The sequence below is a fragment of the Myotis nattereri genome, assembly GCF_964212035.1.
Source record: "Myotis nattereri genome assembly, chromosome: X".
Lineage (NCBI taxonomy): Eukaryota > Metazoa > Chordata > Mammalia > Chiroptera > Vespertilionidae > Myotis > Myotis nattereri.
Window position 1 is genome coordinate 91,964,121 of NC_138078.1, and position 72,089 is coordinate 92,036,209.

General features: G+C 42.7%; 3 protein-coding genes across 3 annotated transcripts; 2 read left to right on the forward strand and 1 right to left on the reverse strand.

Moving 5' to 3' along the window:
* Positions 1 to 8,201: 8,201 nt before the first annotated feature.
* On the forward strand, positions 8,202 to 11,633 carry LOC308511759 (large ribosomal subunit protein eL42-like; the record flags this gene model as incomplete). The annotated part of the gene is made up of 6 exons (XM_081081662.1): positions 8,202 to 8,288; positions 8,343 to 8,360; positions 8,699 to 8,804; positions 8,982 to 9,049; positions 10,757 to 10,879; positions 11,321 to 11,633. 6 exons carry the CDS (start codon positions 8,202 to 8,204, stop codon positions 11,339 to 11,341), a joined length of 423 nt encoding a protein of 140 aa, XP_080937788.1. The 3' UTR covers positions 11,342 to 11,633.
* Positions 11,634 to 11,835: 202 nt separating this feature from the next.
* GLA (galactosidase alpha) lies at positions 11,836 to 23,675 on the reverse strand (the record flags this gene model as incomplete). The annotated part of the gene is made up of 7 exons (XM_081080896.1): positions 11,836 to 13,947; positions 14,583 to 14,780; positions 14,987 to 15,148; positions 17,252 to 17,343; positions 17,896 to 18,073; positions 19,320 to 19,494; positions 23,455 to 23,675. The coding sequence occupies 7 exons, from the start codon at positions 23,673 to 23,675 to the stop codon at positions 13,672 to 13,674; spliced, it is 1,302 nt and encodes a 433-aa protein (XP_080937022.1). The 3' UTR covers positions 11,836 to 13,671.
* Positions 23,676 to 23,965: 290 nt separating this feature from the next.
* HNRNPH2 (heterogeneous nuclear ribonucleoprotein H2) lies at positions 23,966 to 30,773 on the forward strand. The gene is made up of 2 exons (XM_081080895.1): positions 23,966 to 24,055; positions 27,692 to 30,773. Exon 2 carries the CDS (start codon positions 27,745 to 27,747, stop codon positions 29,092 to 29,094), a length of 1,350 nt encoding a protein of 449 aa, XP_080937021.1. The 5' UTR covers positions 23,966 to 24,055; positions 27,692 to 27,744; the 3' UTR covers positions 29,095 to 30,773.
* Positions 30,774 to 72,089: the final 41,316 nt, after the last annotated feature.

Here is a 72,089-nt window from a genome sequence, read left to right on the forward strand (position 1 = left end):
TAATTAGTAATGGCTGCAGACTGGGATGGCGGCAGATCCCCTGGTGACTGAACTGATTGTCCACCTTGACACATCAGGCACTGCCATGTGTACTTACCCAGGTGTGGTATCCTAATGTAAAAACAGATCACAGATCACACTAGAAGTCTGTAAGAATTTTTAAACCAATAGGACTTCTTTTTAAAAAGCATTTGTAGGATAGTACAGTGGTTAATCCTCACACCTGCATAAGATAGACAGGTGACAGTGTTGTATGATCTTCCTATTTTATTGACAATTTATATCCTTTGAACTAGTCACCCTCAAACAGCTGCTCCAGTCACCTGCCTGAGAGTTGATCACAGACATTTGCCTTTCCTTCCCTTTTCTTCAGCCAGATTCTATTTGTTCTCATATGACCTGTCCCTTCTCAAGGTGCATCTTCGGGTGAAGACTTGGGATTGATAGGCATACAATGGAGGGTCTGGACAAGGGAGAGCAGGACAAGGGAATAGGTAAAGTAAAACATTTCTTTCTTTCTTTCTTTCTTTCTTTCTTTCTTTCTTTCTTTCTTTCTTTCTTTCTTTCTTTCTTTCCTTCTTCTTCTTCTTCTTCTTCTTCTTCTTCTTCTTCTTCTCCTCCTCCTCCTCCTCCTCCTCCTCCTCCTCCTCCTCCTCCTCCTCCTCCTCCTCCTCCTCCTCCTCTTCTTCTTCTTCTTCTTCTTCTTCTTCTTCTTCTTCTTCTTCTTCTTCTTCTTCTTCTGTAGAGAGAGTGGAAAAGAGAGGGAAAGACAGAGAGAAACAGCAACATGAGAGAAACGCATTGATTGTGTTGCCTCCTGCAGGCACTCCAACCAGGGCCCAGGCCTGGGAGGAGCCTGCAACCAAGATACATGCCCTTGCTTGGAATCGAACCTGGGACCTTTTGGTTTGCAGGCTGATGCTCTATCCACTGAGCCAAACTGGCTAGGGCAACCTAGGTGCTTCTTTACCTTCTGCCCACAAGCATTCCTCTAACACACTTGACTAGATAGGGTTTAACTAAATTAGACAGAAGGACTGCACCCAAACAGTGCAAATAAGTGGCCTACCGTCACCTCAAAAGATTCTAAATGTAATATAAGGTTCTGTGCTTGGTGCTATCATGTTCAACATTTTCATTTTTATTTCTTTATTTCTTTAAATATATATTTTTATTTATTTCAGAGAGGAAGGGAGAGGGGGGAATGATAGAAACATCAATGATGAGAAAGAATCATTGATTGGCTGCCTCCTGCACATCCCACACTAGCTATCGAGCCCGCAACCCCAGTATGTGCCCTGACTGGGAATCAAACCATGACCTCCTAGTTCACAAGTCAATGCTCAACCAACGACCCACACCAGCCGGGCATATTCAACATTTTTATTAATGACTTTTGAGGATTCTATAGAAAGTAGCCTAGCTAATCAGTGAATGATGTGAGGTTGTTGTGAGCTAGATGGGATGAGAAAACCAGAGCAGAGTTTCCCAAAAGATATTGATTACCTGGTATGATAAGCCAAATTCACCAAAATGTATTTTACCAGGGCTATGGGTCATGTCCCATAATTGGGCACCAACATTGAACTTCAAATCACTCAAGTGAAAGTATGGCAGCAGTAGCACTTGTGAAAATGGTTAAGAGGTTTTTGCTGCTAGTAATTGAGAGAAATGCCATGCCAGTAATATGGCTGCCAGAAATTACAAGGTGATATCAGGCTTCCTTAAAGAAGTAAGACAGAGGAACATGAACGGGCCACCTACTCTGCAAAGCCAGGCCATATCTAGAGTTCTATGATCAATTTTGAGTGCCTCATCTTAGGAAAAATTAATGAACAGGAGCATGTCCAAAACAGACCAGGATTGGTGAAGGGAATAAAAACCAAAAGCTATGTCACGCAAGGTGTGATAAAAAGAACTAAGAGAAGCCATGTTCACTGTCTTCATATTTCCATGTTATTAATATTGAAAACATCTAGAAACTCCTCAAAGTACAGAGACTGCCTAAGAAGAGCCTGAGAGAAGAAAATGTTAGACTACAGGCTGGCTCTTTGGCAGAAAAAACTTTAAATAAGTTTTATTATCTTATTCCCAAAGACCATCCAACAAAAAGGGGATGAAATGATCAGAGAGTCAGCTCAGGATCCATGGATATTCCTGGAGGGTTATGTAAGCAGGAAACCATAGGCTCTCATAGTTCCTCAGCCCCTAATACACTGGCACTTCCTCCTGCATCGCTGCCCAATTCTCTCCCCTCATCCTCCTCTATCCTGCAGATGCCCCTGCTTCCCCTGCGTGATGTTGTGATTAAGCACAAGGCTGTGGTATTAGACTACATGGAGTAAAATTCCAGCTCTACAAAATAACCATGTGTGTGACCTTGGGTAAGCAAATTTAATACCTCTTGTGCCTCAGTTTCCTCACCTGTTAAAGAATAATAATGGTATAGAGTGTGTGAACTGTTCGGATTAAAAGAAATAGTATATAAGGTGGTTAGGAAAATGCCTGGTATATAATAAATGCTCAATAATTGTTAACTGTTGTAATTACAAAGCCACAATAGTCATATTGTATAATGAATGGCAAGGAAACCCAGACTCAGGAGTCAGATCACCTGTGCTTGTACCCTGGCTCCACTAAATATGATAAGATTTGGCAATTTTTAAAACAGCCATGATGCACCGAGAGGTCACCCGTTCAATTCCCAGTCAGGGCAGATGCCTGGGTTGCAGGTTGGATCCCCAGTTGGCGGGGGGTGGGGGGGTGGGGGGTGGGGGGAGGAAGAGACATGTGCGAGTCAGCTGATTGATGTTTCTCTCTCTCCCTTTCACTTCATCTCTCCCTAAAATCAATACAAAATTAAATGAAAAAAATACAGCCATGGCTTGAGAACCAGTGTCATCCCAAAAGATTCAGTTAAAAAAACAAGATGAAACAGCCTATTGCCTCAATTTCATCATCTGTAAGATAAGAAAAATAGTAATGCCTACCTTTTAAAATCACTGTGAGAATTTTATGAGACAATCCATTTTAAGTACAATGAAGTCTTTCTCTACTGGACTCATTTTTTTTTTTAAATGTCCTTTTATTGTTTTTATTTCTTTTTATTTCTTTTTTTTTCTTTTATTGTTTTTAGAGAAAGGGAGAGAGAGAAACACTGATAAGAGAAAAACATCAACATCCATCAGCTGCCTCCTGCATGCCCCCTGCTGGGGATCTAGTCCCCAGCCTGGGGATGTGCCCTGACCAGGAATCAAAACTGGTGACTTCCTGGTGCATGGGTTGATGCTCAACTACTGAGCCACACTGGAGGGTCTGGACTTACTCTTTTGAAACCTAGCACATGCCTTCTGCCAGGTATCAACAAAAGAATGTCCAAACCCATAGGAAAGTTTTTTTTTTTCCATAGGGAAGTTTTATAAGAGTTATTTGAGCTACAATTTTGAGGACATGCGCAGAAGCAAGATGTCAATGGATTGAGAAAATGCTCCAGAGAATGGCAGTTTTGCATTCCTTTTTACGCATTTAGAATCAAAGGAGAGAACTTAAGGAAGGTACATGAAATCCATTGGTGGTTGATAAGGAGGTGGGAGAAAGCAAAGTGGGAAAATCTCTAGGATTGGATAAAAAGAAAAATGGGGATTCCAGCCAGCTGAGCATCAACCTAGGAACCAAGAGGTCACAGTTCGATTCCCGGTCAGGGCACATCCCCAGGCTAGGGGCTCAATTCCCAGTGGGGGGCTACAAGAGGCAGCCAATCATGATTTTGTCTCATCATTGATATTTCTATCTCTCTCTACCTCTCCTTTTCTCTCTAAAATCAATAAAAATAATTTTTTAAAAAAGCTAAATGGAGAAACATATACTTCTTTTACATTTGGTGGTTACAGGATAGTTAATTAACATTTATAGCACATAGAGATGGTATTTAGGGAACAAGATAACAATTAAGTCTGTTCATGCTCTAGTGGCCTTGTGCTCTGGTACTTGTGGCTGTGCCCTCAAGGCATCTAGAAAAGAAAATTATTCTGATATTTCACATGTATGTTATCCTAGATGCAGAAGAACAATGGACAGGGCTTGCTTAAATTAAAGATTGACCTTTACTGAGGAAGCTATATGTCTGGGACATGACTACTCCCCATGACCTGCTCAGTTAAGAACTTTTTTTTTCCAACAGCAAAACACCACATTGACACTTTTAATAAAAGGTCAATACTCAAATAATCTAATAAACACATATATAACAAAAGTGAAAAAAGTAGCTATGATGAGATGATGTTCTTCCCCAAAGCTCTGTCCTGTAAAGCAATCTAGGAGTCTGAGCCAAAGAAGCACTGCCATTTTGTTCATTCTTCCACCCACTGATACTTCCTTTGACCCACCTTCATACCCAGCTAACTCCAGTAATCCCTCTAGGGAAGGTTCTATGTTAGCCCTGGGACTTGCCGGTGCCTCAGTAAACAGACTGAAATGTTTAAAGTTGCAGTGCCTTTAGTCTTCTGGATAAAGAATGATGTTGGTACTGACTGGTTAAGGATATCTGTGCTGGAGGCAGTCACTGTAGTGTCTCAGCCCTGCGACCACAGACTGCAAAACACCAGCATGTCTGGAAAGATTCCTTGGAAGGCTTAATAGTGACAGATAAAGGGCAGAAACAACTCACGGGACCTAACAGAAAAAAGTGTCACTAAAAACAATTAACTAAGCATCACTAATAACTAAAGAGTTATTTTCTTGAAACATGCTATTGGCAGAAAGATAAGAAAAGTAAAGTTTCACTCTCCATAAACGCTTCCTCTGCCTGGCTGGTGTGGCTCAGTGTCAACCCATGAACTAGGAGGTCATAGTTAAATTCCCCGTCAGGTCACATACCTGGGTTGCGAGCTTGATCCCCAGTAGGGGGCATGCAGGAGGCAGCCGATCCATGATTCTCTCTCATCATTGATGTTTCTCTCTCTCCCTCTTCCTTCCTCTCTGAAATCAATAAAAATATTTTTGTCCATATATATCTAAACTCATAAAAAGGTAATATGCTAATTAGACCAGGTCGACTGGCCATCTTCCAGATGCCCGACTTTCTTCCGGACAAAGCCATAGTGGTGGGGGCTGAGGCAGAGGCAGTTAGGGGCCATCAGGCTGGCAGTTGGGGGCGACTAGGCCAGCAGAAGAGAGCAGCCAGGGGCAACCAAGCCTGCAGGGAAGGGCAGTTGGGGTTGAACTGGTCTGCAGGGGAGGGTACTTGGGGGTGACCAGGCCTGCAGGGAAGGGCCATTGAGGGTGACCAGGCTGGTGGGGGGTGGGGGGGCCATTGGGGGCAAACTGGCCGGCGGGGAGGGCCATTGGGGTCGACCAAGCTGGCAGGGGAGGGCCGTTGGGCGTGACCAGGTTGGCAGGGGAGGGCATTTGTGGTCATTAGGCAGGCAGGCAGGTGAGTGGTTAGGAGCCAGTGGTCCTGGATTGCAAGAGGATGGCAGGGGAGGGCAGTTGTGGGCATTAGGCAGGCAGGCGGGTGAGTGGTTAGAAGCCAGTGGTCCTGGATTGCAAGAGGATCGGGCTTAAACTGGCAGTTGGACAGCCCCTGAGGGGTCCTGGATTGGAGAGGGTGCAGGCTGGGCTGAGGGACACCCTCCTGTGCACAAATTTCATGCACTGGGCCTCTAATATGTAGTGTGTGTGTGTGTGTGTGTGTGTGTATATACACATATACATATATATATGTATATGTGTATATATATATATATATATACATATATATTTGATAAGGATTTTTAAAATGTTTTTTATTTTTTTATTTTTGAATTAGAGTTGAGGTACAGTATAGTTTCAGGTGCATAACCCAGTGATTGGACATTTATATAACTTACAAAGTGGTCATCCCGATAAATCTTGTACCATCTAACACCATACATAGTTATTATAATGCTAGAGCCCAGTGCACAAAATTCATGCATGAGTAGGGTTCCTAGCGCCTACCAGCTGCTGGCTGGGGTCTTCCTTCGTTCTGTGTCACCCCATGGTGGTCAGCACACATCATAGGGAGCAATCGAACTCCTGGTCAGTCGAACTCCCAAGGGGACACTTTGCATATTAGGCTTTTATATATATAAATTATTGACTATGTTTCCTATGCTGTACTTTATATCCCCATGACTATTCTGTACCCGTTATTTTGTACTTTTTAAAAATTCTTATTGTTGAAAGTATTACATATGTCCCTTTATTTTTTAAAAACATCTTCCTCCTCTTGGCTTTGCCTGCCCTGAACTTTCTACTCTTTTTGCTCCAGGAATTCTAATGGCTAGGTGAGCACAGCCTGGGGCAGATGCTAGCCACCTTGAACAGCACCTAGAGCAGTGATGGCGAACCTATGACACGCTTGTCACAGGTGACACGCGAACTCATTTTTTTTGATTGATTTTTCTTTGTTAAATAGCATTTAAATATATAAAATAAATATCAAAAATATAAGTCTTTGTTTTACTATGGTTGCAAATATCAAAAAATTTCTTTTTTTAAAATATATTTTATTGATTTTTCACAGAGAGGAAAGGAGAGGGATAGAGAGTTAGAAACATCGATGAGAGAGAAACATCGATCAGCTGCCTCCTGCACACCTCCTACTGGGGATGTGCCCGCAACCAAGGTACATGCCCTTGACCGGAATCGAACCTGGGACCCTTCAGTCCGCAGGCCGACGCTCTATCCACTGAGCCAAACCGGTTAGGGCTCAAAAAATTTCTATATGTGACACGGCACCAGGGTTAAGTTAGGCTTTTTCAAAATGCTGACATGCCGAGCTCAAAAGGTTCGCAATCACTGACCTAGAGGATGATTTTGGTATATGAGGTTACTCACTCTTAAACAATTTCACTCAAAGAAACTTAAAGCTATAATTGCAGCCATAAAGGTGAACATATATCCAATTATTCTGTCATATAAGAGATAGAGAAGATGGAAATGGGTAGCAATGTTTCCAGGGACCACTTAAAGGAATGCATTAAAAGGAGATCCTGGAAGCCATTTAGTAAGTATAACAAAGTCACAAAATACAGGGTGTCCTCCAAAAATGTATGCACACTTTAACAGCTGATAGCTCAATTTTAAAAATGAAATGTATTTTAATAAACAAATTATAATTATTCAAAGCGTGTATATACATTTTTTTTTCTGGGACACAGCCAGACATAGTCAGTGACATAGCATTTAACCAATCCTAAAATTAGCAACTGTTGTTCAGATAAATCTTACTACAATCTGATTGCAGTTAACTCTACCTGAGAGTAAAATAAAACCACGAATATTGCTGCAAGTAAATAACAAAACAAAACAAAACAAAGGGAGAGAGAGTCTAACACAGCCAGATCACTCTGACTTGGAGTGATATCATTGGTGGGCCACTGGGGAAGAAGTAAGTCTGCAGAGAAACCAGGTAATAGTGTTTTGAACATTTCCCCTTAAATTAGTCCAGTTAGGAATTTTTATGTTCTGACCATCCTGTGGTTACTTTTGGTTATTGAGCTTGTCAGATTTAGTATATGGCCTCTTTTTTTGTTCATACAGGTATACAGGGAAGGGAAGAGCTGCTGGATATTTTCTATCTCCTGGCCTGATTATTGCTATTGCATGGGCTGAACAATTTCATCCTCACTTTTCAGAATTTAGGGCAGCCAACTTGCTCCCTCAATAAAAAGGGGTGCTTTAATGCTGGTCATTGTTCCTTTTTTTTTTTTTTTAACAAGGTATTTAGTTTGTAATTAGACATTTATGAGCATGATTATTTGATTATTGTGCCCAAAGCACTGGAACTGGCCATGTAATGGATGAAATAGAGCATTGGTTCCCTCCAAGCCCTCAGTGAACCAGAAGTTGGTTCACTGTGCAAAAGATGGTCACAGTGTCCTTGAGGTGGAACAGGAATGGGACATGCAGGGGAAGGACCCCTCCACTTGACCCTAGTCCTGGCTTTCATTAGGGAGATGGAGGCCAGAGTGTCTGAAAGAGCGCTGCTTCCTTCACTTAATTCTGCACGGAATCAGCGTCTGCCAAAGTGATTAAGCGAAGAAAAGTCTCAAAGCTAGGGGGCGGGAGGAAGCCTTAGCAGGAGCCCTTCCCTAAGCTCCCTTCCGCGGCTCCGAATAGAGTCCTCTCAGCCGCCAGACGGCGCAGCGCACAGAGCCTTAGACTCTATGGTCGCTCCCATGAGGAAGCGCGACCAGGAACCTCCTATATACTTCCGTTTCCGGCCTATCATCTTCCTTTCCCTGCTGATAGCTCTCGCAGACATGGTAGGACTTTGGGGTCGGGCCGGGAAACATCCAGTTTAATCTTCGCTCCCCCAGCAAAGGTTCCATCCCGGGGTAGGTCCAGGCCTCTGTGTGGACTCGTACCAAAGAAACCCGGTGTTGCCGGGATCGATTCCGAAGGGACCTGGCTTTGGGGCCAGGAATTGAAATGACGGCATCAAAGAAGTAGACTTAGTGGGAGGTGGCATGAATATGGTCTCTTTCCACTTTGGGGCTCGTGGGAGGCAGCAGCTGTACGTGAAGTACATGGGACTGGACCACCTTCCAGTGAGTGGTGTGTTAGCCAGGAATTTGAGAGTCGAGTCCTCGTGGGCTGCCTTAGTGTGAACTGGGTCGCCATTGTGCCATTGGCATCTGATAACACTGCACGTTCTGGACGGTTTATTTACTAGGTGAACGTTCCTAAAACCCGCCGAACTTTCTGTAAGAAGTGTGGCAAGCATCAACCCCACAAAGTAACACAGTACAAGAAGGGCAAGGATTCTCTGTATGCACAGGGTAAGATGGTCTTTTGCATGGGATTTGGTTTGAATGTGGCATTTGTGTAGACCCCCCCCCCTCTCCCCACCGCTTGGGAATTTATATTTCTTTTTGAAAACTCAAGATAAAGCCGTAAGACTTTCATGTGACTGTTGTGATTTATTAACTTTGGCATACTGTAACAACTTCTGTCAGGAAAGCGGCGTTATGACAGGAAGCAAAGTGGCTACGGTGGGCAGACTAAGCCGATTTTCCGAAAAAAGGTGAGTAGTAATTACTATTGGATATATTTCCCACTGACTCTAGTAAAGACCTTGCGTTTGTTGTTAGCCCACACACCTCTACAATATAGGTATATGTTTTCATAGTTTCAGCGAAGTTATCTCAGTCAGTAGACAGTGGAGCTGGGAGTGCAACAACTTAAGGTTTGTCTACAATAATGTGCCATTGCAATATATATATTATTTTCTGATTCGAGAGCGAGATAGGGAAACATCTATTTTTTCCACTTTAGCATCCATTGGTTGATTTTTTAAAAAATATATTTTGCTCTAGCTGGTTTGGTACAGTGGATAGAACATTAGCATGTGGACAGAAGGCTTCTGGGTTCGATTCCAGGCTCCTTCCCAGCCCAAGTCCTGGTCGAGCGAATACATATGTGTTTCTCTCACATCAATGTTTCTCTGTCTTTCCCTCTCCCACTCTCTAAAAAAAAAACACAACAAACCCAATGGAAAAATATCTTTGGGTGAGGATTAAGAAACAAAACTATATTTTTATTGATTTCAGAGAGGAAGGGAGAGGGAGAGAGCGATAGAAACATCAACGTAAGAGAATCATTGATTGGCTGCCTCCTGCGTGCCCCCTACTGCGGATAAACCCACAACCCGGGCATGTGCCCTTGACCAGAATCGAGCCCAGGACCCATGGTCTATCCACTGAGCCAAACCAGCCAGGGCCAATGGTTGATTTTTGTATGGGCAGACATCAAATTAAGGAAAGTTTTCTGCCCTTCTAAGGACTGAAGTTTGAGTATACCAGTAGATCCTTTCTTTGCCCTGTTTTATCTGTCATCAGTCCTAGTGAAGCCTCAGTTCTTGCTGGCAGTAAGAATGTTCTTTTGCTTCTCGGTCCAGAAGCCTGCAATGTGTCTGCTATCTATCTCATGAAGTCATAAGCCTCCTTAAATCGCCATTCAGACCTCCCACTGCATTCTCAGGCTGAATGTGTTTGTTTTTCCTCCAGGTGATTTGGCTATTCCTTAAAGTACACACAGTGCCTAGAAGAGCATTCCCATGAACAATGTTTGCTTTAGCACTTTGCTCTTCCGTTTTGCCTGGTTCCAGAGTATTAAGGAATGACTTAGTGTTCATTTAGGCGCAGTAAATGATTTTTGATAGCAAAGTGATAAAAGGAATGATTACCTTTTCACGTTTAGGTAACTTGATTAGAAGATGGGGAGGTTCTAGCTAGGTTTTGGATTTGAGAACTGCAAAACTAGCAGCAGAATTCTGACTACAGGAGCAGGCTTAAAAAGTTGAGTGTTTATGTGGAGTGTACCTTAAGTTAAATAACAGTTGAATGCACAAACTTCTTACGTAACAGTTCTTAACCCTATTTAAAGAATTGCAAAAGTATTTTTTATTTAATAGTGCATGAATTTGGATGACCCATTTTTGATCGTTCAGAGTATTTAACTGTAAAGCTGCTGAACAGCCACAAGTTCAAGGTGGCATGAGTGCCTCTTTGATAAGAACTCCTCTAAGATGCCTGATGTGAATGGAGAACTTGATGGCAATTAGATAACCTTCCACCTTTGCTATTACATTTTCTCTTAAATCTGTTGGGTTTCACATTTATGTTTTCTCTCTATAGCCCAAGACAAATTAAGGTAGTTAACCCGATGCAGTCATATTTTTGAAGATTTTTTGCAGTGATTTATGAGTAGTATCACTTAATTTCTTTTCCAGGCTAAAACTACAAAGAAGATTGTGCTGAGGCTTGAATGTGTTGAGCCTAACTGCAGATCTAAGAGAATGCTGGCTATTAAGAGATGCAAGCATTTTGAATTGGGAGGAGATAAGAAGAGAAAGGTAATACAATTTGGGGTGGGAGGTGCAATCTTTTTTATATACCTTCATTATATTTGGAGAGGTGAGTATTTCTGCCCACTCTGTGGCATCAAGATCAGGGGCATTCCTTTCAAAATACTTGATCCATAGCTGAAGGTGTAAGGTTTTTGGTATTTGGCAGAAAGGGAGAATGAAATTTACATGAATTTTAAAAAAATATTCTTTAAATTGATTTCAAAGGGGAAGGAAGAGAGAGAAATATCAAGGATGAGAATCTTGATTGGCTGCCTCCTGCAAGGGGGCTGAGCCTGAAACCCAGGCATGTACCCTGACTGGAATTGAACCACTGAGCCACACCAGAGCGGGGAGGGGGAGAATGGGAATTATCAGGAGGAGACACTTGATGGAACAGAGGTTCTTTGCAAGAGAAAAACTCACTTTTTCCCCCCTTTTCTATTGCAGGGTCAAGTGATCCAGTTCTAATCTTCATATTTTGTTTGATTATATGACAATAAAATGGTATGTTCAATTCATGTGGTTGCAATTGTTCTATTTGGGAAGGAAGTAAACTAGTGTCCCATAAGGGGAAATTCAAGCTTAATGGTTTTGGGTACTTAGCTCATTTTGGACTGAATTTGGTTGAACTCAAATCAGATGTTGTGATGGCACTTTAGTCACTTGGGGCTTCATGGGATCCCTTTTGCTGTTATGAAGTAAGAATTATTGGTATCCATAGTGAATGTTAAGCTTACCAAGAGTAAAATAATTTGTCTCATACCTTTGAGTTCAATCATTTTTTTTCAATCCTTGGATGTTTTTATTGATTTTTTTTTCAGAGGAAAAACACTGGTTGCTTCCTGTACAGAATTTGGGCCCTGTTCCCTAGGCATTACATGTCTTCAGACTACTAGTACCACCCAAATGTTTTAATACACCCACCCCCCCCCTCAAACTTTTTTAAAAGATACATTTTTGTTGACTTCAGAGAGGGAAAGGGAGAGATGGAAACATCAGTGATGAATCATTGATCAGTCCCTCCTGCATGCCCCCACAGGATTGAGCCTGCAAACCAAGCTATGGCCTAACCAGGAATCAAACCTTGACCTCCTGGTTCATAGGTCAAGGTTCAATCATTGAGCCATGCTGGCTGCCCCCCCAACCCCCGATCTCAAATTTATACAAATTCTTTTCTTAATTCAAAGGACAATACTTATAGTGAATTAAAATCCTAAATGGAACCTAGCAGTGATAATCCATATTTAAAAATGCGTAACTGTTTCAAATTCAAATCCCTTTCATCTTTGTGTACTATTATATTACGGAGATTCAGCTCTTAGTAATAAAGGATATCCAGAGACAAGCATTGCTCAAACCTCAGAGGGAAGGTAGGGGAGGGTGGGGTTAAGGGGGAGAGATCAACCAAAGGACTTGTATGCATGCATATAAGCCTAACCAATGGACACAGACACCAGCGGGTGAGGGCGTGGGGGGGCAATGGGAGGATAAGAACACATGTAATACCTTAAGAATAAAGGATACATCTTACTGAGTTTTGTGCGGTAAAACTGGATGACGAAGTAAATATGCTACCTACTTTGGTAACTGGAAGGGCATCTCAGATGGAGCAATTTGCTTCCAAATTTATATTTTTTGAGATATTTTTATTGATTTCAGAGAGGAAGGGAGAGGGGGATAGAAACATCAATGATGAATCACTGATAAGCTGCCTCCTACACAAACCCAGTGGGCATTGAGCCTGCAACCCAGTCAGGCATGTGCCCTTGACTAGAATCAAACCAGGGACTCTTCAGTCCCCAGGCCAACACTCAATCCACTAAGCCAAACCGGCTAGGGCTGCTTCCAAATTTATGTATCTGGATGACTAAGTCATGGTTCACCAATTTCATTGCAGTTTTTATCAGCTGACAATGATTAGACTTCCAATTTTTTTTTTTAATCCTCACCTGAGGATATGCTCACTGATCCTAGAGAGAAACAGACGTGACAAAACATCAATTGTTCACATTCTGTATGTGCCTGACCGGTAATCGAACCAGCAACCTCGAGATGTGGGACCATGCTCCAACTGAGCAATTGGCCAGGACAGTCTTCCAACTTTAATCACTGGGCAGGCAAAGGAATTGTTAAAACATACTTTAGGTCTTTTGCACCGTTGGTTTCTGTAGTGAAATTTTTTACCTGGGCATGTGCCTTGACCAGGAATCCAACGGGCAACCTTTTGGTGCATGGGAGGGAGGATGCCCAGCCAACTAAGCCACACTGGCCAGGGCTGTAGTGAAATTTTATTCAGGGAAATAAAAGAATAGTTGAAGTGAGAAAGGGAGAAAAGTACAAGTGTGGTTGTCATTGGCAACAAAATACGATTTTTTAAGGAAGCTTTTTGCCCTGGCAGGGTAGCTCAGTTGGCTAGAGCAGCGGTTCTCAACCTGTGGGTCGCGACCACTTTGGGGGTCTAACGACCCTTTCACAGGGGTCGCCTAAGACCATCAGAAAACATATATAATTACATATTATTTTTGTGATTAATCACTATGCTTTAATTATGTTCAACTTGTAACAATGAAATTGGGGGCCACCACAACATGAGGAACTGTATTAAAGGGTCGCGGCATTAGGAAGGTTGAGAACCACTGGGCTAGAGCATCATCCAGGTAAGCCAAGGTTGTGGGTTTGATCCCCATCAGGGCACATGACCAGAATCAACCAATGAATGCATGATTGAGTGGAACAACAACTTGTTTCTCTTTCTATCCCTCTAAGAAAAATCAATACAAGAGTTTTTAAGGAAGCTTTTAAAATGTAGTCTGGCTTATTTTTAGCTGAAGCAAAACAGTGCCTGTGGGATTTATTCGAGTTTTTACAAATGAAGTCCATTCATAAAACCCAAGTTTTGTCTTCACAGGAAGGAGCTCTGTGATATGACAAGCAGGATTACAGGCCACTCCTTGACCCAGGGAAGCAAGATTGATGGTGTAAGAACGAGGTCCACCAATCTCCTGCAGGTTTACCACAGCCACCGCCCAGGCTAACTCCGAGAGAGGGCGTTCCCATACCTCAATGTTGTCTTCCTGAAAAGCAAGCCAAGAAAATAGGTGTGATAGCTTGGTAACTAGCAGTAAGCTGCCTTGTAGCATTCAGTCTTATTGTCCGAACTACCAAACACTTCTAGGAAAAATTAAAGTTATCTTGTAGCATGTTTGGGAACTATATGATTGTAGCAAAAAAGCTTCATTACTGATCATATTGAGATTAAAAAATATATTCTCAAAAGATCAGTGCATATCTTAATATATAATAGATTTAGGCCCAAGACAAACTTGGCATTTGAATATAAAGCCATCTTAAATACATAACCCAAACAAACATTTGGATGAATTTTATTGTTTTTTTAATCCTCACCCGAGGATATTTTTCCATTGATTTCCAGAGAGCGTGGAAGAGAGTGGGAAAGACAGAAAAATATCAATGTGAGAGAAACACATCGATTGGTTGCCTCCTGCACACACCTGACCAGGGCCTGGGCTGGGGAGGTGTCTGCAATCGGGGTACATACCCTTGACCTGAAACAAACCCAGGACCCTTTGGTCCACAGGCCAACACTGGGCCAAACTGGGCAGGGCCATTTGGATGAATTTTAAACTAGAAGGCAGGAGAACATGTTCTTGGCCAATTCCTATTTTCTTCCAGAGAACTTTTACTATACCTTTCTAAGTAGGTACCCCTGCTTGCCCAAGGGGTCCTGGTTGATGGCAATTACATCCTTATTCTGTAGGAGAGTTTTGGCTTGAAGGCTGATGTGTCGGAGGTCATTGGACATGAATAATGGAGCTGCCATGATAGCCCAAAGGGCCATCTGAGTTATCTGCTGATCCCAGCTGAGGCCAAAGTTGCCAATCACTAACTGGGACAAAGAGTGAAATTAGAATTCATATGAGAAAAGACAAACATTCTTAAAGTTATCTAGACACAGAAACCACTTTCCATGGCACCCTGCTTTGAGTACTCTCACATAAACGCTGCTCCAAGGAACTTTCCAATTTACCTTGAATGTCAAGTAGGAAACAGGCCCACTGCAAGGGTTTGAACACAGACAGCTCAGGTTCTTACCATATCTGGGTCATTCCAGCCTCCAGGTCCTGCAGCACTAACAACTGTCCGCTGGTTAGAAGAGGTCCAGTCCAAAATACTCTTTACACTTTGCCAAGAATCATAAATGTCGCCAAAATTTCTCCAGTGATTGCAGTACTGTCGGATTTCTGTATAATTGGGCTATGAAAACAGAGATACTGTAACTCTTCTGCTTACTTTCTACTAATATTCTTGCGAGATGAAAATAGTCAAGTTTAAAGGAAGAACTTGTAGCCTTCTCTTTAGTTTATAGCTTAAAAGTCTCCATTGAGGAGAGCTAAATCCTTATTATAATGGAACTTCATTGTAAAATTTTGTTTCAGAATTAGGCCATATAACTTAAAATTTCTACTTAAAATGGCATAAACAATATTTATGCTGGAAATTTACCAATGGTAACTAAGTACTGGGAATATGGAGGATTTTTTTTTATACTTCGCTACTTTGAAACTTCTAAAATGAACATGTACTGTATTACTTTTAAAATCACAAATAACAAATGACTTAATAAGTAAAATCAGCTGAAAAATTACATAGAACTCATCAAACATAAGAATCTGAATCCTAGGCATATACTTTGTTAACAGAACAAATACAAGTTTGTAAATAGGCACATGGGATATCCAAGGTTTAAGATGTTGAGAGAAAGGTAAAGATTATTTTAGAGATTAGAAAGAAATAACAGCCCTGGCCGGGTTGACTCAGTGGATACAGCATCGGCCTGAGGACTGAAGAGTCCCGGGTTCCGCTGTGGTTGTGGGCTTGATCCCTGGCCCTGGTCAGGGCGCATGCAGGAGGCAACCAATGGATGTGTCTCTCTCACATCAATGTTTCTCTGTCTCTCCCCTCCCTTCCACTCTCTCTAAAAATCAATGGAAAAATGTCATTGGGTGAAGATTAATAACAAAAAAAAAGAAATAACAGGGATTCATTCTATAATTATTCAACACAGTGATAAAGTCAGACAATGTCCCTGCCCTCCTAGAGCTTATATTCTAGTGGGGAGACAGACAGTAAGTCAGTTAACATATAATTCTATGTAGTGCTAAGGTCTTTGATGAAAACTAAATAGGTTAATGTGATAAAGAATGAATGGATAGAGCACTATTTTTAAAAAATATATAATTTTTTATTGATTTCAGAGAGGGAGAGATGGAAAGATCAATGAGAGAGAATCACTGATGAGCTGCCCCCTGCATCCCCCACACTGGGGATTAAGCCCCAAAACCCAGGCATATGCCCTGACTGGGAGTCGAATCACAACCTCCTGGTTCATAGGTTGATGGTCAACCACTGAGCCACACTGGCTGGGTTAGAGCACTATTTTTTATAAATATATTTTAAAAGTCCTTCCCTGAAGGTATGTTTTAATTTTAGAGAGAGGAAGGGATGGGGGGTGGAGACGGGGTTGGTGGGGGGAGAAATTGGTTGCCTCCCTTGGTGCGGGGATCAAACACTCAACCTGTGTATGTGCCCTGACTAGGAATCAAACCTGCAACCTTTTGGTGTATGGGACGATGCTCCAACCAACTGAGCAACCTGACCAGGGCAGGATAGAACACTATTTTAGAGTAGTTAGAGAAGATCAGTCTAGTGCAGGGCTGGGCAAACTACGGCCCGCGGGCCGGATCCCGCCCTTTTGAAATGAATAAAACTATTGAAAAAAAAGACTGCACCCTTTTATGTAATGATGTTTACTTTGAATTTATATTAGTTCACACAAACACTCCATCCATGCTTTTGTTCCGGCCCTCCGGTCCAGTTTAAGAACCCATTGTGGCCCTCAAGTCAAAAAGTTTGCCCACCCCTGGTCTAGTGTGTGGTATCTGGTCTGAGACCTCAATGTTAAGAAGGAGCTCAGAAATCTTGGGGAAGAAAACAATAAGCAATAGGTCCCAAGGCAGCAATAGACTTGGAGTGTTTGGGGGACAGAAAGAATACCAGTGCAATGAGGGCGAGTGATGGGGAATGGGGTTGGAGAGATAGTCCAGGGCCAGATCAGTGGGGTTTGATTGTATTCCAAGTGAAATGGGAAGCCCGTTAAGCATTTTAAACAGGGGAGTGATGTGATTCCACTTACACTTTAACAAGGACTCTCTGGTGCTGCTGGAAAAATTGTTGGGGGTAGGTGGAGATGGTAGGATGAGACTGTTAAGTAAGGTGGGACTTTGAAGGAGACCTTTGTTCTCAAGTCCTGAAAATCTATCACCAAGGCTCTATTGAATTCTGGAGTCACTAGCTCACCTTCTTAAAGGGCCACATATAAAGGGGCCACTCACAGGAGTACACAATGCTTCTGCCAGTCTTGTTCAGGGACAAGGACATGTGCTTATAACCTGAATGAGAGAACAATGGGTAAAATAAGGGGACAAAAGGGACTTTCAACAGGGTCTGCGCTGAAGGGCCACGTTTATATTTTTAAACCAGCAGCAGAGACAAGTAGCTGCTCTGTGTTGAAATTGTGTGTAATACCTCCCAGACTGCTGGGATTGTTCTGAGGATATAGTGTGGGATGGTGCATATATTGAGGAAAGGCAGGCATGAAGATGCCCCTTTCTCTGTGGCTGTTTGACATTCTAGATGCTTTCTCAAATTATGTTATGGAGAGTTAGAATTACTATTTGTAATTAACTCAGAGCCCTCTTCAATTAAAAGTGCACAGTATTAGCTGTGGTTAAGTAAGCATGGATTTTATATTGCATGAATGAGTGAGTGCATGGACAAACTGAAAGAAGAGAAGGGGTAGGAGCTCTGGCATATTGAGAATAATTATTTCCAGTATTGTGACTGGGTACTTAAAATGGGAAGATTAGTTCTGTGGATACCCAGTTACCTTGGCCTCAAAGTTCTTCTCTTTGCTCATGGCTAATCTCTTGAATGAAACATACCATCTGCCAACTGTTCCAGAGTGTCACAGTGACAACCATCAAATTTTAGCAGATCTACTCCCCAGTCGGCAAAGGTTTCGGCATCAATGTCATAGTGTCCCAAACTCCCAGGGTAGCCTGCACAGGTTTTTTTCCCAACGTCTGCATAAATTCCTAGCTTCAGTCCTTTGCTATGGACCTGAAATGAGAGGAAAGAGTCACCACAATAGAAGTGCAATCATGAAGCAGAGAGAACTACTCCATGCTGTGGGAAGAGACACATACACTTCACCAGGTACTGGGGGCATTTTTTCCACAAGTCCCCAAAATTATCTAGATGAGTTTATTGGGAGACAAAGAGCAACTTCTCCAATTCTGCTGAGTTCAAACTCACATGTAAGCTATAGCATAGAACTGAAGAGAAAGTTATCAGCCACTCTAATCTTTCTCGGATGGAAAACTAAAAGTTACCTTTCCAGGGCAATGATATCTGGACAGTCTCTCCTTGAGCAAACCTTAGTTAGGTTCCTCTAAGCTCTCTTCTCAAGTAGGCCTTAACTTTGTCATTCAGAGTCCACTTTTAGCAAGAATCCTGCTAAGTCTTCCTCTTTTTAAAAAATTTTTAAAAATAGATATTTTATTGATATTTTTACAGAGAGGAAGGGAGAGGGATAGAGAGCCAGAAACATCGATAAGAGAGAAACATCGATTAGCTGCCTCCTGCACACCTCCTACTGGGGATGTGCCCACAACCAAGGTACATGCCCTTGACCGGAATCGAACCTGGGACCCTTGAGTCCGCAGGCCGACGCTCTATCCACTGAGCCAAACCGGTTAGGGCCTTCCTCCTACTCTTGATATATTATCAAGTTCCTCATCTTCCACCCTTGATGTGTAAGTCCTTGGCCTGTCTTTAGCAAGAATCCTCCTCCCCTTAGTAATTTTCCATCCAATCATCCTCCCAATCTACTTGTTGGCTACAAATCCCCACTTGTCTTTGTTATATTCAGAATTGAGCTCAGCTCCTTCCCTTACTACAACAGTACTAAATAAAATGTCTTCATTGTCTTTAACTGTTTGGCTCTATTACCCTTAAAAATCTTTAGCAAGTATTCCTCCTATCTTCTAAAATTCTAGTTTATAGTACAACTGCGGTACTGCTCAAAGTTTACATGGAAATATATGCACACATATGTCAAGAACCAAGTTCCTTTTTCTTCCCAGAGAATTTGGCTGTTTGAGCAAAAGGAGAAATTACTCAAGATGGGCCTCAAGAAGTGTTGCAAAATATATGTCTGCTGACAGATGAAAATTCCACCTGATAAGCTTTACAATTCAATCTTCAGATAACGGCAGCTATTTTATTCTCTAAGTGTTTTTGAACAAGTTTCCATACAGAAGTATTTGGTCTCCTGAATGAAAAGGAAAATTATGTATAAACTCACATAATTAGATAGATGGCGGATCCCACTAGGAAAGCGTTTAGGGTCTGCCTGAAGTCTGCCTTTTGAGTCTCTTTGGGGAGCCATCCAACAGTCGTCAATGCAGAGATACTCATATCCTACTTCTTTCCAGCCATCTGAGTCCATGAGATCTGCCATCTGCATGAAGAGGTTCTCACTGAAAGAGAAATTCCAAGAATCATTACAATTCATTAAACAAATGCTTGGGTACTTCCTATTTGTTAGGTACCTTGGGGCTTTCAATTTTTTTCAACCCAGTAATGGGCAGTAATCACAACCAAAGCAAGTTAAGTTAAATGGACTGAGCCCTTTTTCTTCTCCTTGCCCCCACTCTTAATACTTGTACCCTAAGAACCCTGAACAATCAAAATAGGAATGTGCAATGCATGAAATTGAAAAGGTTATTAGAAACTAAAAAGTTATATTTGATAAATAAATGTTAAAACCAACATACAGCAAGAACCACCATATTTACCACACATTATAGACAAAAACAAAATATCCCAAATGCAAAAAACATTCCAATTGAAAAATAGGGAACACAAATAGGCATAATCAACAGCTTCCTTAGCTATCAACAATAACCTAGTTGGAGAAAAAGATAGCATTGATAAGAGCAACCTAAAAAACTACAGGAAAACCTAAAATACCTGGGAATAAAGTTAAGATATAATTTTGCTCTTGGATAAGAAACAATATTAAGAAGAAGCTAATTCTCACTATACTTTATGCATTTTCTTGGTTAATCCTCACCTGAGGGTATATTTTTTTCCTACTGATTTTTAGAGAGAGTGGAAAGGAGGGAGGGAAGGGGGAGGGAGGAAGAGAGGGAGGGGGAGAGAGAGAGAGAGAGAGGAGAGAGAAAGAGAAAGAAATATTGAATAGTTGCCTCCTGCATGCGTGCCCAGACTGGGGGTGGAGAGCACACCCGCAACCAAGGTACATGCCCTTGACTGGGAATTGAACCCGAGACCCTTCCATGCCCCAGCTGATGCTTATGAATTTAATAAAACCCTAAAAAAATCCCCAAAAAACTTTTTAAGATACTTGGTGACATGTTTTGAAAGGCTCCCCTAAAAGATTAAACATATAATCATTATGCAAAAAATAAATGAAGCTGGTGTAGTACCAGTACCATTAGAATACACAGATCAATGGAATAAAAGAGAACATTCAGAAAGAGATCCTTCCAGCCACTGGGTACCATGGAATTTAGTTGATATTAAATATGGTATTCTTTATAGGAGAATAAAGACCAGACACATTAAAGATTTAAATATTTTAAAAATTCATAAACATACTAGTAGAAAATATAGGTGACGATATTATTTTCAGGTTGGAAAGGACTTTCTCAGCATTATGCCAGATCAGAAATAATAAAGGAAAAAATTTATATTTGATATATAAATGTTAAAACCAACATATAGCAAGAACCACCATATTCACAACATATAATAGACAAAAACAAAAGATCAACCCAAATGCAAACAAAAACAATTGAAAAATAAGGAACTAACACAAGTAGGCACTCTATAAAAGAAACGGTGCCAAGAGCCAATTTAACAAATAAGATGTTTAATTATATTACAAATCAAATAAATGAAAATAAAAACACCTACCTGATTGACAAAGTTTTAAAAGAATGACAAAAATGCAGTGTTGGCCAGGGTGTGGGGAAACAGGCATTCTCATACACTGTTGTTGAGAATGTGCATTTGTAAAACTTTTGGGGAGGACAGTTTTTATGTCACAAAATGAGCATATACTTGGACCCAGTAATTAGACTTCTAAGGAAATCATCAGATGATGTACAATGATGTATAGTTTTGTTCACAATAATGAAAAATTGAAGAGCCTGAATAGGTATCAGCAGGAATTTGCTTAAATAAAATATGTAATATACACACAACTTGCATTTATTAAGTTCTTATTGTATGATAGGCTTACATTTAGGAAGAGTAATTCATTTGCCCAAGGTCATATGGCTAAGTAACAGGAAGCTAGAATTTGAAAGTAGGCAAGCAAAGTTCAGAGCCTTGCTAACAACTCAACATAAACATGATTTCATTTTTATTGAAAATAATGAAGAAGAAAAAAAGAAATCTGTGATTTGTGTTACTTACTAAAAACCTATTCCAAGGCCTTATATTACCATATTAACCATGATTACTTCTGGGTGGTGGAATAAGGGGACTCTTTATTTTCACTATACTCTTCTTTACTATCTACACTTTTTGCATTGATTATGCATTAGTTTTATAATCGGATACAAAAATAAAGACAACCACCACTTAGAAAAAAATTAAAAGAAATATGTGATGGGCACAATTGCTATACACTTTACCCCAGGGTCACAATGGACTTTGTCTGAAACTTAGAAGGTCCATTAATTCTGTAATGTTTGACCAATATCCTAATTTTATCTGTAAAGCTGTAAAGACATTCATAGGAATAACTTATATGCACTGGGATGTATCATAACTGCTGATTTCAGAGGGGTTTCTGCACCACAGGTGTCTTTAGTAGTCTGTTATTAACTATTAAGAATTATTCTTTTATTAACCAGTGTCATCACAACAAACATTAAAAAAGAAACTGATATGACATGGGTACAAGACTTATCAGGGTGATCGCTTCATAAGTTATATAAATGTCTAATCACTATGTTGTACATCTGTAGCTAATCTAATATTGTGTTAACTGTAATTAAAAATTTTAAATAAAATACCCCATTATTTCACAGATCCTTCTGAGTCAACTCTTTGAAGTCAGAGTTGTTATTCCCAATTTACAGACAAGGAATGTGCTGATCAGATAGATTCAATACTTGTCTAATCCAGGCAGCATTGTTGGGGAAAATCAGCGATAAGATGGTGACCCTCCCAGTGGGACCTGACAATTGTTGACCCCCGCCCCTGTCCTTGGAGTGTGCATTCTGCTTCCCTTCCATGCTCCCAGAAGCTGCCCCAAGGATATAGCCTTGAGAGAAATGTGTTGCTACTATCAGGATGATATCCAGGATGATATCCATACACGCCCCCCCCCCCCCCACACACACACCACCCCTGGCTTTATTGCGCGTCGCAGGTGTTGCGTTTTTACAAATTAAAGGCAAAGACCCTCCACCAACAAAAAACATGACTTCCTTTATTGTGATACCTGGAACCGAACCTGAAATATATCTGAGGTATGCCTGTACCTGACTGAACCCAGCTAAGGCCTCTGTACAAGCCTTTATTTGGCCGGCAGGTGTGGAAAACTATTCCTCTTGCAGCCTCCCGAGAAAAGCTGCATAGGTAAGTTCCCTTGCTCATTAAAACGGCCACTTACTAATCTGGATAGGTCTGCCACTTTCTTGGGTTTCTCCCAGCCCTGCGCTACTGGGGCGGTTTCAGATTACACCCAGGTTGCTTCAGGCCAGTTAGTGAGCCAACAAACCTCAACACTTGGGTTCCATATACAGGCAGACCTCGGAGATACTGCGAATCTGGTTCCAGACCACCGCAATAAAGCAAGTCGTAATATTTTTGCTGGTTGAGGGTCTGGCGTTAAATTTGTAAAAAAACAAAAAATAAAAAATCTGTGAAGCGCAATAAAGCAAGGTGCAACAAAGCGAGGTGTGCCTGTACAAAGTTCCTTCAGGTCGACCCTTCAGCCAGAGGCCACACTCAAGGGCGAGAGGGTGGGGAGATCGCAGAGACTCCACAGGCCCTCTAAACTCCCTCAAGTTACAGTCAAGGAACCCTGTGACCCAAAAGAAGTCCTCTCTCCCACTCACCGCAGCTGTGCTTGCTGCTAGTACCAGCAGAAGCAGAGCAGCAGCTCACAAGAAGGGTTTGAACGGAACTGGATGGTAAATGGAGAAAGTCCCTAGCTCGGTAATCCGGCAGAGACTGAAAGGCCAGAGAAGCTAGGGCAGCTGGCCGGGTTCCCACCCCAGGAGGGGTCATAATGAGTATATTTAGGGCTAGTCTCCATTCGGGCCAATTCGCTGCAAATAAAAAAGCAGCAGCAGTAGGGAAGCTCTCCCTCGGGCTCAAATGTTGCCGCTGAGAGCCTCTACCCCTCCAAACACACGGAAAGGCGAAGGGAAGGGTGTACCCAATATCTCTGATACCTGATACAGGAATCCGGCTCCTCTGTGCAGTCAGTGTTGCACATGAAGCGCTCCCAGTGCAGCCAGCCCATGGTGGGGGTCATGGCCAAGCCATTGTCCAGGGCCCAGGCCCCAGGAATCTCCCAGAGAATCAGGGCCATTAAGTTAAGCGCCAGCACGCAGCCCGGCGGCTGGAGGCGTCTGCCAGTCAGCCTCATCATCAGTGTAACCAAGCAGAACATTTCCGCGGTAAGCTGGGCTTTTAAGTTTAACCTTAGGGGCGGGACAATCACTGGAGAGTTACGTAATGACGTTGTTGTTTCTCAGGCAACTGGGACGGTTATCCCCAGAGGCGGACCAATGATCAGTCACGTAAGACGCACCGCAACCAATCACGCTCTTTCTTCCTTAACATAGGCCCGCCCTATTTCCATATCAGAAGGAAGTGTGCTCTTTAGTGATCTAGAGTTTAAGCGGAGAGTTACTCACGTGACCGAGATCTCACATGACGTAGGCGCTCACGTGACCATTCGCTTACGTGAGCAGAAGTAGTTCGGTCGTCGTCTACCGTCTCGCTATAACCGTTTGAGGGCAGGAGGAACATCGTCCGGCATCGTTAGAGGTTGGTGTGTGGGTGGGAACTGGGGACCCGGGGGTGGTGATGATAAAGACCAAAGCGGGGGTCCGCAGGCCGCCTTCTCTTTTTTCGCTCCTCGCTTTCTCTTCCCCCGCCCCCCATTCCCCCATCTCAGTGCCGGGAAGCCGCCTTTGCTGCGCCTGGTGGGGAAATGGTGGACGTTCGTGACTGTGTGTGGTTTTTGTATATCTTTCTGTCTGGGCGGGTCTCAGGGGAGTCCTTAAGAGAAACCTGACGGAGAAAAACGTTTGAAAACTACATCCGTAGATTAGAAAAAAAAAACCCATATTGAGATTAGTGGTCTGAGCGCTCGTCCATCCTTTCAGGCATTTAGTCTCTGCTGCCTGATTGTAGGGAGAGGCACCAAGTCAGTTTTATATGTAAAATCACATCTAGGTAACGCTATGTGCCTAACAGAGGAGCCCAATAAATGTTTTTACTGAGTTGAGTATTTAAATAACGTTTTGGGGTTTTTTTTGCTTATAACAATTTACTTGGTCAATTTTGAACATTCGAAAAATAACAATATAAGTTTGGTTTTTTTACTATAAGTTTTTAAAAAATACTTGTAATTCATTACCCAGAGTTAACTACTCCGTACTTGGTGTATAAAAAGTATGTGCATAAGACACATACAAATACACAAATTCTTAACTCACAAATGGAATCCTGGTTCCTACTTCAGGCAATGGAGTATTAGTGATCTTCCCGGGTGATAGAGTAATGAATTAGAACTTTCCTGCCACTACAGAGGGGATCTTAAGGCCTAGAGTGCGGCAGAGACATTAAATGGGGCGAGTGTTCCAAGAGCTAAAACAGGCCAAAAATTAGTCGTAAAAATCTATCGCTCAAATCTAAAGATGGTTTATATGATGACTGTTAACCACCGCAGATGCGGTGTGCAAGGCATATAATGGGCAATTAGTGTTGGTTGAATTGAATCCTCTAGTTTTATGGCAGTTAGTACACTTTGTACTTTTCTAGAAGCCCAGTGTTCCCAGACCATGTCTGATAAGCCACCCACGTACCAAATCAGAAACTTTTTATAAAATTTGCTATACCAAACTCCAGAAAAGCAAACATTTTGCTGAATTAAAATACTCTAGAAAATTAAGAATGCACCAAAAATTTTAAAAATGAAATAGAAAAAGCCATAAACCTACTACTCAGAAATCAGTTAACATTTGACACATTTCCCATGCATATATTTTTCCTAACATTGCTTTTTAAATTACAATGATTTAAAAAAATTAAACCTATGTAGTAGTATATAGGATATGGGATATGAAGTGGAAATCTACTCCACTCTCCCTACCCTCCAATTCTTTCCTCAAAAAACAAGTTTGTATTCTATGCTTCCAGATTTTCTTCTATGCATTTGCAAACATATATACATGCATGCTTATATTTTAAAATAAGGAGGATCATACTATACATATTTTTTCATTTAATATATTTTGGAAATCTTAGGCCAGGGCAGATCTTTTTTAAAAGCTTCATAGCATCCACTTTAAGGATAACGTATACTTTATTCAGATGTCCCCCTATTGATGGAGAGTTAGGTTTCTAATTTTCTGCAATTATTAACAGTGCTGCAGTGAACATTTGTGAGTATTTCAGTTGACCAGGCTCTGGAAGGAGTTCTAGCAGGGTTGAAGAATATATGTTTTTTACATAGTTGAGATTATAAAGTAGCTGTGATCTTGGGTCACTTAAGATTATAGCAAAGTAATTTCTCATGTAATTAAATATTTTTACAATTTTTAAAAATTGTGTAATATTCTGTCTTTCTTAATAAAATACCTTTCAGTGCATATATAGCTCCATAAATCTTTGTCTGAATTTCAGATCATCGCCTATGGCACATTACCTAGAGTGGATTTACTATACCAAAAGACATGATACGTATTTCCAAATTGCTTTCCAGAAATATTGTACCAACTTTCACTCATCTGGGTGTGTGTTAGTTCGTGAACCCTGAATATCAGCATCGGTTTATCCTCACTGGTTAATTTTCACTATCTTGATTGGTAAAAAGTGGCAATTCTGGTTTTAAGGTGCATTTCTGGTGATTGATGGAGTTTGAACATTTCCTAGACTCCTCTCCTGTATCCTCATATCTCTATTCTGCTATATTTTAATCTGTTACTAAGTTCCACAGAGTCCACTGCTTTGAATACATAGATCACGTCTTCCGTTTTTTAAATTGCTGCTGACTTAGGTCAGGGGTGGGGAACCTTTTTTTCTGCCAAGGAGCATTTGGATATTTATAACATCATTCATGGACCATACAAAATTATCAGCTTAAACATTAGCCTTCTTCTGTATTTGGCGAAACATGTAATTAATTCACCCCTAATGCCTTGGCAAGGCCAGACCAAATGATTTCGTTCCTTGTACGGCCTGCCAGATGTTTCCCACCCCAGCCTTAGGTGAATCTTAACATATCTCTAGGAGATCAGGGTTCTAACGGATCTTGCTAGTGTCACTTCAACCCCCTCTGAGTGCTACACTGTTTTCAGGGAGATCTATCTGGAAGGGGTCTGAAGATGTCACTTCCCTCCCCTCACTCCTATCCCTTCACTCCCCTTCCCCTAACTCCTATCTCCTCACTCCCTTCTCCCCTCACTCTGCTTCCTTTATTCCCCTTGTTAAAGGCCCTTAAGATTTGTCAAATAAGGCCTTTGGGACCTAATCTCTATCTTGCCAGCCTTATCTCCTGCCTTGCCTCTTCCTATTTTATGCTCTATCATAATTTTTTAAAATAGGTTTATGGATCCCTGAAACAGTTAGTCTGTTTCATTTAACTGTTCTGTGCCAACTGATAGAATTGACCAACCACGCCCTGCTTTAATACCTTTTCACCCTGCACAGAATTCTGTCATAGCAGAGATAATATGTTTATTTGCCCTTTTGTTTTTAGTAAAGGCATATAGTACCCCTGTAGGACCATAAGTCCTTTTTGGGCTTATTGATCCTTGTATGCCAGAGCCAAGTACTGGACCTGGCAACTGAAAAATGTAAAACAAATGTGTGAATTCCCCATAATGTCTTTTTTCCATTTATCTCTTAGACCTTAATATTTTCCTGATTTTGTTAATTTGTGTGAGTTCTTTATATAAGGGTATTAATGCATTTGTTGCCGTTATCTTCTCAAGTGTATTGGTTGTCTTTTAATTCTGTTTAATCTTACTTTTGATGTAATGAAGTTTTTCATTTTTATGTAATCATATATAGCCATTTTTTAATTTGCTGACATCTTCCACTGATTTTGTTGATGTTAATTTTTTACTCCTTTTTCTTTTGACTACGATGTTAATATATGGTCAATGTAGGTATCTTAGAACATACAGAATTTCCAAAGAAAACATTTCTTGAAACAAAAAGCTCCCATAATTCTATCATCTAGAAATAACCAGCATTAATGATACCTAACACATAATAGGTATCAGGTGTCAAAAAAATTGTTGAATGAATTAGAAATTTGGTGCAGTCCTTTTATTTATGTGAATGTCTTACCAAAAAAGCTACCAGTGTACTTGAATTTTGTATTCATTGTTTTTTTTCTCTTACTGTATTGTGAACATTTTTCCATGATAATAGTCTTCTAATTTTTTTCAGCTACACTGAAATTGCATTGATCCGAGCTTGCCACCAAGAGCCTAACAGTCACCATGATGCTGAGCACGGAAGGCAGAGAAGGTTTCGTGGTGAAGGTCAGAGGCCTACCCTGGTCCTGCTCTGCTGATGAAGTGATGCGCTTCTTCTCTGATTGCAAAATCCAAAATGGCACATCAGGTATTCGTTTCATCTACACCAGAGAAGGCAGACCAAGTGGTGAAGCATTTGTCGAACTTGAATCTGAAGATGAAGTGAAATTGGCTTTGAAGAAGGACAGAGAAACCATGGGACACAGATATGTTGAAGTATTCAAGTCCAACAGTGTTGAAATGGACTGGGTGTTGAAGCATACAGGTCCAAATAGCCCTGATACTGCCAATGATGGCTTCGTCCGCCTTAGAGGACTCCCATTTGGCTGTAGCAAGGAGGAGATTGTTCAGTTTTTTTCAGGGTTGGAAATTGTGCCAAATGGGATGACACTGCCTGTGGACTTTCAAGGGCGGAGCACAGGGGAGGCCTTTGTGCAATTTGCTTCACAAGAGATAGCTGAAAAGGCCTTAAAGAAGCACAAGGAAAGAATAGGCCACAGGTACATTGAAATCTTTAAGAGTAGCCGAGCTGAAGTCCGAACCCATTATGACCCCCCTCGAAAGCTCATGGCTATGCAGCGACCTGGTCCCTATGATAGGCCAGGGACTGGCAGAGGTTATAATAGCATTGGCAGAGGGGCTGGGTTTGAAAGGATGAGGCGGGGTGCCTATGGTGGAGGGTATGGAGGCTATGATGATTATGGTGGCTATAATGATGGGTATGGCTTTGGGTCTGATAGATTTGGAAGAGACCTCAATTACTGTTTTTCAGGAATGTCTGATCATAGATACGGAGATGGTGGGTCCAGTTTCCAGAGCACCACAGGGCACTGTGTACACATGAGGGGATTACCTTACAGAGCCACTGAGAATGATATTTACAATTTTTTCTCACCTCTTAACCCCATGAGAGTACACATTGAAATTGGACCCGATGGCAGAGTTACTGGTGAGGCAGATGTTGAATTTGCTACTCATGAAGATGCTGTGGCAGCTATGGCAAAAGACAAGGCTAATATGCAACACAGATATGTGGAGCTCTTCTTGAATTCTACTGCAGGAACAAGTGGGGGCGCTTATGATCACAGCTATGTAGAACTCTTTTTGAATTCTACAGCAGGGGCAAGTAGCGGTGCTTATGGTAGCCAAATGATGGGAGGGATGGGCTTATCCAACCAGTCAAGTTATGGGGGTCCTGCTAGCCAGCAGCTGAGTGGTGGTTACGGAGGTGGTTATGGTGGTCAGAGCAGTATGAGTGGATATGACCAAGTTCTGCAGGAAAACTCAAGTGACTATCAGTCAAACCTTGCATAGGTAGAGAAGGAGCATTAAACAGCTACTACAGAAATGAAAGCTGTGCATTTATGGGATTGAATAGAATGGGAGGGCTGTCTAGCATATCCAATATGGTTAATGGGAAATAGATTCTGATTACTCTAGGTCAACTTTTCTTTCTCTTTCTTTCTCTTTTTTTTTTAAGAAAACAAAGGTTATGTTTAATACTTTTGCATTACAGGCTTGTGATTTATGCTTACTGTAAAATGGGAGTCAGAATTGTTTTCAAGCTCAGTAATTTTGAACACTGAAATATTCAGTATTGACCATAACTGTTAAAACAATTTTCATCTTTCCTCAAGTTAGTTTATGTTGTAGGAGTGTACCTAAGCAGTAAGCATATTTAGGTTAAAGCAATTCTCTTATGTTAAATGTTGCTCTTATACCACAAGACATTGAAAACTTTGGATGTGTGTTGAGAAACATGCTTTTCTGTAAAACTCAAATATAGGAGCTCTGTCTATAATTCAAAGTGAAAACATTTGGCATGTTTGTTAATTCTAGCTTTTTGGTTTACTATCCTATAAGGCACGTGAGTGTACACTTATTTTTATTAAGATCTGGGACAATTTTGAGATGTAATACCAATTGATACTTTAGGAGTTGGGTCATGTCATTTGTATAAAATTCTGAAGCTTTGATTTAAATCTTTCCTGTATTGTGATTTCCATTAGACATATTGTACTAAGTGAAACTTGTTAAATAAATCTTCCTTTTAAAAACTGGAAAAATAATCTTGTGCAGCTTGATTTTTATTATGTTCTGTTATATGAGCCTTTTACACAGTCCTCTACTGTTGAAGTTTAAGTTATTTTTAATTTTTAAAATTATTATAAACATACATTAGCATCTTCATACATTCTTGCATATATCATTAATTATTTCCAAGATATATTCCTAAAAGTGCTGAATCAAAGGTACACACATTTTAGAAGCTTTTATTGGAGAGATTGTGTTTCCCTTAGGAATGTTTTTATTTTACCATCATAGCCTTCTCCATGATGCACATTATTTTTGATCTTGGCCAGTTAGTTGAAAAATGGTATCCCATTGCTATTTTAATTTGTATTTCTTTGATTAATATTCAAGTGGAGCAACTTTCTGTTTCTTAACTTATTATCAACATGTCCATAGGACTACTGGGCTACTCCAGAGACTAGTTGATTCAAGACAGCATCCTCCAAAATCCAAAGAAGAAAAAGCAAATAATCCTCTTTATTTAACCATAAATAAGATTTAAGGCACTTTTGTATGTTTTGATAAAGTTGGCCTGTGTTACAGAAGTAATTCAGTCTCCTCCGTAACTTAAGAGTCTCTAAACACCCTTTAAGGTTTTTCAGAGCATTTAAACCTTGTTTTAAACCAGTGGTTCTCAAACTCAAGCATGCACCAGAATCTTTTGTTGGACTTGTCAAATCATTGATTACTGGACCCCACTCCTAGAGTTTCTGAAATTATGTAGTTCTAGGGTAGTGCTTGAGAAACTGCTAATGCTGCAGGTTTTGTGACCCATGACAGCTCTCTACAAGGTTTATCTGAACCCTAAAGCAGCAACTTGAAGCAGTTTCCTTCACAATCCCTGATTGCCTTCCCTTTTTCCTGTAAAAAGTAGTTTAAACTTACCTATTAAAGTACACTTTGCATATGCTTATTAACAACACTTGTGATATCTGGTTATTTCCAATTTCTGCCCACATCATAAATTTCTCGCCATTAACAATTACACCTTTTGATGATCTAAAGGCCTGGATGCCCTCAGGTCAGTACAAGCTGTACCTGAACGTCTACATATCTCTTTGTAGATCTGACCAGACTGGAAATGGATTGTTATCCTTGGTATATTTAGAGCTTGGGACACAGAGAAACACTCGGAGAGGGAAAGTAAATATCAAGTTGGTATTGTCTAACTACTTAAGGACATATTTTATTGAGCACCATTCCTAGAAAATCATTCATACTGAGTATACAGTTGGAGGTGATTTGAGATTCTTTGATGACTTCTAATTGTGTCAGCTGAAGAAAGCAAGAAATCCATTTTGACTCATGCCATAATGAGGCAATCATTACTTTCACCTCCTAAGCCAGTGATTCTCAACGTTGGCTGCACATTAGAATCACCTGGGAATCTTTTTTAAAATCCTGATTTCTGGGCCTCATCCTCCGGAAATTCTGTTTCTTTGTTACGGGGTGGGGCCACAACATTAGTAACAAAGAAACAATTTCCGGAGGATGAGGTCCAGAAATCAGGATTTTAAAAAGATTCCCAGGTGATTCTAATGTGCAGCCAAGGTTGAGAACCACTGTACTAAGCCCTTCAGGAAGCCTTTCTCAGAGGGTTCACAAGTAGGTGTTTTTGCTTTCCAGGCTTCTCAGTTAATTTTCCAGAACATTCTCTAAATGTGAGCAAAGATTCTCCAGTTAGCCACTAGATGTCGCCAATTCTCAGGAAATGATTGAGTCCAGAGAGTTAAGGTGTTTGCTTCCTCAGCTGGATAAGAAAACACAGAAGGTGCTGGGCTGGGTGAAAAAGGATTAGGCAAAAACAAACAACAACAACAAAACAACCTCATAGCACAGATAACAGTATGGTGATGACCAGAAGAAAAGAGGAGTGGGGAATGGTAGAAGAGGGCATATGGAAAGGATAAATGGTGATGGAAAGAGACTTGATTTGGGGTGGTGAACACACAATATACAGTTGATGTATCATAGAATTGTATGCCTGAAACATATTTTATTAACCAACTAGAGGCCCGATGCACAAAATTCGTGCAAGGGGCTTGGCCCTCGCAGCTGTGGCTTCATCTGGAAGGTCATTTGGATGTTCGGTCTAATTAGCATATTAGCTTCTCATTATATAGCATGTCACCCAAATAAACTAAAAAAGAGAAAGAGAAAGGCTTAGGGAAATGGTCAAAACAGAGACTCTGGAAGATCAGCAGTCAGCACTAGAGGTGTGGAAAGGGACAGTAGTTCCTTTCAGAGTAACAACACAGATAGGCATCCAAACACATAAACACATACCACACACACACCCCCCATCTCTAGTTCTCTTAATCTAACACTCTAACACTACCCAGGAGAGCTTGCTTGAATGTAAAGTAGGCAGCACACCCATACTCACCAACCACCAACTCAAGGGATTCATTTTATACTGCCCCCAGGAGCTACTTGGTAGTAACAATCTTAAAGTGTGCAGCTACAACTATCATGGTCTAAACTTGCAGTGGTTCTCAACCTGTGGGTCGAGACCATCGGAAAACACATATAGCATATCAGATATTTACATTACGATTCATAACAGTAGCAAAATTACAGTTATGAAGTAGCAATGAAAATAATTTTATGGTTGGGGGTCACCACAACATGAGGAACTGTGTTAAAGGGTCTCGGCATTAGGAAGGTTGAGAACCACTGGAAGGGATCGCCACTGATGGCTTATGCCAATGGTTCTCAGTGTGAGCTTCCTGGGCCAGCAGCATCAACATAACTTGGGAACTTGTTAGAAATGCAAAGTCTTGGGCCCCATTCCAGACTGACTGAACCAAAAACTTAGGGATGGGGCCCAACAATCTGTGTTTCAACAAGTCCTCCAGGTGATTTTGATGCTCGGAACCACTGGTTTCTGCATGGATTTTGTTATTCATCCATTTACTTATTCCTGCATTCATTCACCCAACCGTAAAGGAGGTCACTAAGCTAGTCATCATCCTATCTGTAAGCATGGCACATTTTCTGTACCCCATTCCCAGCAAATTAATGTGAAATGCATTGCAAAATTCCTTTACAAATCAAGGGAGAATTCCTAAGCTGCCAGCAAAAAGGAATATTACTCCAATATGGGCCCAGAGGTCTATTGCAAAAGAATCGCTGATGGAATGAAACCTGAGTTGTTCAATAAGTGCTTCCCAGGCCCAGGGCAGCCAAAACAGGTGAGAGAAGCCAGTTGGAATAGCTGGCCTGATAACCAGCTGGGAGAATCACAAGGGCCATTTTACAAACTGCTCCCACACTGACCAACATTAAGTCTTGTGAATGCAAAGTAGGCATATTTCAGAGGTCACCAGGTTAGCACTCCGGAGGGGAGGGGTCAGTTTGTGCCTGGAGCCTGTGTGTGGAAGCTCCTGCCCCCAGCAGTGTTCTGCACAGACAGATTCAAAGAACACACAAGCCACCAGCCACCAGCCCTCTGAAAAGAGAATGTTAGGCTTCTGAAAGAAGAGATAGGTACAGAGAGACAACACCTGAGAATCACTATCATTTATTCAGTAATTATTTTCTGGACTATTTACGTATTCCAACGCTCTGACCGACCTATATACTAATTAGGACATTTACCTGCAGATTGTGAGTACTCTTTTCCACTCTCCCTTTTTCTTACTCTCTCCCTCCCTCTTCCTGACCCCCTCGCCCCCCCTCCTCACTGGGCTTGTTTCTCATACACTGAAGGTCATTGTGCCATTTTGGGGGCAAAAATAGAATAGTGGAGACTAGCTATAGATATAAGAAATATTAATCATGTCCTGTTAACCATGACTGTTTTGTTCTGATTAAAATAAGCACATCGGAACCTGGCTGGGAGTTGTAGGACCCGGGACCTGGAAGTTAACCTGGAAATTTGGTCCATTCTCCTTATCAGAGACCTGCCTATCATCATAGAAAGATTAACAACCTTGTTGCTGAAACAGTGGAGGCACCAGCTCTTTGCAACCCCCCAGCCCGCATTGCCTGTAATCTGCAACCATTTTACTCATTATTATTCCTTTTGGATACCCATTCATATTCCTTTTGCTTACTTTCCCATGTTATCCTTGTCCTACCCAGTGATGGCGAACCTTTTGAGCTCGGCGTGTCAGCATTTGAAAAACCCTAACTTAACTCTGGTGCCGTGTCATATATAGAAATTTTTTGATATTTGCAACCATAGTAAAACAAAGACATATTTTTGATATTTATTTTATATATTTAAATGCCATTTAAGAAAGAAAAATCAACCAAAAAAATGAGCTCGTGTGTCACCTCTGACACGCGTGTCATAGGTTCCCCATCATGGTGACCTACACAATATAAGCAGCCGGCTTATGGTGGGGTATAGAGCAGATTTTTGTGGCTGACCTGCTGCTCTTCCATACTGCTGGCAGTATTGGGATAAATGCTCATGTATGATTCAACCCCGTCTCTGCTTAATTGGCTCAAGTAGTGACAGGCAGCACGGACCCATTGGTTGTGCAGTTTCACTATCTCCACTTTAGAGATGAGGAAACTGAGTCTCAGGGAGGGTGAGGATCAACCTTGTCTTTGGGAAAGAAGCAGATGCCGGAGGAAGGGAGAAGGGAAAGAGAAGAACGTGGCTTAGATCCGCATGGGACCTGTGTGGTGAGGGTGGCAATGACCAGAGGTGGGTCCATCATCTCTCTCGCTCCCAGCCTGCAGTCCCCTTTCCCTACTGATCCCACTGAGAGGAAGGGGAAAGGTCAGGTAAGTGGGCATCAGGAGGGCAGAGAGTTTGATAAGACTCATTCCTCTCTCTAGGCTTCCGCAGTCCAGAGCCCCTCAGTCTGCCCGCAACGCCCCTGTGTATTTCGTTTTAGGGAAGAGATGCGGAAGAGGCTGCCAGGGCAATGGCGGCTGGCCGCGTGGGCTAGTGCTGGTCGCTAGAGGGGGCGCGCGGTCAGCGCGGCAATGGCGGGCGATGGCGGGCGGGGAGTCGGTGTCGGAGTTCTGAGAGGGGAGAGTATCACTTTGTTGTTTCTTTTCTTTGTTGATTAAGGTCTTACATATGTGTTCTCATCCCCCTTTGTTAACCGCGGTTAGACCTGTTAACCCTGGTGCGTCCGAGAACCTCACCCACTCTCCCAGGACCCTCTCACTCTTTTCGGTTCAGTTGAGCGCCAGCAGCGGGAGGCCCAAAGCCAACCCGGGCTACACCTATCTAGAAGGGAAGAAAAGGGCCTGGAACCTCTCTGGTGCCCTCTCCGTGGGCTATCTCTGGCCGCCTCCCTCCGCCCCTCCTCCCCCCGAAGTTGTGCGATCGTGGCTCCCGTGGCTCCCGTGGCTCATGGACAGCGGGCTGGAGAGCAGGCAAGAGAGGGAGTCACTTTTTCCTGCGCACACAGCAGGCGCTCAGTACATGTTTATTTCCAGTGAATGTTGATTCAACTTTAATGGTTTGTGATTAATCCTTTTCCTTCTGTTCTCAAAACTCTCATTGCCTACTGGATCAAGGACAAACAGCTCCCCAAGTGTTATAGCACCATACTGAGAACTTAAAAAGTTCTGAAAACATGTGAGTTCTTTTGTTTGAATATTTCTCAACTTATATTTTTTTCTTTTGCATTTTTTTTTTCATTTGCAGCAAACCCCTAAAATGTTCTACCTCTTCCTTGAAACTTCCTTCCACTCCTCAGTTCATACTGATTTCTCTTTTCCTAAATCTTTTTGAGCAAATAATCAGACTGCGGTTATTACTTGGTGGTTCTAAAATTATTTCACATGTGGCAGTTTTTATTTTTGCTTGTCTGGCTAAGCTGCACCTTTAATCCTTATGCAAATATGAGGGTCTTCAAAAGTGCCGATGGGGTGGAACAGGGAGAGTAACTGCAACAGGGCATGAAGGTTCTTTTTATTTTTTATATTTATATTTTTGAAGGTTCTTTTTAAAAGATAATGAAAATGTCCTAAACTTAGATTGTAGTGATGGTTTGTACAACTCTATAAATTCACTAAAAACCATTGCCTTATACACTTAAAACAGGTGAACTTTATGAATATAAATTGCACCTTAAAGAAGCATTTACAAATGCCTATGGGGTAATAAGTAAAGAATACTGGAGATACGATATATTTTGTGAAGAGACTAGCAGGATAAATGGGAATACCGTGGCCTAAGGAAATGATAAAGACTCTCTCCTTGACCAAACTTTGGACCTCTTTTCAATTAGGCCTCTTCCTTTGGGCCCTGTCCCGAGGCCCTGCGGTCCACGTGTCCAGCCCAGCTTTAGCAATAATTTTTCCAAGTCATCTCATGTACTTGATACCTGATCATCTTGCTAAAGTGGTGTAGCAAGAATCCCCCCTCCGTGATGTCTCCTCAATAATTTTTCATCCACCGACAACCCCCCCCCCCACCGCCGTGTTCTTTGGCTATAAATCCCTACTTGTCTTTGTTATATTCAAAATTGAACCCAGTTTTATACTGAAGTATCTTTTCCCCTATTGCAATAGTACTGAATAAAGTCTTTACTGCTTTTAACTAGTGTCTGGCTCTATTTCTCTTTCACAGAAGGCACTTTTAGACAGTGCTTATGGCAGTACATATCAGTCTGTCTTCTGTGGGACAATTCTTTTTAAAAAGACCACTGAACAGTGTCTACTCATCCATTTATTCACAAAATGCTTATTGAGGGCCTATTTATTGCCAAGCACTGTGCTGGGTGCTGAGGAAACAGATGTGAGCAAAACCATCTACAAGGTCTCAGTCTTCATGGAGCTCACACTCTAGTGGGGGAGGCAAATAGCAAGCAAATAGCCATACAAGTGTGTCCTTGCAATAAGGACAAGTACTAGGAAGAAGGGGTTCACAGTGCTAAGAACCTATAAAATCGGGGAATTGACTAGTCAAGATGGTCAGGAATTCTGCCCTGGGAATGTGATTATTATTATTTTTAATATATTTTTATTGATTTCAGAGAGAAAGGGAGAGGGATAGAGAGATAGAAACATCAATGGTGAAAGAGAATCATTGATTGGCTGCCTCCTGTACGCCCCCTACTGGGGATCAAGCCCACAACCTAGGCATGTGCCCTTGATTGGAATCGAGCCTGGGACCCTTTAGTCCACAGGCCAACACTCTATCCACTGAGCCAAACTGGTTAGGGCGGGGATGTGATTATTGAGCCGAGAGAGAGGTAAGGAGGAGTAGAGGCTTATTAGGTTGGAGGAGAAGGCTTAAGGCTATGTGCTCAAAGATATGATAGTGAGTAAAAGGGTCTGAGAAAATGCCAGTACTGCTGGAGTTCAAGAGGCAGTGGGAAAGCAGTGTGGTGGGAGTTGAGGTTGTGCTGATATATAGGGGTCAGGACATGCGGACTGTCATGGCAGTGGACTGTCAACAGAAGCCACCTTTAAGCTGTTTTGTCTATATCCTAAGGGCCATTGGAACCCTGATGTGTGTGTGTGTGTGGGGGGGGTAGTGGTGGTAATGGATTTGATTTGTCTTTTAAAGGTATCACCCTGGCTACAGTGTGGACAAAGAACTGGAGAGGGGTCACACTGTATTGGGGAGTCCTATTAAGAATCATTACAACAATCTAGGATAGAAATGATGGCAGGTTGGACTAGGCTAGTTGTAGTTTAGATGGAAGGAATTGGTGTATTTTTTAAAAAATATATTTTTTATTGATTTCAGAGAGGAAGGGAGAGGAAGATCATTGATTGGTTGCCTTCTGCACGCCCCCTACTGGGGATTGAAATCCTGGCATATGCCCTTGACTGGAATTGAACCGGAGACCTTTCAATCTGCAGGCCAATGATCTATCCACTGAGCCAAACCATCTAGGGTGGGAATTGGTGTATTTTAGAGTTACACAAGAAGTAATATCCACAGGAATTAGAAATGTATTGGAATTGGGAGTGAGGGAGAGTGAAAGGTCAAGGGTGACTTCTCATTTTCTGGCTTATACAACTGCATGTTTGCGGGTGCTGGTCAGAGACACTGAATACTGAGTTCAAGGATGAAAATTGTGAGATTGGTCTTAGACATGTGTTGGAGATGCTTTTGAGAACACCAAGAAAGCCATATGGATAGTTCAATGGATGGATCTGCAGTTTGGAAGAGGAATCTAAACTGCGGATATAAATAGTGAAATCTATGCCCATAGGTGGTAATTGAAGCCATGTATGGGAATAATGCTGTCCAGATCAGAAGAGTATAAAAGGGGGAATGAAGGAGAGCATAGGAAGGAGCCTTAAGAAACTCCAGGATTTAATGTGGAGTAGAGAAGGATCAGCCTGCAACGGAGACAGGAGAAGAGCAGCGAGGGAGGTTTAAAAGGATGTTAGGAGGACTCAAGTCATTGAAGGCAAAGTAGGGAATGAATTGTCAACAGTGTCTGTTGGTGATGAGGGTCAAATAAGATGTAGACTGGAAAATATGTGTTGCATTTAGAAATATGGAGATCATTGGTGATATATTTTCATGGAGTGACAGGGCTGAAATCTGGATTTGGAGTGTGTTTTAGTTGAGGGGGGTGGGGGAGTTAAGGTGGCAGAAACAAAGAGTATAGGCAACTATATGAATCAGTTTGGCTGGGAAGGGTACAAAAATGCCAACATTATAGCAGGAGTGGAATTGGGGGTCTAAAGAGACATTTATTTTTTTATTTTGTTTTGTTTATTTTTTAAAATTTTAAATTGAATTTATGAGGGTGACACTGGTTAATAAAATTATATGGGTTTCAGATATACAATTCTATAATACATCAATTGTATATTGTATTGTGTGTTCACCACCCCAAGTCAAGTCTCCTTCCATCACCATTTAGTCCCCTATATCTCCCCCCACAGAGAGGCATTTAAAAAAAATCCACTCATGTAACCAGATCAAGACATAGAACATTTCCATTACCACAAAAGGTTCCCTCAGGCCCCTTCCTAGTTAATCCCTACCCCTCCCAGAGGTAACCACTAATCTGATTCCTATAAATATACATTAATTTGCATTTCCTAGGGTATTATACAAATGAAAGAATACAATATGTACTCTTTTTTTTTTTAATTTGGCTTCTTTCAGTCAGCATAATTGTTTTGTGATTTATTTATTTTTATTGCTAAGTAATATTTCATTGTATGGATGTACCACAGTTTGCTTATCTACTCGTTTGATTTTGCACATTACTGTTAATTCAAATTTGGGGCAACTATGAATAGAGTTGCTATGAACATTCATGTACAAGTCTTTGTACACATACAGGCTTTCATTTCTCTATGTTTGCTCTATGTTTGATTAAAAGCACTGAATCTTAGGTCTCTGTCCTTTGCCTAGCCTGGCTTTTTTTTTTTTTTTTAAATATATTTTATTGATTTTTCACAGAGAGGAAGGGAGAGAGATAGAGAGTCAGAAACATCGATGAGAGAGAAACGTCGATCAGCCGCCTCCTGCACATCCCCCACCGGGGATGTGCCTGCAACCCAGGTACATGCCCTTGACCGGAATCGAACCTGGGACCTTCCAGTCCGCAGGCCGACGCTCTATCCACTGAGCCAAACCGGTTTCGGCGGCTTTTTATTTAGAGAATGTAATTTCAGTTTCCTCTACAAGTTGAAAATTACATATATTCTCTATAGAAAATTGGAAAATACAGCACAGCAGAAAAAAGGGAAATTACACCAATGATCTTCATATTCCTAAATGTAACCCAGCCTCAAATAAGCTCTCACCTTTGTGGAATTAGGTGTTGTCTAGTGGCTGACTTGAGAATGCAGAATCACAGCTGGAGAGTTTCTGGAAAATTAACTGAGGAGGCTGTCAAGCATAAAACGAATTTACAAATTCATGAAGGCGCTCTCTATGAAATATTCAGGGCCCAGTATACTACAAGGCTTAGTTTGGATAGAGCTTCTAGTCAGTCCCAGAAAAGCAAACAACTCCATGTTTTCTGCCAGCCTTCTTGAGCTTTCTTACAAGATGGCACAAGGGGAAAGAAACACATATTGTCGGGTTCCGGTTCTCAAGTTTTAATGGGCCTCTGTTGTTATGGAGGAACCGGAGATGCAGCTCAACGGGAAGAATTCGAGGCCCCAGAGGAAGAGCCCAAGAACTCATAGAGGAGCAACCTGACAGAGGGAGGGGGCAAAGACAGGGAGGGAACGTGAGGGGCAGAGATTGAACTGTCATTGAATCCTGGTTTGACCTCTGACTAGTTTTGAAACCTTTAGAAAGTCCACCTGCCTTGGTTTTGTCATCTGTAAAATGGGGAGAATAGTCCTCCTCCACTCTTCATAGGCTGTGAGAACTCAGTGAACTGACATTTGTAATGCACAGGAAGAAAGCTTGGGGCGTGGCAATCATGCATATTGTTGCCTTATAGTTACGCATTAGTGTGTGTTTACATTGACTTACCATATATTTATAATCACATAGTTACAAATTACAAAATGCCATAAGCTTTTTAAATTATGAAGTTTCTTGTTATTTTATCACACATGTTATGTCTTTTTTAAAAAATATTTTTTTATTGATTTCAGAGAGGAAGGAAGAGGGAAAGAGAGATGAGAGGGATAGAAACATCACTGATGCCCAGCCAATGTGGCTCAGTGGTTGAGCATCGATCAGGGCTCAATTCCAGTCAGGGCACATGCCCAGATTGTGGGCTCGATCTTCAGTGTGGGACTCGCATAAGGCAGCTGATCAATTATTCTCTGTCATAATTGATGTTTCTCTCTTTCCTTCTCCCTTCCTCTCTGAAATCAATTTAAAAAAAGAAAGATACATATTTTCTTCATGTCCTGGTAACTGAACTGTGGCTAAAAGGAAAAATAAGTATGTGCTACATCCATATAATGCAGTGCACCATTAAATATATTTATGTAGATCCATATGAGCAGTGCTATGCTAATGTGTGATCAGGACCTGTTTTGGGACATATCTTAGTGTGCTGGTTAAGATCATTGGCTTTGGAGACAGATTATCTGGATTTGATGCCTGGCTCCAATTTTAAACAAGTGACCTTAAGCAAGTGACATTGTTTTGCTGTCCCCCCCGTTTTATCATCTGTGAAAAGGGGGGTATATAATACTTACCTCACAGGGCTGCTTTGAGGATTAACTAAGATAAAACACCAGAACACTTAGCAAAACAGAACAAGTGAGGTTTGGTTAATGATAAATTAACTATCAGCAACCTCAAATGGCCCATGAATATTACTTCGAGGTCATTCTATTTTCCTGTGGTCAACTCACCCACTCTTACAACTATAAGCCTTCTCCAGTATGTGAAGTTTGTTGAGATATATACTCAAGATCTGTGCACTTTACTGTGTGAATGTTGTACCTCAATAAAAAAAGGTTAAAAGAAGATGCGACTACTTTTGGCAGTCTCTTTCCCCCTTCCTTTTATCCTCCCCCCCTCCTCCTTCTCTCTCTTCCTCCCTCCCTCCCTCTCTCTTTGTTAATCTTCACCTGAGGATATTTTCCCATTGATTTTAGTGTGAAAGGGAGGGGGAGAGACAGAGAAACATTGATGTGAGGTATCAATGCGAGAGACACATTGATTGGTTGCCTACAGCACATGCACTCACCAGGGCTGGGATGGAGCATGTAATCGAGGTAACTGCCCCAACCTGGGACCCTTCAGTCTCCAGGCCAAAGCTCTATGCACTGAGCCAAACCAGCTACGGCTCCCTCTCTTTTTATTTCTTGTATCCTTTTGGGAGAGAGTTGATAGCATGTCCAGGAACTAATGCTGATTCTACCCTCAATCTTGCCAATCAAATGTTCATTTCTCCTCAAGTGGAAAATCATCAGAGGACAATTTTTTGGGAAGTCTGTGGTTAAAAGATGGCTCCTGGAAGTGAACATTTCATTCTCTTCCTCATCCCTTGCACTTGGATTAAATATGTAATCTTCGGGCCCTCGCTTTTGTTGTGGTTATTTCTCTAAGAGCTGTTGTCTTTGGAATCAGACAGATTTGCCTTTGAATCCCTGCTGTACTAACTAGCTGTTTGAACCTAGGGAAATGACAGCTTCTGTGATCCTCAGTTTTCTCATTCAGAACCTGGGTGTATAAATTCCCTCTTCCTAGGCCTGTTTTAAGAATTCAGTGAGAGAATACAAGTAAAGCAATTTGCCTGCCTCAGAGAAACCACCTAATTTCTCTTATTTCCCTATAGGGTTGCAAACCTGCAACCTATGAACTTCCGGTGACATCCTGCTCCTGACCCATTGGACATTAAATAACCCTTCCACCCTGGTCTCATTGATTCAGTGGATAGAGCCTTGGCCCACGAATTGAGGAGTCCTGGGTTCAATTCTGGTCAAGGGCATGTACCTTGGTTGCAGGCTTGATCCCTGGCCCCAGTTGGGGCATTTGCTGTAGGCAACCAATCGATGTGTCTCTCTCACATCGATGTTTCTCTCTATCTGTCTCTCCCCCTCCTTTCCACTCTCTCTAAAAATCAATAGATAAAAACCAACCAACCAACCAACCAACCAACCAACCAAACAAACAAACAAACTTGAAACCATAAAACTCCTAAAACACATAGGCACTTAGCTCCTTGATATAGGTCTTGGCAATGATGTCTTAAGTCTGCCCCCAAAGCAAAAGCAAAAATAAACAAGTGGGACTACATCAAACTAAAAAGTCTCTGCACATCAACAAAATGAAAAGGTGGGATAATCTGAGATCGTGCTCCCTGGCACATGTCCTCAGTTTGGTTTAAATAAACTCTTATAAACATTTTTTTTTTTAAATAAAAAGGTAACATTGAATGGGAGAAAGTTTTTTCAAGCCATATATCTAATAAGGGGCTAATATCCAAAATATATACATAACTCATACAACTCACTAGCAAACAAATAATCCAATTAAAAAATGGGCAGAGCCAAAACCGGTTTGGCTCAGTGGCTAGAGCGTCGGCCTGTGGACTAAAAGGTCCCAGGTTCGATTCCGGTCAAGGGCATGTACCTGGGTTGCGGGCACATCCCCAGTAGGAGATGTGCAGGAGGCAGCTGATCGATGTTTCTCTCTCATCGATGTTTCTGACTCTCTATCTCTCTCCCTTCCTCTCTGTAAAAAATCAATAAAATATATTTTTTAAAAAATAAAAAATGAGCAGAAGAACTGAATAGACATTTTTCCAAAGAAGACATACAGATGGTCAACAGGTACATGAAAAGATGCTTAAAATCATCAATTATGAATGCAATGCAAATCAAAACCACAATGAGATATCACATCACACCTTTTAGAATGGCTGTTATTAAAAACTAGGGGCCCGGTGCACAAAAATTTGTACCCTGGCGGCGGGGCCGGGGGGGGGGGGTTGTCCCTCAGCCCCACTTGTGACCTCTCACAGTCTGGGACCCCTCGGGAGATAACAACCTGCTGGCTTAGGCCACTCCTGGGTGGCAGAGGGCAGGCCCAATTCCTAGGTGCAGCCCCTGGTCGGGCTCAGAGCAGGGCTGATTGGGGAGTTGGGGCTCCGCTCCCTGTCATGCACAGAGCAGGGCGGATTGGGAGGTTGTGATGCCACCCTCAGTCACATTCAGGGTAGGGCCGATTGGGGGGTTGGGGCACCATCCCCTGTCACACTCAAGGCAGGGTCGATGGGGAGGTTGTGGTGCCACCTCCTGTCACTCACAGAGCAGGGCCCTTCAGGGGGGTTGGGGCTCCGTACCCTGTCACTCACAGAGCAGGGCCCATCAGGGGGTTGGGGAGCTCCCCCCTGTCACGCACAGAGCAGGGCCGATAGGGGAGTTGGGGCACCGCCCCCTGTCACACACAGAGCAGGGCGGATCAGGGGGTTGGGGCGCCACCCCCTGTCACACTCAGGGCAGGGCTGATGGGGAGGTAATGGCTCTACCCCGTCACACACAGAGCAGGGCCCGTGGGGGGGGGGTTGCCTTCCCCTGTCACGAAGAGCAGGGAGGATAAGGAGGTTGTGGCCCTGCCCCCTATCACACACGGAGCCGCAGGGCGATCAGGGGGTTTGGGCACTGCCCCCTGTCATACTGATCCCGGTGCTGGGAGGCATATTACCCTTTTACTATATAGGATGGAGGCCTGATGCACGGGTGGGGGCCTGCTGGTTTGCCCTGAAGGGTGTCCTGGATCAGGGTGGAGGTCCCCACTGGGGTGCCTGGCGAGCCTGGATGAGGGGCTGAGGGCTGTTTTCAGGCTGGCAGGTGACTGAAGCTCCCAACTGCTCCTTTTTTTCTTTTCTTTTTTTATTCTGGGCCAGCTTTAGCTCTGAGGCTTGGTTCCAGCTCTGAGGCCTCGACTGCTGAAAGCAGGTATCTGGTTTGTTTGGGTTCTATAATCAAAACACTGTTTCAACTCCAGCTCTGAGATCCCGGCTGGCTGAAAGCAGGTTTCTGGGGTTTTGTTTAGCTTCTATATTTGTAAGAATGTTTCAAACTGCAAACTCAGAGGCCTGCAGCGGCAGGTGGGGAACGTTGGAGTCCTCCGTCACTGAAGCAAGCAAGCCTCATGTTCGCTTCAAGCTGCCTGGCTGCCGGCCGCCATCTTAGCTGGCAGTTAATTTGCATATCGCCCTGATTAGCCAGTGGGAAGGGTAGTGGAGGTATGGCTAATTACCATGTTTCTCTTTTATTAGGTAGAATATTTATATTTATATTAATAAAAAGGTAATATGCTAATTAGACTAAACATCTTCCAGACATCCTTCTGGGCATCCTTCCGGAAAAAGCCATGGTGGTGGGGGCCGAGGCAGAGGTGGTTAGGGGCAATCAGGCTGGCAGGGGAAAGCAGTTGGGAGCGAGATCAGCCCAGCAGGGTAGGGCAGTTAGGCGTGATCAGGCAGGCAGGCAGGTGAGTGGTGAGGAGCCAGTGGTCCCAGATTGCAACTGGCAGTTGGACATCCCCAAGGGGTCCCCGACTGGAGAGGATGCAGGCTGAGCTGAGAGAACCCCTCCTCCCGTGCATGAATTTTGTGCACCGGGCCACTAGTAAGAAATAATAGGTGCTGGTGAGGATGAGGAGAAATTGGCACGTTTGTGCATTATTGATGGGAATATAAATTGGTGTTGCCACTATGGAAAATGGTATGGAAGTTTCTAAAAAAACCCACAAAAATAGAACTACAATATAACTCAGCAATTCCACTTTTGGATATTTAACCTAAGAAAATGAAAACACTAATTCAAAAAGACAAGTACTGTATTATTTCATGTACATGTGGACCACAAAAAAACAAAAACCAAACCAAACCAAACCAGACTCATAGATAAAGAAGACAGACTGATGGATGCCAGAGAAGAGGGGGGTTGGAAGGTGTGGGTGAAACAGATGAAGGGAATCAAGAGGTAAAAACTTTCAGATATGAAATAAGTAAGTCTTTGGGATGTAATGCACAACACAGGAAATATAGACAATAGTATTGTATCAACTTTGAATGTTGACAGTTGGTTACTGTATGTAAACATTGAATCACTATGTGGTACATCTGAAACTAACATAATGTTGTATGTCAATTATACATCAATAAACAAGCAGACCAATAATCTAAGAAAACTGTTATTTTTAACAAAGAGAAAGCAAAATTCTAGTTTTTCACCTATGTACTTTTGATATCAAGTTTCCTTTGAAAACAACTTATAAATCTACTCTACCTTAGGAACCTGATCACACATAACATTTCTTTTTCACAAACCTTCTACAATGTATTTTTCTTTATATCCATTCAGTTTTTGTCCTACTCTTTTTTCTTTCTCATTCTAGAACAACTAGTAATTATACTTCAGGACAAATTTGCTCTCTTTTTTCCCCCATAACAAAAGTACATCCTTTATAGTTTTCCTTATCAAAAACACATCTTGTTTTTCTTGCATATAGAGTTTTTTTTACCCTTATTATTCCTATTAGTTTCTTTTCCAGGCATTGGTTAGAAATTTTAGCCATTAGTAATCTTTTACAGAGAAAACTAGAAAGTAAGCAATTCTGAACTGCCATATACTATATTCTGTAGCAAATTTATGAATTTCATTTAATAATTTCAAGAGGCATATATCTTTTTAATATATTTTATTGATTTTTTACAGAGAGGAAGGGAGAGGGATAGAGAGTTAGAAACATCGATGAGAGAGAAACATTGATCAGCTGCCTCCTGTACACCCCTTACTGGGGATGTGCCCGCAACCAAGGTACATGCCTTTGACTGGAATTGAACCTGAGACCCTTGAGTCCGCAGGCTGACGCTCTATCCACTGAGCCAAACCGGTTATGGCAAGGCATATGTCTTTTTAAAAATATATTTTTATTGATTTTAGAGAGGAAGGGGGAGAGAGAGAGAGAGAGAGAGAGAGAGAGAGAGAGAGAGAGAGAGAAACAGAAACATTAATGATAAGAGAGAATCATTGATCAGCTGCCTCCTGCACACCCCCTACTGGGGTTGGAGCCAGCAACCAGGGCATGTGCCCTGACTGGGAATTGAACCGTGACCTCCTAGTTCATAGGTTGATGAGCAACTCTATGAGCCAGGCCATATCTCTTTTTTGACATAAGCCGGTAACATCATGTTTATTATCAGCAAGTGTTATGTATTGTACATAATTGTATGCGCTATACTTTTATACAACTGGCAGCGAATAAGTTTTTACACCAACATCATCACAAACACATGAGTAATGCATTGTACTATGATGTCACTATTGACAGGAATTTGTCAGCTCCATTATACTTTCATGGGACCGCTGTATTACATGCAGTCTGTTATTGACCAAAACATTATGTGGCACATGAACATACCCAAAATGTAGCAGTACATTCCTTTGATTTTTGTATGTAAGTGTTGATATATCACCAGGGGAAAGTGTTGACTCTTTTTTATTGCCATTTAAAACTTTCTAGATATCATTTATGATTTTATTTTGAAGGTCAACCTGGAGTTAGATTTTTAAATTCTTGAATATATTTGTCCTTTATCCACATTTTTCTATGTTGATCCAGTGGCAAAAGACTGTTAATGAGTCATGATATTGTCACTTATCAACAACTGACTAAAAAAATGTACAAAATATTATAAAATTTTTATTTGCCCTAGCAGGGAGATCACTGTTCATCTAGCCAAACATTCTGCAACTTCAGAATTCTAGGCTATTTTATTTCTTGTATAACTGAACACTGCTTAGAGACATATGTCTTTTTTCATAGTATAATTTTTCATGTTTATTAACAGATCCAAATATATTTAACTTCTCTATTTAGTCTCTCATTTAACCAAAAAGATTTTGTTCAGATTTTCAGTAAGCAATTCAATTAAAAGCTGAAATGGGCACACAATGCAATATACAGTTGATGTATCATAGAATTGTATGCTTGAAACCTATGTAATTTATTAACCAATGTCACCATAATAAATTTAATTTCAAAAATGCAGCAGCCCATTTTTTCCCTCTCCTTGGATTATTTCAACCTTTATCCATCTGGAGGATTTTCTAACAATAGCTCAATTAAAGTCATAGACTTCCTACTTAAAGTAAGGAGGTCTGGGATTCTGAGAGAAACCCATGTTCACCTGATGCAAAGCAGGGAGCTGGTGGGGCACAATGGTCCCTTGCTTGTACCTAGTACCTGGTGTGGGTTCACTGGATGAACCTGGATTCGTGCACCAGTGGGGTCCCTCTACCTGACCTGTGCCCTCTTGCAATCTGGCCCAGGAGGGACTGTGGGAGGTTGGCCGGCTGGCTGAGGAGGGACTGCAAGAGGGCTCCAGGGAGTGTCCAGCCCATCTCGCCCAGTCCTCATGGGCCGGATCCCAGCAGCAAGCTAACCTACCGGCCAGAGCGTCTGCCCTTTGGTGGTCAGTGCACATCATAGCAACTGGTGGAACAGTCGAACGAACAGTCAAATGAATGATCAGAAACTTAGCATATTACACTTTTATTATATAAGACTGGAGGCCCAGTGCACTAAATTTGTGCATGGGTGCAGTCCCTAGGCCTGGCTGGCGATTGAAGCACGAGCGGATGGCATGGAAAGGCAGGTCCCAGCTGACCTCTGGGCCCTGGGAAGCACCTGGGCCCCTGGGCCCCCACACTCCCCCCTCTGCCTGAGTAATGGTGCCTGAATCCCCACATGGAGATATGGTGAGCATGGCTGGACGCTGTGGGCTGGGTGCAGCTTGGGCTTCTGGACTGCCCAGGAATGGCCACACAGAAGCTGGGTCGGCAGCATGCTCTCTCCTTGCCAGCCTCACAGACTGGCTCCTGTGTGAACCCATGGGGAGCCCTACCAGTCCTGGCGGCTGTGGCCTGGCTTATGTGGAAGAGGCCTCGTGGGTGTGGGGCGGGCTCCTAATAGGTGCCCGGCACCTGAGCACAGGGGGTTTCGCCTGCACACGTGCCCTGGCATCCTGGGGGAGGGTAGCAGGGAGAGTGAGAACAAGCTCTGCGGACACCCCACATTATCACTGCACCTCAGTTCCCTCACCTCAGTCCCATCAACCCCGCTGAGAGGTCACAGCCCCCAGCACAGCGGGAGATTGGTCACCACCACCCACCCCCAGTTCCCCATCCCAGCCCGGGTCTGGGCCCCTATCAAGCAATCAGGGCCTGTCGGCCGCTGGTTGCCATTTGCAGGGTGATCAGCAGGGCAAATGGGCCCCAGCTCACACCCACCTTGGCCTTGCTGGCACCTGCCTTGGCCTGGCACCGCCCACTCACCTGCTCTACCATCCTGCCGTGGTCCTGCTCTCCTCTCTGGGCCAGCAGTGTCTCCACTGCTGCCCAGTGCAGCATCGCTGATGCCCACTATGTTCCACGCCACTCCCTGGTGGTCAGTGCACATTATAGCGATCTGTCAAACTCCCAGTTGAACTACCGGTTGAGGGGATAATTTGCATATTAGTCTTTTATTATATAGGATGTTGTTCTTAGGATGAATTTATAGTTTTACAATTTTAGACAACTGGTAGAGATAACATAAACTTCTTTGATTAGCAAACCCAGGTAGAAAAAAACTTTGTCTGCATCACATTTAAAGCTGATGACTCTGAAGACATGCTTGTTTTTATTTTACCAACAATTTAAAAGCTAACATTTTTTATTATTTTCAATTTTTTTAATCTTTAATTTCTTTATTGGTTAAGGTATTACAAATGTGTCCTCATACCCCATCCCCCCATTAACCCCCAACTCTCCCCACCACTCATGCTCTCATCCCCCTGTTGTCCATGCCCATTGGTTTGGCTTATATGCATGCATACAAGTCCTTTAGTTGATCTCTTCCCCTTACTCCCACCCTCCTCTACTTTCCCTCTGGGGATTTATAGTCTGATCACTGTTTCTCTGTCTTTGGATCTGTCCCTGTTCATCAGTCTATGTTGTTCTCTATATTCCACAAATGAGTGAGTTCATGTGGTATTTATCTTTCTCTGTCTGGCTTATTTCACTTAGCATAATGCTCTCCAGTTCCGTCCATGCTGTTGCAAATGGCAAGAGTTCCTTCTTTTTTACTGCAGCATAGTATTCCATTGTGTAGATGTACCACAGTTTTTAATCCACTCATCTGCTGATGGGCACTTAGGCTGTTTCCAAATCTTAGCTATGGTGAATTGTGCTGCTATGAACATATGGGTGCATATATCCTTTCTGATTGGTGTTTCTGGCTTCTTGGGATATATTCCTAGAAGTGGGATCACTGGGTCGAATGGCAGTTCCATTTTTAGTTTTTTGAGGAAACTCCATACTGTTCTCCACAGTGGCTGCACCAGTCTGCATTCCCACCAGCAGTGCAGAAGTGTTCCTTTTTCTCCACATCCTCTCCAACACTTGTTGTTTGTTGATTTGTTGGTGATAGCCATTCTGGTGGGTGTGAGATGATACCGCATTGTTGTTTTGATTTGCATCTCTCATATAATTAGTGACTTTGAGCATGTTTTCATATGTCTTTCGGCCTTCTGTACGTCCTCTTTCGAAAAGTGTCTATCTAGGTCCATTGCCCATTTTTTGATTGGATTGTTTATCTTCCTATTGTTAAGTTGCATGAGTTCCCTGTAAATGTTGGAGATTAAACCCTTATCGGTAATATCATTGGCAAATATGTTCTCCTGTGCAATAGATGAAAAATTACTAAGAGACATTGAAGGTAGGGATAGTCTTGCTAAACTGTCTATTTTTTTTCCTAGAGAAAGGGAGGGACCCATTTATTAACACTAGTGACTAGTGGACTCCGGGAAGTAATTTCCAAGTCAGAGTGAAGTATCATACAGAAGCTTTGCTTTTTATAATCTTCTGGGGTCTTTGTCTTGCAGATATGGTTTTGCCCCCTTTCGTGGGCTTATAGGAAGGCCCCCAGGTGTTGGGGTTCCCAGGTCATATCAGATGATCTGTCCTGGGGCCAGCGATAACGACCCCCCCCCGCCCTAAGGCAGTGCATTGTTCAGTTTTTATCACCTGACAAGCCTTGCAAGACCAGTTTCCTCCTCATTCACCTCCTTGTCCCACAAGCTTCTTTTAGCCTTGTGGAGCAATGAATCTGCAGGGGGTGTTTCTGGTATCCAGGTATTCAGTCCTGCAACCTTGAGAGTGGTAGGGGTGGTCAGGATGATGGTATGTGGTAGGAGTCAGTCCTTGGGTGGTCTTTACCCAAACAGAGTCACCAGGTTGGAAGGCAGAACATCTCTGACGTGCTCCTGGACTGCCCTCTGGGTAGACTGCAAAGCCTGCAAGAACTTGAGTAAAAATTAGTTATGGATTTTGGCCTTTACCCACTAGAATCTGTAGAGGCCCCACTGGTTTCCAGGGCAGCCTTTTGGGCCCCTTGTCTGTGGTCCGGTTTCCTCTTGCCTCTGTGGAGTCCCCATACCCTGCAACAGCACTCCACACGTGAGCTGTTGCAATCGCATACCCGCCATCAGCACAAATTGTCACTGATTCTTCTCTTGCCCACCAGAGAGCCTGAATAAGGGCAACCAACTCGGCAGTCTATGCCGAAGTCCTGCAGGCAAGTGCCTGAGATCAGATGGTTCAGTCCAAAGCAACCACCACTGCCCCCATATACCTGATTCCTCCCTGGACAGAACTAATCCTGTCCATGAATAGTACCTCATCCAGCAATGCCAGTAGGGTGTCAGTGAGGCCCAGGTGGGCTGTCTTTACAAAGTTGTTGACCTCTAAACAGTTATGTAGGGGTTCCTCAGGGTCATCATCAGGAAGGAGGCTGGTAGCAGAAGAGCCTGAAACTGGATGACTTGGGCATTTGACATTCAGTACTCTGGTGTACTCCCGAGCAAAGCCTCAACCGCATAGCTGTGGCTGCTACCGCCCGGAGGCAAGCAGGCTAACTGGATGCAACAGGGTCGAGTCTCTTGGACAAGTAGGCTACTGGTCTTTACCAAGGCCCAAGACTTTGGGCGAGGACCCCTTTGGATATGCCCCTTGTCTCACATACACATCCAGTAGTGCCAGTTGGCCCATCATCCTTGCCCTGCTCTTATCTGTCTAACTGCCTAATATATTACTTCAAGGATCCTGGCTCTGAATTCTTTTAGGGAAAATGGACCTCAAATTTCTTCTGTATTTGCTTTGTGCTGAGGAGGGACGGAGTTTTCTCTCAGAGCCAAAAGATCCTTGCTGTCTGTCAGAGGGACGATGAGGCCTGGGCACAGAAGGAGGCGAGCTTGTGACCTGGAAGAGAAAAACTGTAACAAGTGGTGTGGTGGAAGGGAAAGAAAACATTTCAGTTTTAATAACCTCTATTGAAATAGAATTTTTCTCCTCAAAATTACCTCTATGTTTATTAAAAGAGCCAAGTCAAGACCAACTTTTCTTTTCTTTTTTTTTAATTAAATCTTTATTGTTCAGATTATTACATTTGTTCCTCTTTTTTCCCCCCATAACTCCCCTCCTCCCAGTTCCCGCCCCACCCTCCGCCCTCACTCCCCACCCACTGTCCTCATCCATAGGTGCACGATTTTTGTCCAGTCTCTTCCCGCATCTCCCACACCCCTTTCCCCCCCAAGAATAGTCAGTCCATTCCCTTTCTATGTCCCTGATTCTATTATAATCAACAGTTCATTCTGTTCATCGGATTATTTATTCACTTGATTCTTAGATTCACTTGTTGATAGATGCATATTTGTTGTTCATAATTTGTATCTTTACCTTTTTCTTCCTCTTCCTCTTCTTAAAGGATACCTTTCAGCATTTCATATAATCCTGGTTTGGTGGTGATGAACTCCTTTAGCTTTTCCTTATCTGTGAAGCTCTTTATCTGACCTTCAATTCTGAATGATAGCTTTGCTGGATAAAGTAATCTTGGTTGTAGGTTCTTGGTATTCATCACTTTGAATATTTCTTGCCACTCCCTTCTGGCCTGCAAAGTTTCTGTTGAGAAATCAGCTGACAGTCGTATGGGTATTCCCTTGTAGGTAACTGAGTTTCTTTCTCTTGCTGTTTTTAAGATTCTCTCTTTATCTTTTGCTCTTGGCATTTTAATTATGATGTGTCTTGGTGTGGTCCTCTTTGGATTCCTTTTGTTTGGGGTTCTCCGCGCTTCTTGGACCTGTAAGTCCATTTCTTTCACCAGGTGAGGGAATTTTTCTGTCATTATTTCTTCAAATAGGTTTTCAATATCTTGCTCTCTCTCATCTTCTGGCACCCCTATAATTCTGATGTTGGTACGCCTGAAGCTGTCCCAGAGGCTCCTTACACTATCCTCGCATTTTTGGATTCTTTTTTCATTTTGCTTTTCCGGTTGGGTGTTTTTTGCTTCCTCACATTTCAAATCATTGACTTGATTCTTGCGCTCCTCTGTTCTGCTGTCGGGAGTCTGTATAATATTCTTTATTTCAGTCAGTGTATGCTTAATTTCTAGTTGGTTCCCCAATATAACATCGAGGGTCTCATTAGTTTTCTTGTAGATCTCATTAAGTTTATCGGCGGCTTCTAAACAGTTCTTGAGAGACCTTAAAAGTGTGGTTCTGAACTCTAGATCTTCCATTGACAATTTTGTCCTGTTTCTTTGTCTCCACATTTTGTTATGCTTCCTTGGTGCACCCCCTAGTGGTCTTTGTTCGTGGTCTTACAGTTAAATCTTGATTGTTGTAGCTAATTCCAGGGAGGGTTTGACCTCCAGGCCAAGTGGCTATGAGAATCAGCTGTGTCAGCAGTGAGAGAACTTCTGTCCTCTAGGGAGGTGCTAATCTGGCGTTTGCCTGAGGCTATCCGGCAAATGCCTCTGTGCAGGGCTTGGGCGGGGCGGGTCGCACAGGATCAACAGGGTGGGCCAGAGAGAGCAGTTATGGCAGCTCTCAGTCCTGTCCCCAGGGGCTCTGCCTCTCTGAGTCCCAGCACCCGCTGCAAAGCTCGGAGAGAAAGCTGCACTCGCTCTGACCGAAGCCAGGCAGTCCCGCTTCTCCCGTTTGAGTCTGGGTCCCTAAAGACTCGCCCAGTTCTGGAGCTCAGAGTCTGCGACTCCCTCCCGATTGAAAACGCCAACCGCGCCCTCAGCCGCCAGCCTGCTCCGCGCACTCCGCACCTCAGAATTTGACTTCAGCACTGCGCCTCCTCTGAGTGTCCGTATGCATTTCTCTTTTCTTCTAGTTGTAGGACTTCCACTCAGCCAGCGTTCCAGTGGTTCTGGGTGATGTCCGTTCTGTCTTTTAGTTTCACTTTTGAAGTAGTTGTTCAAAGCAGCAAACTCCGGAGTTAACCTATGCCGCCATCTTGGTTCTCCTCTCTGTCAAGACCAACTTTTCTATTGTATTCAATTTGGCCTGATGTTTGCATAAACACAACAAGAATGGTAACTGACTACCTTTGCTGGAATCTCATGATTGAATCTTAATGTGCCCTGTAGGGCCAGGAAGCCAAGCCATTCAGCTGCCGTCAGGCCTGCCTGCAGTATCTGCTGAGTTAAGTGAATCCCTCACCTGCAGTGACTCCACCTGGGCCCATGCCCTAGGCTTTAAGGCCCATCTCAGTAGCCCTCTACTCATTGCGACCCAGAGTGTGTGGGGGTTCCGCAGAGATGAAGAGGCATCCTTATTGCTCCCTTTCTACTCTGACCAACTGCAAGTGATGGTAGGGCATGGCCCTGACACTCCAGCGCCAGCCATTTTCAGGGCTCCCAAGCAGGATACCAGGCTTTTTTCCATGGCACTCTTATTGACTTCAAGTCTTCAGAGTTCAGACAGGGCTCTTTAAAACATGATACTCCAGTCAAAGTTTCCAGTCAATAAACCACTATTGGAAACTGGTCTTATTGAATTTATGCAAAGAAATGTATTGCCATGATTTATTAAGCATTTCCAAATTAAGGAGGAATTATATAAGGAGAAAAATATACTGACCTGTTTTAAGATCTGATTTTCCTTGTCAGTCCTTTTCATGGACTCTTCAGAGTGATATAACTGTCTTCAAATGGCAAGAAGAAATTTACAATGCATCTATATTCAAATAGATAGTCACAGCTGTCCCTGTAGTAGGGCTCCCCTTATTTGACTTGTCCTCTTGAAATGGACTAAGGGAGCTTTATTTCTTTACAGGGTCTCACATGTCACAGGATCTCACAGGGTCTGTAATTCCTGTAACAGAGGGCTAGTACCACCACTTCACTACTTCCCTCTGTTCCAAACAGGCTTCTCCCACTTTCCTAAAGTTGAGGTTTGTGCCACCCCTGACATGGGCATGGTCACACAGGCCTGCCAGACAGTGTACAGGCTGCCAACTGTCTCTCAATAGAGACCAAAACCTGATGGGTATTCTTCTTTGCCCAGTTGGGAACCTGCCCTTTTGACAACTGCATTTAAATCTGTAAGAGAATTAAGATTATTATCCTATATAATAAAAGACTAATATGCAAATTGTTCCCTCGACTGGGAGTTTGACCAGGGGCGGGGCCGGCTGGCCAACCTCCCATGGCCCTCCCCTCTGCCCACCAATTGGCCCCCATTGGTGCAGGCTGGCTGGACCCCACCTGTGCACAAATTCATGCACTGGGCCTCTAGTATTTACATAATGAAGTATAACATTGGCACTGTGGCCGCTTCTGACAACTAAATCTTCTGCTACTAAACATGACACATGGTAGGGCTATACAAATATCTTAGGGAGGTGACTAAAGTCTATTCTTGACCTTCCCACAGAAGGCAAAATTGTCCTTGTCTCTCTGGAGACATGTCCATGAAGATGTAGGCATCATCTAAGTCTATTATACAGTTTTCTGCAGGCCACTGTCAGGGCTGTGCATGGTGGCTGGTTCCTCTTTCCAGCCACAAACACAGTCTGTCTAATTCCCCAAAATGTATTCTGGCACAGGAGGAAGTTGATTCACTGTACACAGGTAGCTTAGCCCCTATACAACTGGGTTTGGATCTCGGTCTAGCAAACTGCAGTCTACAAGTTCAATATGCAGCCTCCGGTCCTCCCAACCCAACGGGGTTTCGGCCAGTCCCTCAGTCAGACTTCTCCTCTCTTGAAGAAACTCAAACTCCTGAAGGCTCCCTTCCGGGTTCAGGGAGAGCACCTTTCCTTTGCCCTTTTGTTAACCTGTTTACTAGTTACAGGGTCCTGCCATAAGCTGCCAGTCCAAAACAGCCAGAGTTGCAGTTAGAAACAGCCCTGCATATTACAAAGTGCTCCTGTGGCAGTGTGTTGGGTATCAGGCCCTTGCCATCATACCCATCCCCTGTGGCAGAGCAGCGATCAGGCCTCTCCCAGGGGAGTGCACTGGAAGGGGGTATCAGCCCCTCCCCTTCTAGCAACAACAGGTACCGAACCCTTTCAGTACAATTAACCAGCTTCATTCCAGGCCACTTTTACAGATTCCAGGGCCCATTGTCTTTTTTTAACCAGCAAGCCAAATGACACTGGCCTGTATTATTTCCTATTGTGAGTTAGAGGAAGACAATTCCTACAGAGGAAGGAATAGAAAGCGGGAGCTTCAGAGAAAACTACAGGCCGTCACTGTAGTAGCCCTCCCTCCCGGAGGCTGGGGTCCGACCTGTGGAGGAAAATGACTCTTAGTCGGCCTGGAGAAGAAGGCAGAGGATGATAAGGTTGCAGGGAAATTTTACTAAAAACCTGGAGGGTCTCCTGAAAGAAAAGATCCTTAATTCAGCACAGGCAGGGGACAGGGCACATAAAATCCGTCCATTAGAGGGACTGGGCAATCTGGCAAATACAGGAATTCATGAACCACCTGGTGGCCGCCTAACTGACATTGGCAGGGGGGTTGGGGGTGGGGGGGCGGGCAGCAGAACAGTCTGCAGCTGTGGTCCCCGGTAGCTCCAATAATGGTGACTTCCTGTCCTCAGAGGGGAGCTACCTTCTGAGTAACTACTGAGTGCTCTGCTCCTGTATCAACCATAAAGTTCACAGTCTGGCCCCCAATTTTCATTTCGACCATCGGCTCATGGGGGCCAGGTTGGAAAGAGCCCAGTCTGTCCTAGTCAGAGTCAGCTGTTGCCAGTCCGAGGCGGCTCTGGCCAATAGCGGCTGGGTGGTTTGGATGGCCTTGCCAGCTTCTTCTGGCCTGCTCCTGTCCTGCCTGCTTCTTCACTCCTGCTACTAAACCTTACTCTGTCCCTTCTTACACACGCAGAACCAGACCCAAGGTGGCAAGGTTTGAGTGATTTTTAAAATTCCTTAACATACATTTTAAGACAGTAAAGTTTGAGGAGGAGCTATTACCCATGTTGCAGGAAGGGGAGGGACCGGGTTGCCTCCTCTTTAAAAAATACCTGAGTAAAAGGACTAATCAAAATAAAGCTTATTTTCTAACTTCATTTGTCCTTGGGTGTGGACAGTAAATGACACTAATCAGATTGACATAAACTATTTAACCTCTGTTTAGGGAGGCAAATGCAAATCATTTACTCCCATGTGCTTGGTTTAGGGAAGACAGGATTTCTGCTCAGTTTCCCTATTCTACTTGTCCCAGCTTACTGGCCTGACATCCATTCAACTTTCTTTCAACATTTCTCTTTACCTTCCTCCATTACACCAAAGCCATACTTTCCAGTTAGTTAGAACTCTTAGCCTTAATTTTTAGGTGACATGTAAATAATTAACATTCCTCAGATTAGCAATACATTCATATATTTTTTAAGAGACACAAACAGAAATGTCACTAGCTAAACAATTTTAAACAACAAAGACACATATTTAAACAATAAAGACAGATAACATTCCCCATTAAAAACTTTCAATCACCACGGAAACTCGGGAGAGGTTTAGAAGGTTTTTTTTTAGGAAACAAAACAAAACAGAAACAAACATAAAAACACTTTTACACCAGTGCATACCACATTTATACCACAAAATACCACCAAATCAGTTTCAACTGTGCAGAGATACAGAACAAGTCCCTGAACAGAGGCAGTAGAAAACTGCCTAGGAACGCTTCTCTTCTACCTTTTTATAAAGACAGGCCAGCCTCGAACCCTTTGCCAGTCTGAGTTTTGACTCCCCTCCCGGAAGTCCCAGAGATGGTGAATACCCTCTAGAAACCATTCCTCCAGATACAGGACAAGTCCCTAATACACAAACATAGACAGAAATCCTCACTAAGTGGGCTGATTCCTCCCATGACAGCAAATGTCTCTGAGAAAACCAACTCAATAGCGTTGCCCGAGACCTTCGCAGACCATCACAGGTTCAGCTTCCAGCAAATCAAACATTTTAACCAGATGAGCAAACAGAAAATCAAAGTAGCTTTTGCTTTCACACAGACCAGTTAATCACAGATAATACATCCGTACTCACACTCTCTCAGTAGACTAGCCCAGACTGGAGCTGAGCAGATAATGCCCAACTCCCCAGATGGGAATGGGGGCACTCTCCTGGCACCCACGCCCCAGACCAGAATTCTTGACCGCAGTCTCGGTGAGAACCTACCAGAGGATTTAAGGCTGCGTCCAGCCCCCCCTCCATTCTCGGTAGCAAATTGGCTAGTCCCACAGAAGCAAACAGAAGAGTGAACCCATAATTCCTTAATAGAATCTGAATTCACTCACCTCCGGAGTCCTGATTCCTGATTACTTGACGAAGTCCTATGACTTCTGGGGAGGTGATCAAGCTCCCCCTTCTACTAACTTGGAGTAGGCCTGACTGACTGGGACCCCTACCTTACAGATTCTATCGACAGGTTCAGAGGTGTCTGTCTACTTTCTCCAGATGCCAGCCGGGTCCTGGGCTGAGGTCCGGGAGCGCCTGGAGTTCCCCCAGGTTCAATTCTGCTAAAATCAGCAGTGGGCACCTTCCGGAGGCCTGTTCCGCGCCCCCGGGCCTCAAACCCCGTCCACTCACCGGAGGCTAAAAAAAGCCAAAACGTGGTAGCTTCCCGATTCAGGGAACCACATGTTACAGAAGAGCAAAGAAAAACCAAGCGCGCTTCCTAGAGAAAGGGAGGGACCCATTTATTAACACTAGTGACTAGTGGGCCCCGGGAAGTAATTTCCAAATCAGAGTGCTTGCTAAACTGTCTTAACAGGATTCTTTGCTGAAGGCAGGTCAAGGTGGAGGCCTAGTCAAGAACAGGGCTCAAAGAGGCCTAACTAAAGTTTGGTTAAGGAGGGAGTCTTTGTCAAATGCTATTTTAAGCTTTTTTTTTTTTTTTTTTTTTTTTTTTTTTTAATATGCCTTTATTGACTTTAGAGAGAGAGGAAGGGAGAGGGAGAGAGAAACATTGATGAGATAAACATCGATTGGCTGCCTCCTGCTGGGGATCAAACCTGAAACCCGGGCATGTGCCCTGACTGGGAATCAAACCAGTAACCTCTTGGTGCATGGGATGAAGCTCAAACCACTGAGAAACACTGGCCAGGCAAAAAGCTATTTTAATTTTAACATACATATGAGTTTAGTATTATTGAATTATGGTAGAAATGAGAGCACCTCAATCTTTTTAATTTTTAGGGCATCTGGTTCTGGGAATGGGGAAAAGATATTTGGAGAGAATCAAATATATTAATTATATAGAAATAGTAAGATTTCATTGCAGATTGTGGGTAAAGGAGAAGGATAAATTAAGAATTACTCTAGTTTTCTAGTTACTGCAAATTATTGGGTGATAGTGCCCATGACATAGGTAACATTGGAAGGGGAGCACATTTGGAGAAAAGATGATGACTTTTAGCATCAAACATGTTGACTATGAAGTACCCAAGGGACATCAAGTGGAGATGTCCAATAGGCAGTCAGATATATGGATTTGAAGTTCAGCAGACAGGAGTTGGCTGGAGTCATGAGTATACTGCAGACTGTAATTGGAATTATAAGAGTGTCTGTCAGGAAAAGGGTAGAGTGGAAAATGAGAAGAGGGTATAGAAAAGAGTCATGAGGAACCGCAACATATGGAAGAATTCAGCAAAGGAGATTGAGAAGAAGTGGTTAGTGGGATAAGAGGAAAATTAGACAGTAATATCCCAAGATTCAAGACAGTAATATCCCAGGATTCAAGAGAAGTAACTGTTTCACAAAAGGATTTATCAACTGTTAGGGCATCAAGTAAGATGACAACAGAGATATGTTCACTAGATTTGACAGCATGGAATTCTTCAGTGGCTGTGATAAGAGTAGTTTCAGTGGCATGATGGAGATGGAAGCCATTCTGAAGTGCACTGAAAAGTGAATGGGACATTAGGAAGATGAGTTAATGAAAAATTTTCATTGCTCTCAGGAGCTTTTGAGAAATTGAGTGGTAGGTAGACAGGAGTATGGATCAAGGAAGAGCTTTTTAAAGATGAGTGATTCTAGATCAGGTTTAGATTTCTACTATGATCTATTAGAATGATCTAGTAGAGAGGAAGAGATTAAAGTAGGTAAAGTCTCTGAAGATACTATGCAGGAATGGATGCAGAGTACAGGTGGAGAATTGACCTTAAACAGCAGGCGCTCTTAATGTGCAAACTCACTCCTAGGCACAGTCCTTGGTGATAGAATGTCTCACAACTGTGGATAGGTGGAACATCAGGACATGAAAACATTATAACATGTAGACTATTTTGATGTTTTCTGAACTAGTATCCCCAGTCTCTTAATTAATACAACAGTTGTGTCACCTTCAGAGCAGAGAACTCCTCAAAACAATAAGGGGATTGTTTGTTTTTCATTGTATCAGTAATTTCTGAGTGCTTACACTGTGCCATGTGATACACTAAATGCTGGAAATAAAATAGTGAACAAGTCATACCTGATTCTTCCTCTTATAGAGCTTAGAGTCCAAAGAAAGAAAAGTATGTTCAACAAATAATTATAATAGTTATACTTCATATAATAGGATATAGAAACTACCATTGTCTCTAGTCTAAGAAATGCTAACAGGACATACAGGCAATCAAAGCTTCCTTTAATTAAATGCCTCACTGATTTCTGGCTTTACAGAAAAATAACCAGCTAGCACACAATTTAAACTCCTAAACAAAGCATTTACATTTATTTAAATACTAGTGGCCTGGTGCACGAAATTCATGCACATCAAAAGGGGATTAATTAGAGGAAATATTTTAATATTGCTATTTGCCTTTTCTCTATAATAGAAGTGTTAGAGATGAAAGAAAATTAATAAAATGTATGTGAAAATCTTCCTCCTGTCAGAGTCTGGGGCACGCTGTGGGACCCATAGTCAAGTCCCCACATACCTGTGGTGCCTCAAAATCACAGACCCAGACCCAGCTGGCCCCACCCCCATTGGGAGAGATCCAGACCCACTGGCTCCACCCTTGTCAAGCCCTGCCAGGCAGGGGGGCCAGCCTCAGGTCCCCTGGCACATGCCAGGTGGAAGGCACAACCTCAGGTCCCCCAGTGCACCCTCAGGTTCCCTGGCTGGCACCGGGGTGGGGGGTGCGGCCTGAAGTCCCCTGGCCCAGGCCAGGGGGTGTGGCCTGAGGTCCCCCATCAAGTCCTGTCAGGCAAGGGGCGCATTCTCAGGTCCTTCAGCCCAGCGCCAGGCAGGGGGGGTGCAGCCTCAGGTCCCCCAGCCCAGCACAGGGGCAGGGAGTGCGCCTTGAGGTCCCCTGGCTCAGGCCAGGGGGCGTGGCCTGAGGTCCCCCATCAAGCTCTGCCTGGCAGGGGGTACAGCCTCAGGTTCCTCAGGCCCGGCAGCAGGGTGGGGGGTGTGGCCTCAGGTTCCTGCTGATTGCTCATTAAGGCTCGTTATGGGAACTCGGCCTCAGCTGTGGGCACAGCCATCTTGACTGTTATGGCATAATGATCAATTTGCATATTCTCTCTTTATTAGATAAGATATTTTTAAAATGGGATGAGGTGGAATTTCTTCCTTCTTAAAAATGTGTTTCTGAAACTACAAAAAATTGCATTTTCTAAATATCTAATACAACCATTATTATTGTAGAAGAAGGGAAGTACTGGTTATGCTGATAACAATTGGTATAATTATGCCAGTCAGATTTGGCTTCTTTCCATTCTGCTACATCAGAGGTTATACTCTCTCCTTTTTTTAAATTCTCTTTTCCTTCAGTCTTAGGTCTTGGTTAGCCCCTCCAGGATATTTATTTTTTGCCCCTTCTTTTTCTCATGTTTGCACATTTTTCCTGAAGCTTTATCCTTTCTTGTTGCCTTTTGTTTTTGCTTAGTTTCAACTTTTGCAGAAACAGGTTTGGCTACAACTTGTGGATCTCCTTTTGGGTGCTTTCTTTACTGCCTCTTTAGCTGAACTGACACGCTTCTTAAAAATCTTGGTAGTGGCTTCAGTGGGGAAGATGGGCGGCTGGACTGCCTGTGAGTCTTCACAAAGCTGGACTACCTGGCTGCTGCTGATCTAACAGCCTGAACTTCTGGGGCCCAATGTGGGAGAAAGTGGATAGGGATTCTACCCATTATTTTAATTTAATATGATTAATCTATCTATCCTATCTATCTCTAACTCTGTCTCTACCTTTATCATCTATGTACTAATCTCGCTCTCTCCTTTTTATATAAATGGTAGTATTTTATACATACTTTCCTCCATTTTGCTTTATTTTTAAATCCTCACCCAAGGACATGCCTTTACTGATTTTAGAGAGAGAGGTTAAGGAGAGGGAGATAAGAAGAAAGCATCAATATGAGAGTGAAACATCAATGTGAGAGTGAAACATCTGATCGGTTGTCTCTTGCACACACCCTGACCCGGGATAGCACCCATGACCTTTTGGTGCATGGTATGACACTCCAACCAGCTGAGCCACACCGGTCAGGGCTTGTTTCCCTTGCTTTCTTTTCACTTTAACAATATACCAGAAGGACACTCCTAAGTAGTATATACAGTATATATTCCTCATTCTTTTTATAGCTGCATAATATTCCATCATGTGAATGTATTGCAATTGATTCAACCAGTCCTTTATTGATGGATATTTGAGTTTGTTGTTAACCTTTTGCTATTACATATAGAACTGCAATGAATAATCTAGTGCATATGACTTATTGCATTTTTTGCCAGTATATGTTTGGGATAGATTCCTAGAAGTGTGATTACTGCTTTAAATGGTAAATGCTTATGTAATTTTGCTAGATTTGACCATTCCCCTTCCCTTGGGATCGTACTATTTTATATTCCCATCATCAAAGTATGATAGTGACTGTTCACAGCCTCACCAAAGACTATGTGGTCAAACTTTTGAATTTTTGCCAACTGATAAGTAAGAAATTATATCATTTTAATATTAATTTATATTCCTTTTATTATGAGAAAGGTTTAATATTTTTTTCATATAATTGAGTCATTTGCATACCTTTTTCTGATAATTGTCTTAACAGTTTTAAAAATCATATTCAATATACTTTCACTATTATTCTTTGTTTTATGTTCAGGTTCTATCTTTGGCCAGTGGAAGCCACTTCAGGCTACCTCCTGTGTTCTTTTGTCATGACCTCCCCCATTGCCCAGTAATCTTTGACAGCTTCTTTGCTAAATAATATGACAAGGTATCCTAGAGTAATCTTGTACATGAAACACTCCAGAATTGGCATCAGACATTTCTCCAGCTACAGGTGGAATAATAATTCCATCTGCTAAGCCTTATACCCACACACATATGCAAAGCACTCATTACTACCTGACATAACAGTGTATATGGTATTTCATTATTTATTGTCTGTTTCTTCCTCTATATTCTAAGAATCTAGAATATCAGCTTCATGGAGGGCAAAGAGTTTGATTTTTTTCACTAATGTATTTAAAACACCTAGAACAAAACCTAATAGAGGTGCTCAGAGGCAGGTTCAGAGGTTTAATAAAAAAATATTAAACCTTTCTCATAATAAAAGGAATATAAATTAATATTAAAATGATATAATTTCTAACTTATCAGTTGGCAAAAATTCAAAAGTTTGACCACATAGTCTTTGGTGAGGCTGTGAACAGTCACTATCATACTTTGATGGTGGGAATGTAAAATAGTACCATCCCAAGGGAAGGGGAATGGTCAAATCTAGCAAAATTACATAAGCATTTACCATTTAAAGCAGTAATCACCAATGATCAGGTTTACTAATGATCTTGATTGCAGCCCTCTGTGTAAGAAGATGAGTGATCATCCAGAGATTGAGCCCAGGAATCTCATTAATTGATTAATTCAAATGTACTGAATGGTGGTATGGTACAGACAGTGTTCCAGGCAAGATGGCATTTTTTGCATTAACCCTGAGACTCAGGATATCTATTGCCACTTTCCCTGCCCAATGTCCTGACTGAACATTGATAAATCTCTACCATACTTATCAGACAGGAATGATTCCTCTTCAATATCTAACTTGAGCTGAACTAATAGTACAAAATTAGCTCCTAGAATAAAAAGAAATGGTGGGAGTATTTTCTTCCCTCAGGACTCATACAATAAAAACATGGCACCAAAGCTTCATATATTATGCAAATATAAGTATATTTTACTTCTTGCTTACATTTCTATGTGCTGTGTATGATAGCTATGTTTTATGTAGCTTATGTCAAAGTCATCTCTCTTATGACATTTGTCAAAGTCCAGACATTTTATTTATTTTAATTTTTATTTATTGATTTGAGAGAGGGAGAGAAGGGGGAAAGAAAGAAACATCAATTTGTTGTTCCACTTATGCATTAATTGGTTGATTCTTCTTTTTTTTTTAATAGAACTTTGGAACATTTCTCCCCCGCCCCCCCCCCCCCCCCCACACACACACTCTTGACAATCCCCTGGCCTCCCCTACCCTCCAGTGTCTTATGTCCATTGGTTATGCTTATATGCATGCATATAAGTCCTTCAGTTGATCTCTAACCCCCCCCCTTCTGTCCCCCTACCTTCCCCGGCCTTCCCGCTGCAGTTTGACAATCTGTTTGAGGCAGCTCTGCCTCTGTATCTATTTTTGTTCATCAGTTTATGTTGTTCATTATATTCCACAAATGAGTGAGATCATGTGATATTTACCTTTCTCTGACTGGCTTATTTCACTTAGCGTAATGCTCTCCAGTTCCATCCATGCCATTGCAAATGGCAAGAGTTCCTTCTTTTTTACAGCAGCATAGTATTCCATCATGTAGATGTACCACAGTTTTCTAATCCATTCATCTACTGATGGGCACTTAGGCTGTTTCCAGATCTTAGCTATGGTGAATTGTGCTGCTATGAACATAGGGGTGCACATATCCGTTCTGATTGGTGTTTCTGGTTTCTTGGGATATATTCCTAGAAGTGGGATCACAGGGTCAAATGGGAGTTCCAGTTTTAGTTTTTTGAGGAAACTCCATACTGTTCTCCACAGTGGCTGCACCAGTCTGCATTCCCACCAGCAGTGCACAAGTGTTCCTTTTTCTCCACATCCTCTCCAGCACTTGTCGTTTGTTGATTTGTTGATGATAGCCATTCTGACAGGTGTGAGATGGTACCTCATTGTTGTTTTGATTTGCATCTCTCAGATGATTAGTGACTTTGAGCATATTTTCATATGTCTCTTGGTTTTCTGAATGTCCTCTTTTGAAAGGTGTCTATTTAGATCCTTTGCCCTAATTGGTTGATTCTTGTATGCGCCCTGACCTAGGATTGAACCTGCAACCTTGGCGTATCTGAATGACACTCTAATCAACTGAGCTACCTGGCCAGGGCCATGTGCCAGACATTTAAAAATAAATGTTCTCACTATATTTTCTCTTATAGTCCACCTAGAAGATAAAATAAGGACAGAAAGTGCACTTTTATTTTTTTAAAATATATTTTTATTGATTTTTTTTTACAGAGAGGAAGGGAGATGGTCAGAGAGTTAGAAACATTGATCAGCTGTCTCCTGCACACCCCCTACTGGGGATGTGCCTGCAACCAAGGTACATGCCCTTGACCGGAATTGAACCTGGGACCCTTCAGTCCACACGCTGACGCTCTATCCACTGAGCCAAACCAGTTAGGGCTAGAAAGTGCACTTTTAAAGGACTATGTTTTTAGGGATGTTTTAGCATATTAAAAAAAAATGGAAATGGCATAGCCATTTTTTCTCCTAGCTCCAGGAAATAATTCACCTTGTAACACAGAACTATTAACAGATACTATTTGCAAAGAATTTCCCATTTATTACTCACACCATTGTGATGAAGTGGGGGAATTTGTCACATCCACTGAGGAGACTGAGGCTCAGAAAGGTGATAACATACAAAACTCCATCAGTTATTTCTGGGTTAGACCAAAGGATCTCAAACCTTACCCTTTATCATCTGTAGGACATGTAAATACTAATTGCTTGGCTGCATCTATGGAGCCTAAGGATATGCACGTCTAACAAGTTCCCAGTTGATGCTGATGATGATTTTGCTGGTCCAGGGACCAGTTTGAGAACCACTGGCATCCTATATAATAAAACCCTACTGTGCAAATAGACCGAGTGGTAGAACAACCGGCAGAATGACCAGTCGCTGTAACCCACACAGACCACCAGGAGCCAGATGCTCAATGCAGGAGCTGCCCCCTGGTGGTTAGTGTGCTCCCACAGCGGGAGAGCCACTCAGCCAGAAGCTGGGGTCACAGCTGGTGAGTGCAGCGGCAGTGGCGGGAGCCTCTCCCGCCTCCACTGCAGCTGGGTGGTAAGGAGTGAGGGGTCCCGGACTGTGAGAGGGCGCAGGCCAGGCTGATGCCACTCCCCACCCCCAGTGCACAAATTTCATGCACCAGGCCTTTAGTTAATAATAAAAAACTAAGGTGGCATTTACATTTTACCGAATACCTAGTGAATCACAGTGAGCTGAGAGAGCTGGTAGCTGAACATGGTCTGGGTTCAAAGCAAAGGGGATACAGTGTGCAGTGTACCTAGGATAGATTCAAGCAATGGATGACATATGTCACTCCCCTAAAGTGGGAGGTGACCAGTCACTGATACATAGAACAACTCATATGGCATTGTAATTCATCAGGTCTGCCACCCTGGGAAAACCTGTGGATGAGAAATTAAGCACCAAGATCTCCTTTGATATATTTTTTAAAATATGTTTTTATTGTGTGTTTCTTTAGAAAGAGAGGAAGATAGAAACATAAATGAGAAAAAGAGAAACATGATTGGCTGCCTCCTGCACAACCTCTACTGGGGATCTAGCCCGAAACCCAGGCATATGCCCTGACCTGGTATCAAAATGGTGACCTCTCAGTGCAGGGGACAACGCTCAACATGAGGCACACCCATCAGGCCAGATTTCCCTTGATCTTAACAGCTGTTTAAATTACCTATTATTTTAATTTTTTGCATGTACTTACACAATTTTCCCAACACCATTTATTGAAGAGACTACCTTTACTTCATTGTATGCTCTTGCCTCCATTGTCAAATATTAATTGAGCATAATGGCTTGGGTTGATTTCTTGGGTCTCTGTTCTGTTCCATTGATCTATATGACTGTTCTTGTGCCAGTACCAGGCTGTTTTGATTACAGTGGCTTTGTAGTATAGCTTGACATCTGGTATTGTGATTCCTTCCAATTTTGTTCTTTTTTTCTCAGGATTGCTCCAGCTATTCAGAGTCTTTTTAGGTTCCATATAAATTTTTGGAGTATTTGTTCTAGAACTGTGAAATATGCTGTTGGTATTTTAATAAGATTGTATTGAATCTATAGATTGCTTTGGGTAGTATGACCATTTTAATGATGTTGATTCTACCAATTCACAAACACGGTATATTCTTCCATTTGTTTATATATTTTTCTATCTCTTTTTTCAATGTCCTGTAGTTTTCTAAGTATAGGTCTTTTACCTTCTTGGTTAAGTTTATTCCAAAGTATCTTCATTGTTTTGGTAAATAAATTTTTTTGTTTTTCTTTATGAGAGATCATTATCTATATATATAAAAAGCCAGCAACCGGAATCCTGGAATGACTGGAATGACTGGTCGCTATGATGTCCACTGTGGCCAGTGAACCGGCCTGATCCAGGGTGGGGCTGGCTGGCCGGGGAAGGGGCCACAGGAGGTTGGCCTCCCTACCCCAATAGGGGGCAGGGCTGGCTGGCCAACCTCCTGCAGCCCCTCCCCTCACCCGGCCCTGCCCCACCCCCAATGGGCCCCCACCACCCCAACTGGCCTGCACCTCCTCCCCCCCGGCTGGTTCCACCCATGATCATCCACCCCCCCCTTACCCCAATAGGGGATGGGGCTGGCCGGCCAATGTCCTGCAGCCCCTCCCCCGGCCTGGCCCCACACCCTGATTAAGGGTGGGGACAGCTGGCCAACCACCTGTGGCCCCTCTCCCTGGCCAGCCCAGCCCCCATAGGTCCCCCCAACCCATTGGCTCATGGCCCCTCCCCCCAGCTGGCTCTACCCCTAATCGCCCCCCCACCAGTCAGGAGTGGGTCTGGCCAGTCAACCACCCATGGCCCCTCCCCCCAGCCACTGGCCCCCAATCGGACCCCCCACCCCATTTGGGGGGGGCTGACTGGCTCACTGCCCACAGCCCCTCCCCATTGCTGGCCCCACCCCCGATCAGTGCCCACCACCCCAATTGGCCTGCGGCCCCTCCCCCAAGCCAGCTCCACCCCGATCAGACCCCCCACTCCAATCAGGGGCAAGGCCCGTCAGCCAATCGCCCATGGCCCCTCCCCCTCTGGCCAGCCCAGTCCTGATTGGGCCTCGATTGGGTCCTGATTGGGCCCGATTGGAGTGAGCCGGCCAGCCAACCTTCTGCCATCTCCTCCTGACAGGACTGGCCCTGATCTGCCCCAATTGGGGCCTGGCTAGCCGGACCCTACTCATGCATGAATTCATGCACTAGGCCTCTAATTGGTGTATAAAAATGCCACCGATTTCTGGATGTTGATTTTGTATTCTACTTCCTCTGGGCTTTTCTTATTGTTTTCTTTCTAATTCATTTAGTTTTAGAGTTAGATAGTTTATTAGTCCTTTTTCTTATTTCTTGGGATAGGCCTGTAGTGCTATGAACTTCCCTCTCAGGACTACTTTTGCCATGCCCCATAAGTTTTGGGTTCGTTGTGTGTTCATTTTCATTTGTTTCAAGGAAGTTTTTAATTTCTTGCTTAATCTCATAATAACATGCTATTTAGCCTCCATGTATTTGAGTGCTTTTGAGTTTTTTTAAGTTGTAGTTGATTTTTAACTTCATGCCATTGTGATCTGAGAAGATGCTTGGTATTATATCAATATTCTTGAATTTCTATAAACTTGTTTTGTGCCATAACATGTAGTCTATCTTTGAGAATGTTCCTGGTGCACCTGAGAAGAATGTATATTCTGTTGTTTCGGGGTAAAATGTTCTGTAAATATTGGTTAGATCTATCCGATCTAGTGTGTCATTTAAGACCTCTGTTTCTTTAATAATTTTTTTGTCTGGAAGATCTATCCAGTGATGTCAGTGGGGTGCTAAAATTCCCTACTATGATTGTATTGCTGTCAATCTCTCCCTTAAAGCCCATCAACAGTTTTTCAATGTGCTTGGGTGCATATATGTTTACAAGGGTTATATTTTTTTGTTGAATCATTCCCTTTAGTATTATGAAGTGGCCTTCTTTGTCCCTTGTTATGGCCTTTGTTTTAAAGTCTATTTTGTCTGATATGAGTACTGCTATCCCAGCTTTTTTTTTCTTTCCATTTGCATGGAATATATTTTTTCATACCTTCATTCTCAGTCTGTATCTTTTGTTCTGAGGTGGTTCTCTTATAGACAGTATATATATGGATCATGTTTTCTTACCAATTCATTCACCCTATGTCTTTTGACTGGAGTATTTAGTCCATTTACATTTAAGGTTATTATTGGCAGGTATTTATTTATTGCCATTTTTATTTTCTTTATGCCTATGACCCCCTCTCTCTCCTTTTCTTTTTCTTAAAGCAGTCCCTTTAACATTTCTTGCATTGCCGGGTTGGTGATAATGTACTTCTTTAACCTCTTTTTGTCTGGAAAGCTTTTTATTTCACATTCAATTTTCTTTCTCTTTTTTTGCATTTAAAAAAAACTTTATTTTTATTCTTTTTTTAAAAAAATATATTTTTTATTGATTAAGATATTACATATGTGTCCTTATCCCCACGTCACCCCCTACCACCCCACCCCCCCGCTCATGCCCTCACAACCCTCCCCCCCGCCCCCCGTTGTCTGTGTCCATTGGTTAGGCCTATATGCTTGCATATAAGTCCTTTGGTTGATCTTTCCCCCTTACCCCCACCCTCCCCTACCTTCCCTCCAATGCCCGACAGGCCAATCAATGCCTCTCCGTCTCTGGATCAGTCCTTGTTCATCAGTTTATGTTGTTCATTATATTCCACAAATGAGTGAGATCATGTGGTATTTATCCGCTCTCCAGTTCCATCCATGCTGTGGCAAATGGTAAGAGTTCCTTTTACATCTTCCTCTTCTTAAAGAATACCTTTCAGCATTTCATATAATGCTGGTTTGGTGGTAATGAACTCCTTTAGCTTTTTCTTATCTGTGAAGCTCTTTATCTGACCTTCTATTCTGAATAATAGCTTTGCTGGATAAAGTAATCTTGGTTGTAGGTTCTTGCTATTCATCACTTTGAATATTCCTTGCCACTCTCTTCTGGCCTGCATGGTTTCTGTTGAGAAATCAGCTGATAGTCGTATGGGTACTCCCTTGTAGGTAACTGACTTTCTTTCTCTCGCTGCTTTTAAGATTCTCTCTTCGTCTTTTGCTCTTGGCATTTTAATTATGATGTGTCTTGGTGTGGTCCTCTTTGGATTCCTTTTGTTTGGGGTTCTCTGTGCTTCCTGGACTTGTAAGTCTATTTCTTTGACCAGGTAGGGGAAGTTTTCTTTCATTATTTCTTCAAATAGGTTTTCAGTACCTTGCCCTCTCTCTTCTTCTGGTATCCCTATAATTCTGATGTTGGTATGCTTGAAGTTGTCCCAGAGGCTCCATACACTATCTTCATATTTTTGGAATCTTTTTTCTTTTTCGGTTGGGTATTATTTGTTTCTTTGTATTTCAAATCTTTGACTTGATTCTTGGGATCCTCTTGTCTGCTGTTGGATCTCTGTATATTATTCTTTATTTCAGTCAGTGTATGCTTAATTTCTAGTTGGTCCTTTTTCATATCCTCGAGGGTCTCACTAGATTTCTTGAGGGTCTCACTAAATTTATCGGCGGTTTCCATAAAATTCTTGAAAAACCTTATAAACGTGGTTTTGAACTCTATATCCAGTCGTTTGCTTTCCTCCATTTCTGCCATTTGTGACCTGTTTCTTTATCTCCGCATTTTTTATGCTTCCCTGTGTTGGTAGAGTGGTTTTGTGTGCTAGGTGTCCTGTAGGGCCCAGTGGCTCAGCCTCCCCAGTTACCTGAGGTGGACACTCTTGGTGCACCCCCTTGTGGGCTTTGTGCACAGTCTTGTTGTAGTTAAGCCTTGATTGTTGTAGGATCACTGGGAGGAATTGACCTCCAGGCCAATTGGCAGTGAGAATCGGCTGTGTCTGCATTGGGAGAACTTCTGTGCTGAAGACACCCTTCTGGGGCAAGACTTGCTTCAGTGGGGCTTTGGTGCTCACTGAGTCTGCCCCCTGGGTGTGTCCCTTATGGATCTGAGGAGTTGTAATCTGGATGGTCCCCCTCTGACCACTGGGTTCACTGGCTCTAGGAGGTTACCCAGCAGGAGCTATGAAGAGAACTGCAGATTCCCCTTCCTTTTTTGGAATTTGGAGGTGCCCTGATGAGGCCCAGCTGTGAAGCAATGCAAGCTGCTGTGGGGCCTTGGGCCTTCTCTTGGAAGTTCTGGTTCTGTGGCCCAGCTGCAATTTGTTAGGTAATTTTCAGGTTGCAAAGGGCCAGGGCATTCATATGCAAAAGCCTCTGCCGAAGCCTGGGTGGGGCGGGGTCTCAGGGAATCAAAAGGCGGAGCAAGCAGCTATGGCAGATTCTCAGCCCTGTGTCCCGACAATCCAATTGCTGCAAGCACCTCGGAGGGAAAGCTGCCCTCGAGTTCCGAGTTCTGCCCACTGCCAGACAGTCCAGTTTCTCCCCGTATGAGTCCTGGGTCCCCAGAGACTTCCCGGAACCGGAGTTCAGAGCAGTCGGGAGCTTGTGACTCCCTCCCGATTCAAAAAGACAGCTGCGTCCTCAGGTCCCAGCCCCTTTCCGTGTGCACGAGCCTCCGTACCTTTGCACTTCACTTCCGCAGCTCCTGACCCTCAATGTGGTTTTCTCCTTCCTTCTAGTTGTAGAATGTCCACTCTGCCAGCCTTCCTGTAAGTTCTGGATGATGTCCGTTTTGTCTGTTTATTTTGTTTTGAAGTTGTTGTAGGAGGCAGCAATTTCGGTGTTTCCCTATGCTGCCATCTTAGTTTCTCCTCACACTCAATTTTCAATGGTAGCTTTACTAGATACAGTAGTCTTGGATTTAGCTGGATTTAGGCCCTTGCTTTTTTAAAAAAAATTACATTTTATTGATTTTTTACAGAGAGGAAGGGAGAGGGATAGAGAGCCAGAAACATTGATGAGAGAGAAACATCCATCAGCTGCCTCCTGCACACCTCCTACTGGGGATGTGCCTGCAACCAAGGTACATGCCCTTGAACGGAATCAAACCTGGGACCCTTGCGTCCACAGGCCAATGCTCTATCCACTGAGCCAAACCGGTTAGGACTAGGCCCTTGCTTTTCATTACTTCGAGTATTTCATGCCACTTCCTTCTAGACTGAAGTGTTTCTCTTGAGAAGTCAGTTGATATTCTAATGGGAACTCTTTTGTATGTAATTTTCTCTCTCTATCTTGCTGCTTTTTAGATTCTTTCACTGTCTTTAACATTTGCTATTTTAATTATGATGTATCTAGGTGCGAGTCTCTTTGGGTTCGTCTTGATTGGGACTCTCTGTGCCTC

Bases quoted from the DNA above. Each gene is read 5' to 3' on its own strand.
- HNRNPH2 (XM_081080895.1), top strand. From the start codon at position 27,745: ATGATGCTGAGCACGGAAGGCAGAGAAGGTTTCGTGGTGAAGGTCAGA.